This window comes from Miniopterus natalensis, chromosome 13 (assembly GCF_054644295.1).
Source record: "Miniopterus natalensis isolate mMinNat1 chromosome 13, mMinNat1.hap1, whole genome shotgun sequence".
In the NCBI taxonomy this organism is placed as follows: Eukaryota; Metazoa; Chordata; class Mammalia; order Chiroptera; family Miniopteridae; genus Miniopterus; species Miniopterus natalensis.
Window position 1 is genome coordinate 37,037,016 of NC_142093.1, and position 72,089 is coordinate 37,109,104.

At 40.0% G+C, this 72,089-nt stretch overlaps 1 pseudogene; it reads left to right on the top strand.

Moving 5' to 3' along the window:
- Nucleotides 1-28,467: 28,467 nt before the first annotated feature.
- LOC107545942 (UDP-N-acetylglucosamine--dolichyl-phosphate N-acetylglucosaminephosphotransferase pseudogene) lies at nt 28,468-42,743 on the top strand (annotated as a pseudogene).
- The last annotated feature ends 29,346 nt before the right edge of the window (nt 42,744-72,089 follow it).

Here is a 72,089-nt window from a genome sequence, read left to right on the forward strand (position 1 = left end):
ATTCTTCTATTGTTACCGCGCTTTGTCAAATGTGACCACCCACAGGCACTTAGCAAAACATAAAGATTTATCACCCGATTCCCCTATTCACGGTCACTTGGGTATTTTGATTTTCGGTGTGATGCCAAGACGTCTTCCTTCATTATGTGCCACGGATAAGGCATCCGCGCTATGCCTCCTACACATGAGTTTGTTAGGTTTTAGGCCTTCCCTCCACCATAAAATATGAACTGTCACGGCCAGTGTTCGGTCTATTTATCTCTGAATTACTGCCCCTCACATTAGAGTTTCTATCCGACGAGTAGAGGGGGAGAGATGGCTGCTTGTTTGCCCCCAGGAAACAAACACTGGAAGCTGAAATGCTCTTAACAGGAAGGGCTGTCGCCGAGCGAGGAAACGGGCCCGCGGTGGCAACCAAGTGGACTGTAGTGTGGAGCTGTGGCGGCGACAGGCTCAGGCAACACCCCTCCCTCTTCGTTCACCCGTGGCCCTGTGCCACAGACGTTTCCAAATAAACACAGGGTCAGGAGACACTGAGCAGGGGAGCTGCTTTACTCATTCCAGCCAGCCCAAGGCCCATTTAGACAAAGATTCCCATTTCATAGTTTCACCGAAAAAGAGAGGATGTTGAGTGGAGGGTAATCAAGGATTCATGGACGGACGCTGAGTGCATTCTGCCCCACTGGGGATTTTCATCGACGTGCTTCCCCAACGATTGTTTTAAGCAAAATTTTGAACGGTTGGATTAACTGGTCCAGTGCTGTTTATACACAGTCCAGGGAAATATTTTGTCCCTGTTGTGAATACCTCACCCTAAATTAAAGTAAACCTGGCTATAGAGAGGGTGCGATTTCTGCTGCCTGCCACAGTCTCTGGTTGGGTAAGCTTCTCGGTTAAAGTCACCCCTCCCTCACTTCCGTTTTGCCCCGGGGAAAGGAGATAGATACATAGGCATTCAGCCCTGACAGGTAAGTGCTTGCCACTTATAAAATCCAATAAATAAATTCTAAATAAATATATCTGCAAATCGAAACCATTTTGAGCTACTTAACTGAGTGCATATCTAGTCCTTTGTACACATATTTGTACAAAGTGTTGCCTGTAATTTTAAAGATGCTTGCCTCCGGGAGGTTTCGTTTTTCCATTGAAGTCCCCTTGATTTACTGTACGCAATATGTTACAGCTTCCTTATTTGCTCCTTTGGGACAGTTACTGACAGTAAATCTCTATTAAAATATTATTCCATATGGTTGCATGAAAATTTTATTGCAGTGAGCCTGGGGCTGAAGGTCACAGCTGAGTAGCTGCAGTTAAGTATTGCTGTCTATGGACTCGGAGGTACATCTGTTCTGGGAGCTGGAGTAAAATTAGAATTTTACTGTCAATAGCATTTCTCCAAAACTAGTTACATTTGTTTACTGTGGCTGGCTGGGCCTTTTTCTACACAGTATTGAAACGCACGTGCCTGGCCCAGCACCCATATCTTGCAGGGTGGGAGTTTTCATACAGAATTTGTTGAACCTGAAGGTCATTGGAGAAGTCCCTAATTGATATTTCATGTATGATACATGAAAATTTAATTTGATCTCTTCTAATTTGAGTCTATTGCTCATTCACACTGGTTTTAGCCATAACTCATTGTTTGTTCTAAACACTTCTTGGAAATCAGGTCATACAAACTTAATAAATGCTACCAAAGGATGATTTTTAACCAGCATCTCTGGAGCAAATGAGAGAGTATCCACCCAACAATCTTTCATTGGTTTGTATCTCTGATTGAAAATGGTGGGGTGGATTGGACACCATTTACCTGGGAATGGAATGCCTTTAGTTCAAATGTTGGTATATAGTACTCACCCCTGAACAGAGTGGGAAAACCAAGGGACTCTTGAAAGCACAATTCCACTGCATAGCTGTAGCTATATTAGTGTTTTATGGCCCTTATACACCACATTTAACACTTGGGAGCCAGGTCAACCAGTGTCAATGTTGAGCTTGTATTTGCCTTTTTTTTTTTTTCTTTTTTTAAAAAAAGAAACATTCAGCCATCCTTCTAAGCCCATCTTTCTCAGCGGTCTATGTCTAGCCTAATCCAATTCTACCCCAGACTCTCCCAGGCCAAAGCACTGTTAAGTTGTAAGGAGAAAGCCAGCCTAAGAAGTTCCAGGTCTATGATCATGTCTCCACATAGCTCACCAGCATCTTGACTGGAGCTTCACCCAATAATGATTTGAACAGTAGATTCAGAAATTTGAGTGACTCTGCATCAGGTTTCTTTTTTGGTACTAATTAATGTCCAACCTTATTTCTGAGACTCCATTGGTTATCTTCTATTATATCCAGAAGTTTAGGGAAATGTTCAAACATAAGTCACCATACTGAACTTTTAGGAAGCAGTAGATGGGGATGCAAGAGAAAGAAGTGAGAAGGAGGTTGGTAGTATTAGAGAATAGGAGTTACATAAGCTGAGTGCCGACAATGGACAAGCCCTGGTGCTTCTCAAGGCACTAATTTTCATACTCACAAGGCCCCTGTGAGTTAGGCATAGCTTCCCATTTTACAGATGGCAAAACCAAGGTACATTGAGATTTAGTAATATGTTCAGTTACAATGATATTAAACAGAGCTAGATTCAAAGCAATATGGCCCAATGACTGTTATTAACCATGGTACTCTACTGTGCCTTGTATGAGTAGCATTGTGGGGAAGGCACAGAGGGTCCCAATTGATTTTCCAATAGCAAATCAAGTTTGACTTAAAGACACAGACCATGCTGTTTGGCCTCAGGATGTAGTCGGAGTAAGTCCAGTCTCTCTGTCATTTATGAAAACAAGGATCATGCTCTTGACCCCCAACCATGAGAACAGATATGGACCAAGCTTAACTTTGAAGACTAGTTGTACTTTCATGAAATATATAGTGAAGCATAGCGTTCAATTTGATGGATCTGATGAACTAGGTAGAGTCTCTCCTCAAGAAAAAAAAAAAATGATCCTTATAAAAAGAAATATATTTCAGAGATGTAGGTTACCACAGACTAAATCTCAACCTCAACCTTCAACTTTCATTATTTCCACTCTGCATACCTCCCTCCCCAACACATACACATAATAGCTGAGCAAAAGGGAAACAGTGTTGTTGAGACCAAGAAAAGAGGTAAATTTGGGAGGTAAGCCTGAGCCAAAATTCCTCATGGAGAGCTAAGAGCAAACTTTGGGGAAGATCAAATACAAGGAATAATCCAGAAGACCAGAGGCAGAGCCAGAATCTGGGCAGAGGGCTCTAAGTGGGGAAGAGGTGTATTAAGAGCAAGACAAAGGGTGCCTGAGATTGTCAGGAGCAGCCCCGAGGCATCAGTGCCTCAAATGGCTTAAATGTTTAGCAGGCTTAAAGGATTGGAGATTCATTCTCTTTTCAGCAAGTATTTTTAAAAATTTTATTTTGAAAACATTTTAGACTTACCTAGAAGTTGCAAAAAAGGAAACAGAATTCCCACATATCTCTCTTCCACTTTTGCCGAGCAGTAACATTTCGCATAGTACCATGATCAAAATCAAGAGATTGACATTGGACGATACTTTTAATAAGCAATACAGACTTTATTTGCATTTCACCAGAACAAGTATTTTTTGGAGTGCTTTTTTTGTGCCTGACACAAATTGTGCTAAGGGTTGGGGTGTATCCCTGGCCTTAGAGTGTTTTTAATTTTTTGACAAAAGCTCGCAGGCCAGCCACATGCTACTTGGCTGTACAGTTCTGTGGCTAGTATTTGGAAATACTGTCATCTCATTGAGTTAGCATGACACAGGGGAAGCACTAATTATATCTCTCTGAGCATCTTTCATTTCACATAAACACACAAAGACGGAAACTTAGTTCTTTATGTCTCCAAATTACAGAGAATGTACAAGAGTGAAGAATTCCCAGGGGAAGGTTTTCAGTGGAAGAGCAGTTGGAAAATAAGCCAAGAGCTAGGGAGTTTCCTTCTTGGCCTCAAAGAATGCAACTGGAATCTTTGAAAGCTGTGAACTTTGGAAATACTATTAAGTGTTCGCCAGGTGTGTGTGTGCATTGACAACTCAAATAGAACCTCTCAAAAACTTTGAGGTTTCAGATATTCTTTTATTGGTAATTATAGATACTTTTTATTTTCTATATTAAGTAGCAATCAGCCATTAGAAACAAGACTAATTTCTATATGATTAGGTTTTGCCTATTCTGAGAAAGCTGGAATGTATATTGCTACATATATAAGGTCAGGATTTTGACAATAACATAAATGAATTCATGGTAAAGGAAATATTTTTTTTAGAATTGGTTTTACTGTGTCATTATATAATATCCCCCCCATTTTTTTGTGAGTTTTTTTTTTTTTTTTTTGGTAAACTAGAAGTCGTTTCAAATTGCTTTATGTATCACATAAATACTTTAAAAGAAATGTGTATGTCCTGTTTGGAGAAGAGTCTATTCAGGTCTTCTGCCCAATTTTTAGTTGGATTGTTTGTCTTCCTTTTGTTGAGTTGTATGAATTCCTTATATATTTGGGAAATTAACCCCTTATCAGATGTATCAAATAAGCCAGTCTGAGAAAGACAAGTATCACATGATCTCATTTAAATGCAGAATCTAATGAACAAAATAAACTGACAAACAAAATAGACCCAGAGACATTGAAGCATGCAACAGACTGACATATTTCAGAGGGAATGGGGGGGCAGGAGAGATTAACCAAAGAATTTATTTGCATATATGCATAACCCATGGACACAGACAATTGTGTGGTGAAGGCTTGGGGAGGGGCAGGAGTGAGGTGGAAGGAGTTAATGGGGGGCAAAAGGGAGCACTGGTAATATTTTCAACAATAAAAATAAAAATAAATTAAAAATAAATGTGTAAAATGATTACAGCTATGTCCTGGAGAGTGAAAGTTAGTCTCTCTATGAGAGTCCACTTTAAATCCTATCATTTAGAAGTAAATGCAGTAATGCTACATAAATACATATTTACCCACCATAAATGCCTGTATCCACACATGGGCACCTGTGATAGAGACACAAAAAGCAACAGCAGGCAGACTCCCTTTCCTCTCAGCTTGGGCTACAGAGCTCCTTGGATTTGCTTATGTGATAAGGGGGAAAAGATCATTTTAAAGTTAAATCGCCTAGTGAACCCATCTATCATTTGCAAAAAAGTAATGAGCTGGAGCCAGAAGCCGAAGTCTCTGCTTTCTCCCCTTTCTCATGGCCAAGATGTCAGCCATAAAAAGCCATTTTTCTTGATGTGTAATCAAACAATAGATTAAGACTTGGAAGGCGTCGGTGATCAATTGTCTGATAATATGTGACAGATCTTGTCAGATTGACGAAATGTACCCCAATCCAAAGGGAGCGAAGGCTCTGAGCTGTGAAGGTGCTTCCTGGGGCCGCCGCCTGAGCAGCAGAGGCCTCTGAGATGCCAGCTACCTTCTGCCTCAGCACCAAGCAGGATTTCTGCTGTGAAAGCAGCCACCGTGGATTGACATAAGTTAATAACTAATTAGATGCATTTCAGTGATCGCTTAACTTTAATTGGTTTTGTATCTTATTTTTCAAAGGAGGGAGGTATAGACGTGTCCTAATATTTTACCATAATAATGTTCCGCAACACATGAAATGAATTCCCCTCCCCTCTCCCCCGCATCCTGACGGGCCGATAAAAATAGTGCTCAGTGGTTAAATAAAGAAAAGATTTTAAAGAAAGCAGACGTAGTGATAAACGGCAACGAAGTCAAGCAGCCGGCAGGCTCCTTGGTGGATCTGCCACCTGATGGTTTGTCCTGGGACCCTAGCAAAGCCTCCAGGTTTCACTTAGTTTGCAAAACCCACACTTAGCAGAGGGGGCGAAGAAGAGTCGGGTTGTTGACACCTTTCCCAGCAGTTCCAAACCCGCCCGGAATACCCGCTCATCTCTGGCCGGCCCCAACTGAAGGCAATGAGGGAAAAACACATCTCAGAATCACCTGAACTTATTTTGGGAGCTCAAGGAAAGCACAAGTTAGGGGTTTGATTTTTTTTTTTTTTTTTACTTAGCCCCAAGCTTGGGAAGAAAAGTTTTATTTTTACAGGAGGCCAAAAAAAGGACTGAAATAGGTTTTAAATTCTTTCCTAATGCAAAGGCAAGGAATCTGACAACTCAGCATTTTCTTCCAGCGTTGCCGTAAAAGAGGACATGGTGCTGAAGCAATTATTTCTGTATAAACAAGCTGTCTCCCATTTGGGAGACGTTTACATTTGGTGTTTTAGATACAATCCCCGGGAAGCCGATGCGGAGCTTTTATATGTGTGCAGAGAAAAGCTGGGGAAGGTATAGGGTAGACGGTCAGAAGGGGAGGTTAACACTGAAAACTCAACTCCTCTGGTCCCATGGAGCTATAATCTGAAATAGATACATCTCATACACCTAAAAAATCTTGTATTTATTCATTTATCATGTGGGGTGGGTGTGTGTTCGCGTGCGCCAGAACCATTCTAGGCCCTGAGGATGATCCAGACAGCGCCTCCCCTTCGTTGGGTTTGAAACGGAGGTACATTAGAAATTATCTAGCCCCAGTCTTTGTGTTTTCCAAACTGAATTCCAGGGAACTAATTGGAGGTCTTTATGGGGGTGGAATAATGAAGGAAAGCTAAGCAGATCCGTTCTATCACCCACTCTCAGTTTCATCCAAAAGACTTTCACTTTGGTCTTTTTTATATATATTAGAATTTCCTATAAGATTTTTTTAAAAAAAGAATTATGAGAGAGAAAGAATGAGAGAACCAGAATCCAACTCTATTTTATGTGAAGAAAAGTTCTTGAGCCTGAGAAGCCTTCTATGACACATTTGGTGACAGTCTGGAGAGTCCCGCTGGTCTGCTGAGAGGCTGTCATATCCGGTCACCCAGGAGGCCAGCAGCTCTCACCCCTGTGCCCTGTGCTGCTCGGGATGGCAGGAGCTTTTCCACCTGAGGAGAAACAAAGGCTCGAGGCGGGCGCTACCCAGCACAGAGCTCTCGCAGACAGAACCGGGAGCTGCGCTCTCCCTTGCTTCCTGGATGCAGTGTAGGGATGAGCTGTTTTCTGTTTTCCACTTTAGGTTTTCAGTGTGTAGGAGGCCACCTTTCCCCTGATCATAAGAAATGTTGGGGAGTTCTTATGTGCACTCCCATAGCATTTGCTGGCATTCTGAAGGAGTAAACTCACTACCATAAGAGTCTGTTAATTTCCCACCTTGGATCCAAATTCTTCCTGAAACTCCTGAGATCCCAATGATGATCATGGCTAATATGAGAGTAGTGAAAATTATGGCGAAATGCTAATTCAGTAGACTAGGGGTGAGAGGCTAAGATCTAAGATGAAGAGAACAGGTAAATCAGTGGGTATAAAATTTCAATTATGCAAAATTAATATGTTCTAGAGCTCTTCCATACAACATTGTGCCTATAGATAATAATACTGCATTGTATACTTAAAATTAAAAATATGCTAAGGGGGTAGATCTCATGTTAAGTGTTCTGACCAAAATTAAAACCTCCAGGGGAATTTAAGGGCACTTTCCTTTCCCTCTGCTCTGGAGGGAGGGCATGAAGTTGTTTATAATTGAGAACTTCAAGCCAGACAGTGGCAAGTCTTGGTTTATCTGGTTTGAGAACAGAAATCATCATGACTCTTGAGCATTCTCTGTAGACAAGTGTGAGTTTCTACATCAGCCAAGGCAGCTGGGCCTTTTCAGCCCTGTCCACCCCCTTTCTGTCTGGCCTAGTGCCAAGGCCCAGCCCCTTTTGTCCATTCCTAACATAAACTATTCTTATCTTAATAAACTTGGAAATGTGACACCCATTTTAATGTCTACCCTAGAGTCAAAAAGAACAATTTTGAGGACAAAATCCCCGAGGTAAGATACTACTTTAGAGAGAACTTTGGGGAAAGAAGAGGAGCTTGAGATGCTGTGAAGCAAGTACAAGACATTAAACAGAGGGAAAAAACCATCTGACACAGGGCCTAAGACATTATACTCATTCCATAAACATTGATTGAATGAATGAATGAGTGTTGAGCATGAGATGTCAGTCCTTCTCAAGCTATGATTCAGGATAACTGATTTTCAAGCCTTGTATCTGAGCATCTCAGGTTTTCCTGATGAAGGTAATGAATCCAGCGTCAGAGGTATGGGCAAGGAGATAGATAGGGATCCAATCTATCCTGTGTCTGTTTTCACTCCTGATTGCATCCCATCAGGAGTACCAGCATCTGGTGGAAATGAACATGTAAACAGCTTTTTAAGTTTAAAAAATCATAGAAAAGAACGAACACCTGAGAAGCTGCACAGACTGAGAGAAATGGGCTCTTGCTAAAACTTTAATACAAATGGTCATGGAAAAGATAGAGAATTTGATACTGAGCATTTTCCATCTTCCCAAGACAGAGTTCAAATAGATTTGATATGTATAAGACGGCAGTCTAATTGTAACCTTGCAATAGGCAAGATCAAGTAAGATACTAAGTTTAATGAAAAAGAGTGTCTGATTTGTACTCGATCACTCTCTTGAGAGCTAATACGATAATTCACACAGGGTCAAAGGCTTGCTCTTTCCCCACCTTCTGCAAGGCTAGAGCTAGAGTGGAAAAGAGCGGGAATTGGGAATTGTCTTTCATCTGGCAAGAAAAGTCAGATTTCAGTGTTTGGTAAATAAAGATGAAGAACTGTTACATCCAGATGCTGATATTCTCTGCAAGAAGTACAGGGCTAGGAGGTTCACAGACATTTTTGGGGCACCACCTATTTCTAATTCTTCAGTAAGAAGTGACCTACTTAATAATTGCCAGAGAAAGCTAATAGGGCTTTATGTAAGTTCAGTATAAGACATATTTTCAAGGGTCCTCTAACCAGTTGACCCAACCTTGCTTTACAAACAAGAAAGCATAGGCTTTGAGTGACACATTAACACATTCAAAATCAGTGGCATAACAGTGACAAGAACCTGTAACTCATGATGCCACCTCCTTGGGTCCTTTTTTTTGGTGAGATACAGGAAGTATTTTACTCAGTATATTACCCATGTTAACCCTGGTTGGGCTCTGTGGGATATCAAGAGACACATGATATCATACCTGCTCACAGGATGACGTGAACCTTATTAGGAAGAAAAGACACATGATGCTGCTAGAACCAGACAGCCTTACACTGTGATTCATGTGCCAAGATTGCAGTAGGCATGAATCCCACTCACTACACAGTAAATAAAATTTGATGTTCATAGTAGCCATATAAGCCAAAGAGCCCCATTTGGCAGAAACTGAGGCTTAGGTTGAATGACTTGCTCATGGTCAAATAGGAATATGTTACAGAAATGGAATTTGAAGTTGGGACTTGTCATTGAAGTCTTTCCCACTATACTTTGCAAGATTTTAACGTTGTAACTCTTGTTTTTTTAAGAGGCATGAGAGACACAACACCTAGTCATCTCTAGGATACAGCTGTTGTTATAAAATTAATAAGGTAAAATAATTATTTTTTAGCATTTAGCTTCAACAAAATCATCATTTTATGAGTGAAATATTGCTTTGAAAATAATTGCTGCTTTCAATGACTTGTGCAACCTCTGACAGGTGTCAAAATATCATGGAGATGGAGCCTCGATCACTGTTGAATTCCTGCAGAATCAGAATATTCTGAGAGCTATTACCAGTCTGTATGAAACCACATTATTGCAAAATTCATGGAAAACAAGTCATGAATAGTGAATGTCCATTTTTTAGGTTTCCAGATGTGGTTTCTAAAACAGGGATCAGTGTAAAAAAGGGGGAGGGTACTAAAAAAATGAGCACAACCCACAAACATAAACAATAATAAAGGAAATAGTACATTAAATCACAGAAGTTCTACAACTCTAAAACTACAATATTAAAAGCCAGCCATGAACAGTTATCTACAACGAATACCTTGGGCTGAAATCTAACCCCATGCATGTAAAAATACTGCAGTCATAAAAATAAATTTATAGGAATACATTCTTATTGTAAGTAATACTATGAGATTTTTTTTAAAGTTTCGTTATCTTTATTATTGAAAATATTACAGATGTCCCCTTTTTACCCCCATTTTACATGAGAAAATTAGGGCTAAAATGCCTAAATATACTGGAAAGATCATGGTAAGAAGAATAGTTGCATGTATAATGCAATCCTTAATCACTTAGAAATTCATTACTTTTTAATTTGTTTTCCAGAATTACCCAAGAGATTTTCTCAGTGAGAACAAAACGCATGGTTAAATGATAGCATCTACCCACCAATTTATTATTGTTTTTGTTTGTGGGTTGTTGAATTATTTCTTGGCCTCATGAAAAGCCAAAACTAGTTGAACAGCTCTCCAAAAATACTGTGCTGGAGCTGAAACCAAGCATGGAAAATGTTGGCTTGTAGAATGTGATTATGAATCACTAAAAATGATACTGGAAATCCACATAAAATATTCACTCCAGAAACAAATGGGAAATATGAAATGCATGAGCTGGAAGAGATAAATAGTGCCACAATCATTTGAGAGTCGGCAACACCAGAGAGAAAGGAAGCAAGGATAAAAATTACAGTAGCTTCTGGCTCATGGCACAAAATAAAATGAAGTCCTGGTAGTTAGGGGATCCAAGAATCATATTTATATGTTCTGGGGTTTACTAACTGGAATACTTGAGCTACATTGGATTTTGCCCTCAGACTAGATTCTAGGTGCTTATTTATGTTTTTATAGCAATAGTAACGGAAGCAAGACATCCCAATGCAGTTCTTTTGACATGGGCCATGTAGCTATCATTTTAAAGTGGTTAAGTTAAAATAGTTATGTCTTCAATAGATATCCCTGACCATCGTTTCATTCCTCAGCCCAACTATAAGACAACTCTCTAAACTTTTTTGATACTTCTTGGTAAACATGTTGTGAAGGCACCTGCTAAAAACTCCCTTGGATAATCTAAAACTCTAAAGTTTAATAACTTGGCTTTTAAGCAATGTCAAAATGTTCCTAAATCAAAATGGTGACATCAAACTGTCTGGGTCAAAAAGTTATAAACTTTTTAGAAATATAAAACCCAAATGCCACCTGACAAGATAAATATAAGGTCTATTATGAGGAAAATTACAACTTTGATGAGAGATATCAAAGAGCTAAATTAATGGAGAGATATTCTATATTCATGGATAAGAAGACTCAATATCATCAAGATGTCAGTTCTCAACTTGATCTATAAATTCAATGCAATATGCAATTCTAATCAAAAGCCTAGCAAGTTATTTTGGAGATATTGAGAAACTAGTTTTAAAATTTACGTGGAGACACAAAAGACCCAGAATAGCCAATTAATTCTTGAAGGGCAAGGACAAAGTTGAAAGACTGACACTACTCGCCTTCAGGACAATATACAACTACAGTGATTAAGACGGTGTGGTATTGGCAGAAGAACAGACAAACAGAATGGAGAGACCAGAAATAGAACATATAAACTATAGTCAACTAATCTGTGACAATGGAGCAAAAGCACTATAAAGGAGCAAAGATAGTCTCTTCAACAAATGGTGCTGGAACAACTAGATATCCACATGCAAAAAAAAAAAAAAAAAAAAACACCCCAAAAACAAAGACTTTACACACAGACTTTACACCCTTCCCAGAAAGTAACTAAAATGGATCATAGACATAAGTGTAACATACAAAACTGTAAGATTTCTAGAAGATGATATAGGAGAAGACATAATTGGCTTTAGATATGGTGATGACTTTTTAGGCACAACATCAAAGGTACAGTCTGTGAAAGGAATAACTGATAAGCTGGACTTCATTAAAATTTAATTCTGCTCCATGAAAGACAATGCCAACAAAATGGGAAGACAAGCCATAGACTAGCAGAAAATATTTGCAAAAGACACATCTGATAAAGGACTGTTATAGAATGTACATAAAAATCTCTTAAAGTCCAATCAGAAAACAAACAGCTCTTTTAAAAAGGGGGGGGGACCCTGAACATTCACTTTACCAAAGAAGATATACTGATGGCAAGTAAGCATATGAAAAGTTGTTCAACATCATATGTCATAAGGGAATTTCAAGCTAAACAATGAGTTACTACTCCATACCTATTAGAATGGCCACAATCCAAAACACTGACACCAAGTGCTGGTAGAAATGCACAATTGTGCAGCCACTTTGGAAGACAGTTTGGAATTTTCTTACAAAATCAAACATGCTCTTACCATATGATTCAGCAGTCACACTCCTTGGTATTTACCCAAATGAACTGGAAACGTATGTCCACAAAAATCCTGCACAATGATGTTTATAGAAGCTTATTCATAATTGCCAAGACTTGAAAGCAACCAAAATATCCTTCAGATGGTGAAAGGATTGATAAATTGGTATATTCAGACAATGGAATTTAAGGCTAAAAAAAAAAAGAAAGCTATCAAGCCCTGAAAAGATACGGAAGGAACTTAAATGCATATTATTAAGTGAAAGAAGCCAATCAGAAAAGGCTGCCTACTATATGATTCCAGCTCTACAACATTCTCCAAAAAACAAAACTACAGGGACAGTTAAAGAATCAGTGATTGCTAAGGGTTGGGGGCTGGGAAGGAGAATAGGCTGGACAGAGAAGATTTTTAGGACATCGAAGCTGCTCCATATGTTTCTACAAAGGTGGATACATGCATCATATTTTTTCCAAAACACACAGAATGTACAATGCCAAGAATGAACCATAAAGTAAACTATGGACTTTGGGTGATATGATGTGTCGGTGTAGGTTCATTGATTATAATACATGTACCTCTGTGGTACAGAGTATCCATAGAGGAGGAGGTTGTTTGTTGGGGAGGGTACAGGAGATATACGGGAACTCTCTATTTTCTGCTCAATTTTGCTGTGAACCTAAAATTTCCCTTAAAATATTTATTAATTTTAGAAAACCAAATGCTTGCATGACTTGGGGAGGGGGAAGGGAGTGGTAGTATTTGGTAGTGTTGCCAGAAGAAGAGAGGAAGGAGCCCCATTTACCAATAAATCTGCTTCTTATATAATTAACCAAAAGGATGAAAGTTTGTAAAATGCCCATTAGCAGCAAAGGAAATGGGCTTGTTTTTTTAATTATTGGGAAATAGACATTAAACGTGTATATAATATAAATACAACTTAAAGTTCTCAAAGCATAGTCTAGAGTTTTCTGAGACCCTTCCAGGGGGTCCCACTATTTTCATAATGACACTGAAACATCTTTTGCCTTTTTCACTGTGCTCATATTTGCACCCACGATGCCAAAACAATGGTGGGTAGAAATGCTGGAGCCTGAACCAGGGCAGTGGCACCAAACTGTACTACTGGTCACTGTGTTCTTCTCCAGTGTGCACTTGCAAATAAAATAATGCTGGCTTCTTTTAGGAATGTCTTTTTTTTTTTTTAATATATTTTTATTGATTTCAGAGAGAGGAAGGGAGAGAGAGAGAGAAACATTAGTGATGAGAGAGTCCTCATTGATCGGCTGCCTCCTGCACACCCCCGACCAGGAATCGAACCCGCAACCCAGGCATGTGCCCTGACAGGGAATCGAACCTCGATCTCCTGGATCTTAGGTCGATGCTCAACCACCGAGCCACGCCCGGCTGGGCAGAAATGTCTTTGATAAAACTGTAAAAGTAGTTTATTTTATTAAATCTTGACTCAAGTACACATAACAAAACAGGACATACGCACAGAGCGGTTCTGTTGCCCACAGAAGTATGACATGGTCTTGAGGTGCAGCACTGTGTTGTGAGCTGAACTAGCTGCTTTGTTCAAGGACCATGATGTGCGTTTGAAAGAACAAATGACAGACACACCGTGATTATTCAGGCTTGGCCATTGACAGACATTTTCTCAAGAATGAATGAAGTGAGCCTGTCACCTCCAGGAAAACAACTGACAATATTTGTTGTCAATTGAAAATTTTGAGCTTTCAAGCAAATAATTAGAATTTTGGAAAACTTGTATGAGCTTGACAGTTCCCAGTATTTAAAGACTCTCCTGATGATATCAGTGGTGATACTGACGAATGTTGTTGTTGTTTTATGTTGTGGAATGAAATGTGTCAACATTTAGAATATCTGTATAACTCAGTAAATCAATATTTTGTAGATGACCAATGGGTGATGGCCTAAAATCATACATGGGTAAAAGATCCATTCAAAGTGCAAGAAGACCAATGGATTTTACTGTAACAAAGTATTAAAAGTTCACTGATACAGTTTTAGATACTATATTGAAACTAACCTTTAAGAAACTACCACTTGTCAAGTTTGGATGAAGTATAAAAGAATATCCAGTTGGGTTGTTTTTAAAAAAAAGCTATTGCAATATGCCCACACTTTCCAACTGCATAGCTATAGAAGGCTAGATTTTCTTCAGATTCTTCAACCAAATCCCATGATTTTATAGACGGAATAGAAGGGAAACCAGATATTAAAATCTAGCTGTCTTATATTAAGCCAGACATTAAAGAGATTTGAAAAAAATGAGAAACAATGCCACTTTGCTCATTCAATTTTGTTTTACTTTTCTTGGAAAACAGTAATTTTCATAAAAATAAATCATTTATGTTATTAGGTAATGAGCTTATATTTATAATTTCCAAATACAGTCTTAATTTTGCTCAGTTTTAATTTTGAATATAGTAAATATCATTAGACAGAACTCACATAACTAGAAGTCCTTTGGAGTCTGCAATAATTTTTAAGAGTGTAAAGGGGTCCTGAGACCAAAATGTTGAGAACCAATAATTTAAAGAAATAATAAAACAGATGCCGTGTATTCAATGCATAACTTAAAGAATAAAACATGAGTAGCATCTTTGAAGCCACTGTATTTCCTGCCTAGAATATAGCTTCTTTCTTTCTCCCAGATGTGAGCATATTACATTACCTTTATATCAACCATGCTCTTGCTTTTCTTCCTAGTTTATCTGACATGCCTATCTCCCTATACAATATTTAATCTTGCCTGTTTATGAACTGCATACAAATGCAACCCTACTATATGTCATAATTTGAGTTTCCTTGAAAGCAGTGCCTGAGAAAATAACTTGGGTGCAGGTAGTATATTTTGGAGGGGATCCCAGGAAGCAGAAGTGGGAAGCTAGGAGTAGAGACTAGAGAAAGGAGAAAGCGAAAGTACATTATAGGGCTGGTTACTGCTGTGGGCAACCGAGGACCATCCTGCTGCGCACCCCCTGTGAAAATAGGTGGAACCCATTTCAGAACTGGCCCACCAGACCGGAGGAGAGGAGACGAGGCCTTATTCACTGACTACCTCCACCTGGTTGTTGCTGTTCTCAGGGGCTTCACTCCCTTGCACATTTAGGTTGAGTGGCTTCCCACGGTTCCAAGAAAGGCTTGAGGCAGAAAGCAGAGGCCCCTCATTGTGACCTTTCGGTGACACTGGTCGCTGCATGGACCTGTCCACCACATCTGCCTGAAATCATGCGAGCTGAAGGGATATGGAGTGAGGGCCACCGCTAGTGCTGGCTACCCTGTATAGATTCTTTTACGACTTTCTGCTTTCTTTCCAGACTATGCGATTAAGATACTTTGGGTTGGTATTAGTCGTTTTAGCTAACTCACTTCCACTGAGGCCCAGTACTCCCTTGTCTGACTGTTATACGGCTTCATTTCCATTCTTTTGTTGGACCTTTGCTTATTTCTTGACCTGGGGGCTTTTGTTAAGGCTACTGCAGGAAACAAGTAAAACAAACATTTTCCTGTCCTTACATTTCATCTAAAAATTCCATAGTCAGCAGAAATGAGGTCTCCACTTCAATTTTGCATTTCAAAGCTTGCACCAATTCGATTGGCCGATGTAAGTCACACTCTGGCTGCAAGGGATTCTGGGAAGCATAAGTTTGAGCTTTCTGACCTCTGCAGTGCAGGAAGGCGCCCTAGAAGGAGCCCCACGTCCAACACAGTGGGCAAGCGGGCAACAGCTATAAAAATTAAAAATACACATACCCCTTTAATCCTGTGCTTTTTACTCTAGTAATCTATTCCATAGAAATAGAAGTACTAATATAAAAGAGCATATATACCATTCCATTTATTGCAGAATTATTTCTGGTGGACTGAAAGTATATGTCCTTTACTAAAGGAGTGGCTGGATCTATTTAAATAGAGTAAAAGAATGAATGAGAGCAACACCAGCTGGCTTGGAGTGATTCCACAACACATTATTGAGTAAGAAGAGCAAGATGCTAGAATGTACATATGTGTTATACAATCCAGTTTTCTTCGGTGAGACAATGGACAATGAAAGGTGACTATATATAGGGGTGGGGGAAAGCACATTTACAGTTGCACTGTGGCATTCTATTGAGTTAATAAAGCTATTGTACTAATCATAACCTGCATGTCTTCTTTCATATGAACAACTGTAAATCTACTTTTTCCAACCCTGTATATACTTATACAAGTATAGACACTATATAGAAGGCCACCCACTGTGCTGTTAACAGGGCTTATAGCATAGTTAAGAAAGTGATATAAAGCTAAGGTGGGCAAAGAAGAGGAGATATAGGTGATATAGGGATAGGGGTAGGGATGGGGTAGGGAGAGGGAGAGGGACAGAGACGGAGACGGAGACAGAGACAGAGACAGAGACAGAGACAGAGACAGAGATAGAGATAGAGATAGAGATAGAGATAGAGATAGAGATAGAGATAGAGATAGAGATAGAGATAGAGATAGAGATAGAGATAGAGATAAGAGATAGATAAAGATATATGTAAAAGAATGGACCCCTCAGTGTGATTCTTTAGGAGGCTGGATTTTTTTTTTTTTTTAAATATATCTTTATTGATTTCAGAGAGAGGAAAGGAGAGGGAGAGAGAGATAGAAACATCAATGATGAGAGAGTCATTGATTGAGCCCGCAACCCGGGCATGTGACCTGACCGGGAATCGAACCCCAATCTCCTGGATCCTAGGTTGACGCTCAACCACTGAGCCACGCCCGGCCAGGCAGGAGGCTGGATTTTTAAGCAACTTATATTTCTTTATATTTTTATCTACTATTAAAATTATAGTGAATATATATTATGTGCATAATCAGTACAAAACAATAAATCCTTATTTAGTATGAAAAAATTTCCTTTTTTTAATGGAATTGGGAGTAGAGGAGTGGTAGACAGGTAAAGAGGATTACTGTTTTATATCATCTACTCTGTGCTATTACACTTGATGCCACACACACACACACACACACACACTTTGATAAATGTATAAGAAAATGTATTTTTTTAAGTTAGCCAATAAAATATTCTTGTTTGGCTAAGGTTGGTTCTTGCCCCTGTGCTCTGAGCTCACCCAGTTCTACCCCCTCACTCCATTAATTATCTTCTTTCCTACAGTATCAGATCCTTTTGTGCCTCTTCTCTGAGGGTTAGAAACATAACCACCTCTTCCCCTCCTCGGGAGACCCTGCTTGAGCGTTACAACCTCCTCGAGCTCCCCCACCATCTTGCAGCTTTGCGTTGCGGCTGTGAGAAAGCAGCTTGAGGGAGTTGCTTACCCTCGATGTCTCCCATCGCATTTATCCCTCATCATCCCACATTATAGCTTTTTCCCTGACAAATGTGCCCGTGGACCTCCCCCCAGGGCCAGCATGGCCTCCTCACTGCCCGCTCTAGTCATCCCGGTGTCTCAAGAGCCCCTGACCCTCTGAACAACCATCTTCATAGCCATCTTTCATTCCCCATTTCATATTTTCAGAGCTCTGTCTTCTCCCCATTCCCTTGCTTTATGTGAATTTTCTCGGGGCCCTCCACTAGCCCTTTATCTGCCTTAAATGTCAGTGTCTCTCAGGCCCCCACTTCCTCTCCTTCTTATTGCATTCACTTTCCCTGGAGATGACATTCATGCTCATGGCTTCAGCAGGGATGACGCAAATCTGTATTTATGGCATAGATAACTCGCCAGAGTTCCTGACCCACGTTTCAAACAGCCTCCTGGAAACCTCCTAGATGTCTTCCTTGTTCACTAAACTGTACTGTGAAAGGCAGAATGTATTGTCTTCCCCAGAACAGATACGCCCGCCCCGATCATCAGTCTGTGTTCTGCATCTTGTTGAATGGTGTCATCATCCGCCAGCCCACAAAAAGGGACTTGAACTATGAAGTCATCATCTAACCCTGATTCGTATCATATATAATCACCAGTTCCTTTGAACTCTAACTCCTAAAAGCCTCTGGAGCCCTTCTGTTCACTCCCTAGCTTCCACCTCTGCCTCAGTTCATATCATCACCGCTCAGTTGAACGCTTACAATCTTTTATCTCTAGGGGCACCGCCTTCGAGCGATCTTTCACGCTGCCGGCAACGTAAACTCTCTTAAATGCAAAGCTGAAGAGATCACACCCCTGCTCAGAATTCTTGACTAACTTCCCATGACCCGCCCCACCTACCTCTCTGAAACCACCTCTTACCACTTATTCACATGTGAGTGACCAACCCTTCGACACACCGAATTGTTTACAGTTCCCAAGTCCCGTTCCAAGATTTAAACTAAGCCTTTGGACCATGCGAGCACTTCTCCAGGATAAGGTAACCTCGCCATTTCATGGTCCCGTGCTTCCATCTGCTTCCCCAGTAGACTGTAAGTGCCTCCATGGGGTGAGGCTCTCTTCTACTCCCACAAATAGCATATGCCCAGTATTTGCTCCATATTGGTGGACTATTGAATAAACTCATATTTGCATGTACAGGCACTGAATATCGATAGGAGGAAATGGCTTTCCCAGTTCACGCAGTAGGAAATAAGGCCACGTGAAGTAAACCCCACTCTTGCCTGGAATCTGTGTTGGGCACTCTTCTCTGTTAGTTATATAAACCTAAGTAGGATACTCTCATCTTGAATCTCAATTTTCTCATCTCTGGGAGAATTATTTCCAAGGAATCATTTAGTTCTAATATTTGCTTTAACATGGTGGTGAGTTCAGATTTCTATTCTATCAACAGGGCGAGTAATTTAGCTTCTCTCTGTCTTAATGTTCTGACCTATAAAATGGGAATATCAATAGGAAGTTAATTTATAGTGTTCTTATGATTATTAACTGGGAGGACAAGCTGAAGGGTTTAAGAGAATACTTAGCCCATGATAAGCATTTAGCATGTTTTAGCTATTTTTACATTCTGCATAGGTATGGAGCCAAAACACCTGAGCCCTTCTATCATAGAAGTGGATGGCCAAAGTCCAGGTAACTGGTGGTTTAGAAACAATAGCTTATGAATTGACTTTCAGATGGCAAATATGGATCATCATTCTTAGCTTGTGGTTAGCTTTCCCAATAACCCATAAGTTAGTATAATATAATTGTTAAAAAATGGCAAATACATTTTATAGCTTGGTAGTTTTTTCCCAAATGTTTTGGACAATTTTAAACTCTAGCTGTATTGCTAATTTTATCTCAGTTAAATCACTAGTAAGGCAGTTTTGAAAGCTGAGAAAATGCCTAAGATGTTTTGCATTACTTTACTGAAAATTTCTACCAACTTTAACAAGTTCCCACCACTAAGTCTACAATGTATGTTTCCATGAAAATATTTAGGTAAATATATATTTTTTTAATTATATAGAAGCCGAGTTTTATAAACTCTAGACTCATGCTCTTGATCTTTTCTCTTTGGTTCCTGTGACAGAAGATAGTTAAATGATCATCTTTGAAAATGTGATGAAAATACATAGAAACTAACATCATTCCAATGTCTAATCAAAACAGCAAGAAAAAAAATACAGTTAAGCACAATGACACCAGCCTATATGCCAGTGCCTCTAGAAATGCCCCTTCTTTAGATGTGCCAATCTGTGTTTCAAGTGCTCTAGACAACACTAAATCAAGACTTTTTTGCCACCGTTGTCCATGGCAGTGTGTACTTGAAAGAAAATCTAATCAGTGTGTGTCTCATTGATTTATAAACCACCAAATGTTGATTTAACATAGCTGTTGGATCACCAGGAAACATCTAAGTTGTTTTATGATTCCTCTAACCAGCCACCACCCCAAAACAGAAAGCTATATTTTTCCTGCCATAAACAAAACAGAACATTAAATTTTGAGTCAGGTTAGAAACTGCCAGCTCAGTGGGGCTCAGGGCGGCATTCGATTTTGAGGTTCCAGGTTTTCCTTGCTCCTGCCAACAACAAAAAAAAGAACAGAAAATCAGGAAAAACAAAATAAAACATCAACAGTGTCCCCCTTGGTTCTCCACTTGCGGGGTTGGACCTGGCTTGTCCTGGGAGTCTGTGGGGCACAGCGTCTGTTTTCTCTGCCCCTGGATGTTGGGTTACACCTGGCAGGGGCAGAGCAGCAGGAGCTATAGGAAGGTGAACGGAGACCCAGGGAACTAGTTAAGGCACGGTGGCATGCTGCTTGTGGGCTCCCGGTAGCTGAGCAGAAGGGGTGTCGGGTGGCAACCAAGGCAGCACAGGCCTCCTGCCTTCTCTATGTGCCTGAGGCAGTGCGGGAGCTAAGAGGTGCTGCCAGAAACAGCGCCCTTTTCCTCGTCGCCGCAGTTGCAAACATGAATTGCAGCTGAGTAACGGGTTGCAAAGGGGGCTCATGCTCTGCTGGAGCCTGTGAGCTGGGACGCAGAACGGCCCGCTGCTCGGCCTGCTCGTCGCCACGGGAGTGCCCTAACTGTCCTTGTCGGATACCAGCTCACCAGCCCCTCTCAGGCGGAGCCAGCTACAGCTCCCTCTGCTTTGAAACACCAAAGGAAAACGCCACAGACTACAGAAAGCACAAAGCAGAAGAGCCCCTGCATGCCCCTAGGCTGCCTGGGATTGTCATTTTGAAGGATTGTTATTACTATATTTTGACGCCAGTGGACATATTGAACTTCTTTCCTTGGTGCCATTGGTGTCAGCGGGATCAAAGGTGCGCGCGCGCGTCTGGGCCTGCGCAGGCATGGCAGGGGGGGAGACGGATGGGCCAGGAAGAGGGCAGGAAAGGCGGGGGCTGAAGGAGGAATGAAAGATGAGGGTGGGTGGGAGCCCTGGTTTGAGGTTATGTGGCTCATGGAAGATGAATCATTCTATGATATAGTTCAAAGAGGGGACCAGCACACATATCTTCTTCAAAGGCATTCTGCCCCTGGTGAGCCACATTCTCCGAGCTTATTGAAGAAACCAAGGAACCCATTTATTATGGGCAAGACTGATCCCAGGTAGAGGAAACGGAGGCATTGGGCATAAGCAGAGGCATTACGTTGGCTGTAAGAGCAGTAATTAGAGCAGATGGATTCTTACTCACTCCCCGGATGCCATTTGTTTGGTATCTGTTATGTGTCAAGCACTGTAAGATGAACAACAAGGTATAGACCAGCCCAAGGTGGATGTGCAGCGATCTCCTCTACAGCACACTAGGATGGCCTCATAAAAGGCCGGGGAACGCGTAGCTAAGGAAAAGAACATAAAGCAGCAGTTTTCAACCTAACCAGGCAGACAGGGTTACTTTCTGGGGGACACAAGAGTATAAGTCTTTCCAAAGGACAGTTGAAGGAGATGGGGGAGCAGAAGTTAAGTAGATTGGCAAAGGCAAAGGAGTTTTAAGAAGAGGAAAGAATCGTAGCCAACACTTATTATATTCAGCCTGTACCAAGAACAGGCCTGAGTGCTTTACGCATATTAAGTCATGTAACTACAACAACTATGTCAGAGAAGCCAGATCATCACCCACATTCCTGCTCTGCAGATAAGGAAAGTGGGGCAGGAAGAGAGTAGTAACTTGATCAAGATCAAACGGCTAATAATGGGAAAAACCAGGATGTTAACCCAGGTGGTCTGTGTTTGGAGTTCATGCTCTTAACTACCATAATATACTGCCTTTTCTTGCTAGAAGAAAAAAAAAGGTATAAAGATGTGGAGTGTTCAAGTACCCTTGTTTCAGTTCAAACAGTTCATCTCTTGTGGATCAAGTGCTGATGTTTGAAATAGGAAGATGGCCCAGTTCTTGCCCCCAAGGTGCTTAAAAGGAAATAAGGAGAGAGAGCCTTAAACATCTGATTCCAATATAATGCGAAATAATGTTTAGATACGTTAGCTGATTTTCTTTTTATTCCCTGTCATTCTTTTTGACTCCATGGTCCTTCTCTCAACCAAAAGCTAGACATTAGGATTATTAAAGCAGAAAGGAAGAAGAGAGTCATTCTGAAGAGCAAACACCAGGGTCTGAAGGACCCAGGGCCTAAGGGGTAGGACATGAACAGTGAGTAGATTTGGAAGAATTCAGCATGTAACAAGTCCATGGGGCCCTCCTCCTACCGCTCGCCCCAACCACCACCTCCTCAGTGAGATGAAAAGCCCCTAGTCTGGGAGGAGAGGGGGAGAGTAAGAGGAGAAGCAGAGTAGGAGGCCAGTGTGAGTCCCTGAGATGGGTCCCTGGGACAGATGCTTTGGAAAGATCCCAGGGCTGAGAAGGCTGCTCCTTCCTTCCTGGGAAACTGGCTATATGAGTCTGGCATTTTGGAAAGAGTTCTGAATGGGGGACATGAATTTGGGGTCATCAGCATCAGTAGCTGGTATGTACAGCACTGGACTGGTGAGATCACAGAGAAAGCTGTAGAAGGCGGTAGGGGTAGGACTCATGTAGCCCTTGGCACCAGGTGAGGACGGGCTCATTAGAGGTGTCTACGCAGGTAGGGCTGGGGTGTCCTCGTAGATTTTCTCTGAGCTAAGATGACGCAGTTCCCATATTTCCCATAAGAAGCTCCATGGCAGGGTAATTAACATTTTGTCCAATATTATATTCCCGGGGCCTAAGATAGTGCCTGGGACATAGTAGATGCCCATAGTTTATGCAAAGAATAAATGAATATGCTTCACGAGGTTTGTTGGAACAATAAGGAGAGGCTTGCAGTTTATTAATTCATTCAACAAATAATTGCAATATGCAGTAACTGTGCTAATTGCTTTGCATATATCCATGAACAAGGGCTTGGAGCTTATATTTTGTTAGGGGCCACAGAAAATAAACACTGAACCACAATTATGAGTTTGCTCTAGAGTATGTTGCCCTGAAGGATCAGGCCGAAATCACCCTCTCTGGGACCTTGCGTAAAATTGTACCGCTGTTTGATGTCTTCTCCTTACTGCTCCTGCCCCTGTCCCATTTCTTGGTTTCTTCTGGGAGCTTTTCCTTAATAAATTGCTTGCAGACAAATCTTGCTCTCAGGGTCTGCTTCTAAGGAGCCTGACCTGAGATAGCGGTGGTGCTAGAAAGTAAGCTTAGTTATAGAAAAATATATAATATTTACTTTTTTGCCTCCCTGAGTTTATAGCTTGAACCTGATACCTGCTGCAAATATAATGCAATAAACGCCACAATCAAAATTTATGCAAAGAAATGGCACTTGGTCCATTGTGGAGGAATCAGAAAGAGCTTCCTAGACAGTGAGGAGAAAGTTGTTGGGCGAAGGGTGGTGGAAATCATGCTAAGAAGGGGTAACAAGTACAAAGGCTCGGGCGTCATAGCATGTGGGGGCCTGCACCTGGTCGAGGTCTGCAGGGGAGAGGTGTGGCACGTGGCCTGGCAGGTGCTCGGACCACGCCCCGTCTGTGGGGGATGGGTGGGGAGAGGTGACGATGCTTAGTGGGCAAAGGGGCAGTCATGAGGTGCTCCTGGGTTAAGAATTTGAACTTTCCCTCAAGGTATTCAGGCAGTGGAGGAGTTTTGTTTTATTCTGTAATTAGGTCCTATAGTCACATGACACAAAATTTTAAAGTACAAAAGGTTTACAATTAAAGAGAGATTCTGTCTCCCCTCCCTCCCCTGGACATGGAAGCCGCCTACACGAGTGTCCAGAGTATCCTTCAGGTTGCGGGTTTGATTCCCGGTCAGGGCACACACCCAGGTTGCAGGTTTGATCCCTGGTCGGGCGCGTGTGGAAGGCAACTGATCGTTGTTTGTCTCTTCAAATAATGTTTCTCTCTCTCTCCCTTCCTCTCTCAAATCAATAAACATATCTTCTGCTGAGGGTTAAAAATAAATTAATTAATTAAATAGTCATTTAACAATTTTCCTTAACAAAATAAATCCACCTGCGGCCTCTCTCCAGCCTGGAGAGTGGGAGATTTGATAGGCATTTCGAGGCTCTCCCAGAATTGCTGCAGAATTCCTCCTGAGAGATGGACAGAGGCCTCGAACCCCGAGCGCAGTGTAGCTGTTGCTAGTTCCTCACCTCCCAAGCCTGTAGTGGCCCTTTGAACATGGCGTGTGGCTTCAAGGTAGACGTAGTAATCTCAGGGCATGTCAACAAAAGGAGTTCAATACAGGAATCCAGTGTCCAGTGCTTACAGTGGTCTTTAAAAAAACGCACTCACCATTTTAAAGGCTCTGTTCTCCTTTCTATGTAACTGAGGACAAATAGATTTGTATTCCAGCTGCTTCATCCATGGTCATATGGGCGGTGCTCTCGCACTTCCATACTTTTGTGAACAAGTTCTCTTGTATTCCTTCTGGGAGGTGAGCTAGTCAGGAGCCTGGTGGCCATGCGATCGATGAGGTCCTTGGGACGTTGCCATAAGAGATTCAGCCAAGCTCGCACACAGCAGGTCTTCAGCCAGGTTAGGCTTAGAATGAAGGGTTCAATAATCCAGCGATCTTTATATCGCGCACTGTGGCAGCCCGAACAGCAGTCGCCAATTGTCACACCCCAAGGAGATGTTAAAATGTGAATACAGAAATAGCACTGATGATGGGCCACATCACTCCTTTAGGTGGGTCTTCGCAAGCGGCAGGAGGGCTTTCTATGTCCAGGTAAGAGACTGGGACAAACAAGGCAACAGAGAGCAGAGGTCGGCTTTCGTGTTTGGTGGAGAGGGATGGTTCCTACAGTACCTTTGTTTTTAATATTGGATCTTTCCCTGCAAGTGCATGGATACAGCGCAGAGACATCTATTACCTGCTCCCGAAACATCATCAAAAGCCCCATGGGCAGCGGAGTATAATACAATGTGCCAAGATGACAAGTGTGAAGTGTGTCAAGTCAGGGAACACCATAAATCCTCTATTCAATTCTCAAAGAGTGTGATGCACAAACGCCCATTCATCTTGCTCCCTTGCGCTTCCACCGTGTTCGGAGACGGCGTCTAATAGGCGGGTGAGGGCTCCCTCTGTGCTGAGCTCCTGAGGGCAGGACTCATTAGCTAGGTGGCCGTCTCTGAAATTATTACATCCGGACACTCCGGGAAAATAGGAACCTGAGGTAGCACACCACGCCTTGCCGCTCTCATTTGTCAAAACCTGGCGCCGGTTAGAAATGACACGGGATAACAAGTCCAGAAGCATCTAGAACAAACAAGAATGATTCATCTCTGAAGACCGGGTGAAAAAACACCCCTGTCCATCCACGTATCAACTATACCAGTCATGAAAATAAGTACTGGTTCACATACCCAACGCCTAAAAAAAATCAGGTGGGCTATCAGGAAATTATATTACAGTTAAAATAGAAACCAGATCTAGGAAAAAATTAAATAGGCTGTACTCTATGTTTGTGCATCATTAGGTTTGATTTTTCAAGGAAAAAAGTAAGTTTATGAAGGGAAACAGTATTTGGCTGGAGAAAAATATATGCATCCATCCCCCTTAGTTCTGAAACATCAGAAGAGGTGAAAAAAGGTGGAAAGGACATTCAAGAGAGTGAAAGGGGCCAGCTGGGCGAGAGGAAGAGCTATCTAAGGCTAGAGAACGGGCAGAATTTGAACAATAAGATCTTAAATGTATGAAGTGCTCACCAGGTGCCAGGCCTTGCTAAACTTTTCTCATGTGTCATCTCAATTTAGTCTCGCAGCTATACATGGATGGTACTATTATCATCTCATTCACTGAGGAGAAAACAGGCACAAGAAGGTTACATGACTTAAAGGTTAAATATTTGAATTCAGGCAGCCCGCCCAAAGTTCATAGCGTTAATAACTAAAGCAGTAGTTTTCAAGCTTTATCTTGCATCAGGATTTCCTGGAGGGCTTGTTAAAGCCCAGATTGCTGACCCCAGCCCCAGCGTTCCTGGTTCAATAGGGGAGACCTGGGAATTTGCCTTTCTAACAAGTTCTCAGACGATCTGATGGTGCTGGTCCAGGGACCACACCTTGAGAACCACCGCATTAAGCTATGGTGCCCGTTTGCCAGGTGAGTGTTCTAGTTCTGGCTTCACCAAATGCATAGATTAAAAAGAGACCAAGTCAGGTAACAACGAAGAAACACACCTAACTACAGCAAACCACTTTTGAAAAATATCACAGCTGAGATTTGGAAATCTTGAAGTGAATATTTGCAATATATAAACAGAGATGCTCTCCTCTTTACATATGAATAAAAATTTGCATACTTACAAATGAGGCGAGAACACAGAAACTTCTACAGGTAAAGCAAGGCATACAGCTGCACCGGTGGTAAAAGCTATTGGCATACATTTGCCCTGAGCATGCTCAAGCCAAAGGAAAAACACAAAAAGAATACTTTGATGCAGGTGTGGCCATAAAAATGCACATTATATATATGTCCTAGCCAGCTTGCAAAAGCATATATATATGTAGAGAGAGAGAGAGATACATATATATGTGTGTGTGCATATGTATATATACTAAGCAACATGGACAATTTTTGCCAACTCCACGTCAAAATGTGAGAATTTCACTTAAGTTTAGGAATCCAGCAGAATTCATTGTCTTTGAAATATATAGCAAAAGTCAACTAACACCCTCAAGAAAACTTTTATTCTTGGATCACAAGACACATATCTAAACAAAGGTATTATATATATATGTTAGTAGAAGATTTTTTTAAAAATGCAAAGTGTTTCCCGTAGTAACCAAAAAGTCTCCCATCTTTTCACATGTGGATAGGCCATCTGTACGTCCTCTTTGGAGAAGTGCCTATTCAGGTCTTTTGCCCATTTATTAAGTGGATTGTTTGGGTTTTTTGGTGTTTAGTTGTATAAGTTCCTTACAAATTTTGGATACTGACCCCTTATCAGTTGTATCATTGGCCAATATGTTCTCCCATTCAGTCGGTTGCCTTTTCATTTTGTTGATGGTTTCCTTTGCTGTTCAAAAACTTTTTAGCTTGATGTAGTCCCATTTGTTTAATTTTTTCTTTTTTTGCCTTTGTCCAAGGAAATATATCAGAGAAAAATATTGCTATGAAAAATGTCTGAGATTTTACTGCCTAAGTTTTCTTCTAGGATTTTTATGATTTTGAGTTTAACATTTAAGTCTTTAATCCATGTTGAGTTTATTTTTGTGTAAGGTGTAAGAAGGTGGTCTAGCTTCATTTTTTGCCTATATCTGTCCAATTTTGGCAACGCCATTTATTGAATAGAATATCTTTAACCCATTGTATGTTCTTGCCTCCTTCATCAAATTTTAATTGACCATAACTGATTTCACTTATATGTGGAATCTAATGAAGAAAATAAAACTAACAAACAAAATAGAAACAGACTCATAGATAGAAAACAGACTGAGAGCTGCCAGAGGGGAGGGAATTAGGGGGGCTGTGTAAAAAAGGTGAAGGGATTAAGCAAAAAAACCCACAAAACTCATTGACAGACAACAGTATGGTGATTACCAGAGGGAAAGAAGGGCCGGGGGAGCAGGAGAGAATAAAGGGGGATAAATGGTGATGAAATGAGACTTGACTGAGGGTGGTGAACACACAGTACAATATACAGACGATGTGCTGTAGAATTGTACACCTGAAACCTATATAATTTTATTAACCAATGTTGCCCCAACAAATTCAATTTTTTAAAAAGTCTCCCAAGCCTGGATACTATTTTCATTTCCCCATGCTGGTAATTTTGACATAGAAGAAGGCATGTGCAAAATAAAATCAGCCATGTAATAATTTTTTGGACGCTATGCCAAAGCTCAGAGAACACAAAGGATTTAGGCATCATGACTGTCATGATGAGGCTTTCAGCCTAATTGGAAAGACTTTATATTTTTACTTATATGTATGACTATGTCTCTATATCCCATAACGTCTTAGTTTTAGCCAATCGTGGTTATGCATTGAATCCAGAGGACGGCACGGAACATTTCTTTACCTTTCCCATGGAACCTCCTGCAGCGCCTACCTCAGTGCGACAGTTTGTGTCTTCTTCCCCTGGGACGTTGAGAGGGAGTAAAAGGTGTCAATGAAAGGAGAAGAAAAGTATATATATACATGGACAAGGTCAAATGTTTACCAAATTTGTCATATATAGTGTGCAAATGATAAATACGTATAAACTCAGAGGACAGAGATATCACTGACATCTTAGCAAACTCGCTAAGAGACTACGGAGCTTCAGGCGTGAAAGAAGGTTGAGAGATGACAGTGGGGGGGGACATGCCAGACATAACAAAGGCTCAGCGGGAAGACTGTTGATCTAATATACGCCGTTATGAAGAAGGCGGTAAGTGATGGGGACAGCAAAGATCCAAGTAGGGAAAACACCTAAGACTAGCATAGAAAAGTATTGCTGAGCAGATCAGAGAGGGACTCGGAGGTCACACCAAGGGCGACTTTTACTCTATAGGCATTGGGAAGTTTGAGAGGAGTGATGTAACAAAGTGATGGTATAAACAGGCAAGATGGTGGCATTTGATGGGATATATTTGAAGGGAGAACATCAGTTAAGAAAGTGATGTTCTCCCTTCTCAAGGCAGGCCAATGCAAATGTAAAGAGGGGTGACCGTGAGCCTGGAAATCAAGGAAAAATCCTGCCTGAGCTGTGACTGTGGCTGAAGAAGAAGGAATAGTCAAGGAATCATGTCAAGCTTTTCTCAATGCCTGGGCAGAAATAGCACCTGAGGCCCAGAGGCACTGAATGACTTGACCAGGCCCACGGTTAGCCAGTGGCAGGGTAGCACTGAGATATTTGGGATCCCAGCGCAGCCTTTCTTCCAGTACATCATGTCGCCTTGTGCATCTTCATACAAAGCTTCTGAGCCTTGACTTTACTGCGCACCACGATGGCTCTAAAACCACGTGGCCCATCTCGTGACAACAGAAAGGAGCTATTGTTTCTAGATCCCAAGTTTTAATTGAAATGAGTGGCTTTAGAAGAAATTTTTTATTTTTCAAATCCAAACAGGATGATTTATTTATAATATCATGATGAAGGGTTGTTGTTGTTTTTTCCTAAACAGAAACTCAGCTGGTGCCTCATTCCCTAGGTAATCTTCCCCAGTCCTCGCTCTTCATTGGTTCTCAAGGTTCCTCAAACTTAGGACTTGACACTGAAGGCCAGATAATTCCCTTTGGTGGTGCCACCCTGTGCATTGCAGAATGTTCAGCAGCGTCTCCGACCTCTACTCACTAGCACGTCCCCCACCCAGTTGTTACAATACAAACAAATAAATTGCCAAATGTCCCCTGGGGGACAAAAATCACTCTTTGTCAAGAACCACTGCTTTAGAGGTATTAAAAAGACATACTAGCCCTAGCCGGTTTGGCTCAGTGGTTAGAGCCTAGGCCTGCAGACTGAAGGGTCCTGGGTTCAATTCCAGCCCAGAGCACGTACCTCAGTTGCAGGCTCAATCTCCAGCCCAGGTCAGGGCACATGCAGGAGGCAACCAATTGATGTCTCTCTCTCTCTCTCTCTCCCTTCCACTCTCTCGGAAAAGCAATGGAAAAAGTATCCCCAAGTGAGGATTAAAAAATAAATCAATGAAAATAAAAAGACATATTAATGAAGATAACATTCCTATTGGTAAAACCAAGTTCAGTCTCTGGATGGTGGTTTTCTTGTGTGTGGGGGGGGGGAGAAAGAATGGGGGAGAGTTGGAGAGACAAGACTCAGTCACCAGTCACCACCCCTGAGTTTCACCTCAAAGTCCACCTTAAGGGGCTATCACTACATCTGGACACAAATGGAAGGTGATTCACTTACAAATAGAACCCAAAGGCCTTTTGTGGGCTTTAAGAAACATACGACAATAAACTGCTTTCCATGAACCCCCCTCTTCATTTAAACTCAGTTAAATTCCCTTTGGCTGTTTAAAAGAGATTTTTGTCTCTCCAAACAGACAGAATTGCAACCACCTTCAGCAAATTTAATGTCAGAATTATAAACCCTCCAAAAAATGGGGACTCACGGTGGAGGACAGAGCCGAGCTCCCTGTCACTAATGGCCCTGGTCTATTGGCAAGACCAAGGAAAGGGCCCTTTCCCCGAGAAGGACGTGGCTATTCCTGCACACTGTTCCTCTACCCCAAAGGGGCAGGCTTGGGGAGCAATAAAGTAACTGAGAGACATAATGTTCCATCAACATCAAACTCTGTAACTTCATCTTTCAGATTCATCAGGAATTGAGTAAAGGAAAAGGGACCTGTTACATTTAATCCAAAACTGACAAGACATTTGTATTCATGTGGCAAGAAGTTACATCTGCCAACCAGGCTCCTCTCTTCCTTAAGTAAAAGCTTCGTGTCAGCTCTTCTGTTTACTCAATCGAAGGCTGCTTTCTGGTCTCACTTGCTTTCCTATATATTTATATTGAAAGAATACATTCTCAGCAGCTTTTAGGCCCTTAAATGCATTTCAAGAGGAGACCAAGCCCAATCACTGTTACTTAATTAACACAATTGTGAAGACTTCAATCTAGCTACACAATAGCTTTCCTGACCTTGCAGAAGGAGGCATGACTTCATTATTGAGTATATTGTTTCCTATAAACATATAAAACCCCTACAATAACAATCCCATCAGCTGAAATGAAGTTATCTGAGAACAGAATTAAACTCTAAATGACCTTTTGCTCTACTCCGTAGCCCCCTATTAATAATTTCTAATCTAATCAGTGTGGATAAATGTACTAAGACTGGTCATGCTAGGCACAGGGCCAGCCCGGCCAATTGCCGTCCATCTGATTCATTCCAGTCCAGAGCTTGTCTGGAAAAGACGCATCCCTCGCTGAGAGGCCACTGCCTGATTTCCTCTTTTGTTATCTTTTAGCGGCAAAGTCATGTCCTTGTAACTGATAGACACGTTTCTTTGTAAATAACCCTGGAGTGACTGATAGAGCTTTTGCCAGACAAAGGCAGCAAATAGCAAGGCATTACTCATGCCAAGCCGGAGAACACTGTGTCACGGCTGACAAATTTATGGGAGATATGAGCTCACCTCTTGCACAAATATATACTTTCCTGGCAAATTCATCACATGCTTTAATGGCCCCATACTGCATTTGTCAGCTGTCTGTCCCTGTGCCTTGTTGCCTTTGGTTTCCTGTCAAGGATTGTTTGTTGAAATCATCTAGCAGCCCCAGTCTTCAGCGGCGAGGCCCAAGAAAGATCAATGATGACACCTGTATTGATAATATTTTACATTCAACTATTTGGCTGATAAATCATTTTAACAATGCTGATATGTTTATTGAGTGTCTGCCGGCATCACAATTATATGGAAAGCGATGCCAACTTAAATCTTTGCTTTGTTGGTCTGGATTTTATTTCTTTCCATTCATTTTCCCATAATTAAATGTGCCTCTGAACAGGTTTGACTTTCCCGTCTCAGTAGAGGCATGTGAAAACAGAAGAGGTGACCTTGTACTTCCACACATTGGTTTGTTTAAAAAATAAGAAGAATAAAATAAAGAAAAAGAAAAGAAACGACAGCCTAGTGGTTATCCTTGGGGGGGGGGGGGGGGGGTCTTAGAATCCTGAGAATGTTCTGGTTCTTGACCTGGGTTTTAGAACAAAGATGTGTGAGTTTGTGAAAATTCTTTGAGCTCCTTTATAATATGCGCACTTTTCTGTATGTACATTGTACTTCAATAAAAAGTTACACGAAAAATTAGCAAACGTCACACAGGCACACACATATTGTAAACATACAGGCTCAGATTCAGTGCTTGTTACCTTGAAGCTTTCTATTACCCATAGTCCCTTTGGTTTGTTCCTATAAATATCATATGTCTAACATGGGAATTATGTTCGACACAGGCATATTAGAAGGAATCATATCACACCACCCCCACCCCAATCTGGAATTTCAAAGAAAACCTTAGGGATTCCAAATTTCTTAGCCTTTACCTTCTCTGTAGGACACTTTTGTCATGAAAGCCAAGGTCTCCACAAGGAAATAGATACTAACGCATCGAGAAGAGACCAAATTCTCCCTTGATTTCTCCTTTAGGTTCCCTTTGATAAGTCACGTGCACAATCTATGTCTATGAATAAATATACCTGTGTCAGATAAATATAAAACATTCAAATTAAAAGTGAAAAATCCAACTACTGAACTGACTAACTCATTAATGGAAACACCGGGATGCCTGGGCTTCCCAGAAGCCCTCAACAGACAGTCTGTGTCATTGGCCAGAATTGTCTCATACAGCTCTTCCATTCTCAAGAAAGTCTGGGATAGAAACTACTCAGCTCCTTCAGCCTCTATATTAGCTGCAGGTAATGAGATAGCATTTGGGAAGGGGCGTTGAATTGGCCAACTCACAGTTCTAACTGGATGAGAGAAAGCCAGAATAGGCCACGGGTGAAATGGATATACAGAGAGTCCCCGACTTATGATGGTTTGACTTATGATTTTTTCACTTTACGGTGGTGAGACAATGATATGCATTCAATAGAAATTGTACTTAGAATTTTAAATTTTGATTTTTTCCTGGGGTAGTGACATGCAGTACAGTAGTCTCTCATGAGGCTGGGTAGTGGTAGTGAGCCACAGCCCCCAGTCAGCCACTCGGCCACCAGGGTAAACAACTGATACTCTATAGTGTGCTGCGTTGTCAGCATTTTTTAAAATATTGTTTAGTTTTCATATCTCATCATTTCTACAAAATGCCCATCTGTGTTTTCTGCTTTTGGTGAAAAAAAGAAGGCAGTTACTTGAGATAAAACTCAAGATAATTGCCCAACTGTAAGCTAATATGTGTGTTCTGAACACATTTAATGTAGGCTAGGCTAAGCTATGATGTTCAGTAGCTTAGGTGTATTAAATGCATTTTTGACTTACCATATTTTTAATTTATAATGGGTTTATCAGGCTACAACCCCATCATAAGTCAAGGAGTATCTGTATAAAGAAAGTCCAGGAAAGAATTATTTAAGTGAGTGGTTTCAACCTTGTACGCTCATGGTAATCATTTGGCTAACACCCACAGAGATTCCGATTTAATTGGTCTTGGGTGCGGCCCCAGCATCAAGTTCTTTAAAAGCTCCCTTAAGTGATTCTAATGCTCAGCTAAGATTAAGAGCTTCTGATTTAAACAGATAAGTAGAAAGACTTTCTGAATGCCCAAAGAAAATAGCAAAAGTATTAGATGTATCACCAGCCATTATTTTTGTGGATATGAATTGCAGATTAAACAAAGGTTTAAATAAGAGCTTATAGTTAGAAGAGTAAGAGTCTTGAAAAATAATCCCATGGTTTTGCAAACACTTGAGTGACACACGGGCATTAGACAGAACATGACCAAGTTTATTTTATTTTATTATTATTTTTTTAATATATCTTTATTGATTTCAGAGAGAGGAAAGGAGAAGTAGAGAGAGAGATAGAAACATCAATCAGAGAGAGCCATTGATCAAGCCTGCAACCTGGGCATGTGCCCTGACCAGGAATCAAACCCTGATCACCTGGATCCCAGGTCGACTCTCAACTACTGAGCCATGCCTGGCTAGGCTACCAAGTTTACTTTTAATATTAGTATGTTGATTAATCAATGCTCAATGTAATACTTGGATCTATTAGCATAAATGTAGGCAATCATCTCTACCATTAATAGGAAAACTTTGGCACTGTTATACATTCACATCCTAGCTCCCCCACTTCCTGGCTGCTGTCTCGTGCAAAGGATGAACTTCTCTGAAAGCCTCAGTTTCCCCATTTATAAACTCAGGAAATGATTGAACCTATCTCAAAGGCTTGTTGTAAGGAGTGATCGAGATGATCTAGGTAAAACACTTAGTTCAATGTCCGGCACAAACCACAGCTCAATACCCTCATTCTTGGTGCCCCATCCAGCATGTTCATTTACAAGCACTAGTGTTACCAAGAAAAAATTAGGAGAAATCGGACCTAAAAAACACTAAGGTGAAAATTAAATGACTGTCATCATGTGAGGCTTGTAATCAACCACTATTCAACTACCTAGGGGCAAAATATGTATTTTAAAATAGATATAAAATGCTGCTAGGGGGACTTAGATTAAATTTGATTTAAAAAATCATTAACTGTGAAGGAAACAAAACATAACAATATGTTATCACAAAGAGCAATGGCCTCTCCTTCTCAGAAGGTCTGCTTTAATTAGGTCTGCTTTTTAGAACAGTGTAAGCCAGGAGTGTGCTGAGTAAATTAACTTTCAACCTCCTTTTTAGTTTTATGACTCAACAGATACTATTCAAAGATGTAAACTCAGATTTCAGTTTAAAAGTGATGCTTTTTCATTTCCACCGAGACTATTGACTTGTTTGTGAAATGCTACAGCAAAAGCTACATTTCTTTCAAAATGTGCAAGGTCTTGTCCTGAGCAAGCCAAGGCAGAAAAGTCACCCCATAAAAGCTGCACCCCCAGGAGTCATGGGCAGAATGGGTGCCGCAATGCCCAGGTTGCTGGGCCTGTCACCGGGACACTGGCCCTTCCTTCCCATCAGGTTGTAGGGCACAGGTGGGTCCACACCTTCCCAGGTGACTCGGGGCTGTGCTTCCTTACCTCACCCTTTAAACAAGAGACCCTGTCGATCTCTATTATGTCTGGCAGAGAGTGGGCGCTCAATAAATATTTGTTGAGTAAGTCTGATCATTCTGATGAAAAGAGACCCCTTTGTTTTTCTGGGCCATTGGATTTGCCATTTACTAAACAGCCTGTGGCTTCCTGGCCTGACAAATTTATAGCACCTGTTTATGTCTTTCTCACCCACAGGTTTCAACTGAATACCTGTGGCTGTACTTACAAGAGGTGGCCAGAAGGACCCATCCATTTTGGCAAGGACCTCTGGTCTGAAAGGTACAAATCAGAGCTTTCACCACATTCCATCTGGCACTCACTGGTGGCGCCAACACCTCGAAAGCCCTGCGTGGCTCATTTGTCACCATGTGGACACGCAGACCACGGGCGGAAAATGGAATTTTTGAACCAGCCTGAAAGACCCGCCTATATGTGTAGACAGCTACAGTCACTTTTTCTCCGTAGTATTGGATGTGCTGATCCCAATGTGGTTCCCATTAGGCTGTTATTTTCCGTTAAAAGTCAAGTTTCTTTCAGAAAGCTGGGAGTTTCTAAAATGATTTCACATCCACTCTTCCTTCTTGAATTCCGAAAGAGCTGCTCACAATCTGAATATTAGTCAGCACATAGCAAAAGAAAAATATTTATTGTTATTAGTAGCTTTTCTTTGAATCCTAAGGAATTCTATATACAATTTCAAGGAAGCCCTGAGAAGGAAGGCATTATTTTCAGTGTGACTCTTCCTGTGGCCGTTTGGGTTGGGACATCCTGCTTCAAGACCAGGGAATTTTCCTCAAACCACATGAAATTATCACTCTGATAATTAGTCAGTAGCAGGAATAAATCTGTTACACATTTGTCACTTTTTGCTGCATTTCCAGGTTCTCACCAGCAAACCTGGGATTATTAACCATTTTCAGCAGGTTTTTTTTTTCTAACATTAATGAAAGTTATGGAGTTTTCTGGTGGTATTCCCAAGTGACAAAGGGGCACCCAACACCCCGCGGTACAGAAGGAAGAATCAGAAAATAATTATTCCATTATAACTCCTGTCTCAAAAACATCTGGCACTTAACTTTACAAACATTATACCATGTTAGTTATCTTCTCATGTATGAATCTTATCTCCTCGTATAGCAAGCTCCCTGAGGGGAAGGAGACCACCATGTACTGAGAACAAACCACAGACCACTATGGGTTTTATTCTATGTATTAGCAACAGCCCGATGAGGCCTTTAAGGTGAGGAAAGCGTGGGAGGCGAGTCACTTTTCCGAATGCACACAGTGCCCGTGTGAAGTCTTCCTCACCGTCAGCCAGAGCTTGCCCAGACCCTCAGTGAAGGTTTGCTAAGCAACACAGACTGGGGTCGATAATCATGGTCACGAGATTAGTACTGAGTCTGGGATTACCAGAATGTCTTTTACTTGAGTACTCCTAAGACATCTGGAGTCACTTTTGACCTTAAGAACAGCCTCAGCTTTAAACATCAACAGTGGCTCAAACTTCCATCCCACATATTTTGCGAAACCCAGTCTCCTTCAACCCACCCCCATATTCATTACTCATTTAAACTCGGTGTTTATTGAGTGCCTCTGGGTCCCAGGCATCACTCTACGTGCTTGGGAGACGGTGCCAAACAAGACAGAGAAGGTCCCCTCCTCCATGACAGAGGCAGAGAAAGTAGTCCCTTCCCCCATGGAGCTTACCTTCCAGTGGAGGTGTTGGTTATCAATTGCTCCAGAACAAATTATCCCCAAACTCAGCCACTTCAAACGACACACATGTATTACCTCATAGTTTCTGAGGGTTAGCTGGGGGACTCTGATTCAGGGTCGCCAGGGTACACAGAGTCAGCTGGGGCTGCAGTCATCTGAAAGGCCGACAGGGAGAGAATCTGACTCCCTCAGACAGCTGTTCATAGGCCTCAGGTCTTGCTGGCTGTGGGTCAGAGACATCAGTTCCTTGCTGGGTGGGCCCCTCCACAGGCTACTCACAACATGGCAATCTGCTACCTCCAGAGCAATGACTCCTAAAGAGAGAGACGGGGCGAGAAGGCAAGGGAGAAATCATAGTTTTTGGTAACCACATCCCATTACTTTTGCTAAGTTCTGTTTATTAGAAAGGAGTTACTAGGTCCAGCTGATGCTTGAAGCTGACTGGAATTTGCATACACACACACACACACACACACACACACACATTGCATCCCTTGACACACACCTAGGTTGTTTTAATACCTTGACTGTTTAAAATAATGCTGCAATTAGCATGGGGGTGCATATATCTTTTCAGATTTGTTTTTCTTTTCTTCACATAAATACCCAGAAGTGAAATTGCTGGATCATATGATAGATCTATTTTTAATTTTTTGAGGAAACTTCATACTGCTTTCCATAGTGTTTGCACCAATTTATAATTCCACCAACAGAGCATGAGGGTTCCCTCATCGCCCCTCGTTACTTGCTGTCTTTTTGATGATAGCCAACCTAACAGGTGTGGGGGCACATCCAGTGGTTTCGATTTGCATTTCCCTCATGATTAGTGATGTTGAGCACCTTTCATATGCCTGTTGGTCATTTGTATGTCTTCTTTTGAAAAATATTTGTGCAGCCCTTTTTCCCGTTTTTTAAATTGGCTTAATTGTTGTTTTTGCTATTGGGCTGTATGAGTTCCTTATATATTTTGGATATGAGCACCTTATTAGATAGACAGTTTTCAGATGCTTTCTCCTATTCTGAAAGTTGCATTTCTATTTTTCTTATTGTTTTCTTTCCTGTGCCAACACTTTTTAGTCTGATGCAGTTCCACTCATTTATTTTTGCTTTTGTCCTTTGTGTTTTTGGTGTCAAATGCAAAAAATTGTCACCAAGACTAATGTCAAGAAGATTTTCCCCTATGTTTTCTTTTAGGGGTTTTACAGTTTCAGGTCTTATGTTTAACTCTTTAGTCTACTTAGAATTGATTTTTGTGGATGGTTTAGAATAAGTCCAATTTCATTCTTTGGCATGTAGGTGTTCAGTTTCCCGACACCATTTTTTGAGGAGACTGTCCTTTCTCCATTGTGTATTCTTAGTGCTTTTGTTGAATATTAGCTGCTTCTGATTTTTCTGGGTCCCTCATTCACTCTCTCTTGCTGCTCACACCAAAAAGTTTTCACTTTTTTTTTTTTTCCCATGGGCAGTTTAGTTTCCCTTTTATTTTGCTTCCTTTCTTTAGATCCTGACTTGAGGCTTAGCGCTTCACAACCAAAATACCCTACCACGGTGTTTTGCCAAGCAACATCAGTAGAAAACATATTTTCCTAAGCAGGACACTTGAATATTTTTACACTCTTCTGATATTTGGTTGGAAGGTTAGCAGAAAAGGGTCTGGAGGAGCTGGAAAGAATTCCGGAAGCAGATTCAGAGCATGCATCACTCTTTGGAGATGGAAAAAGTCATGAAAGAAGCTGAATATAAAACAGTCCCCACAGTGATGTCTCCTTGCTAATATATACTTACAGTGTTTGGTATTTGCTATCACCCGGGGAACACAAAAGCCCCTATGGACCTGAAAGTCATAATAATTCCACTTCTCCCATTCCCTAACCCCTATACCCTTTGTTTTTGGCAGCCTCATACATTCTAGTTAATGTAAACTCAATTCTCCAGAAAATTTCGAGAAAACTAATTTGCTTTCCTCTTCAACCATTTATATTCATTTTGGCTTATTGTATTAACAGTCTAGGTACCTGTGGAGTGTTCAGACTCTGTCAACGATGTCACAGTTGAGAAGTATAAGAATGATTGAGGAAGAATTAATGTCTGATTCGTGTAGCAATAAATCGAGGCATGTTGACTTGAGCATTAGTTTTGCCAGGAACTTTTGCTGCCAATTTTTATTTACAGAATGTCATCATTTTCCAAAACATTATTGTTTTCTCTTTCATACCATTTTTCCTGACTAGAGCAGGTAATTTGGGAAGGATTTACACATAATGACAGCCTGAATCCCTTTATTTATAAAATTGCATAGGCCTTGGCTCATTAATGGCTGTTGAAAATGCTAGTCTAGTAAAATTATAAAAAGAGCTTTTACATGGTGAATTTAATTGCTAAAATCGAGTTGGACCCATTCCCACACATTATCTTGAGACTAAAAAATGAATCCTGGTGCTGGGTGTTCCTCAAGGCAGATTTTGGGAAGGCACTGCCCTGAAGGGAAAAGTAAATTTCCCAGATCAAGGTTCTACCTCGCACACTGGACTTCGAGCAATCACCAACCTGTTTATTGAACCCCTTTAGGCATTTGAGAAATTCTCTTGATGGCATTGACAAGATTCCAAAAGGCAATGAAATGTACATAATATAATCCTGATTTAAAGGATTTAAGCATCTGTCAGTGCCCCAGTGATGATGACACTGGACTTTCATTATTAAGCACATAGTCAATTTGTGAGCTGAATGTGGAAAATTAAAGGAAATCCAGGCAAATGCTTCTCCACAATTAGAGATCTTAATAGCCATCCATTTTGTTTTGTTCTCCCAGTTCAGGTCCTGGTTTGAGAGCTGGTGGAAGAAATACTCTGTATCGTGTAGACAAATGCAGAAATAAATCTGTTCATTTATCTGAAATCTATTCTTATCATTGGAAGAAGGGCAAAGTCAGATTTTAAGGGATCAGGATACAATGTTGTGGCCCAGATTGGACCTCAATTTCCTCTTGATAATTATACATTTGTGTGTGTGCATGTGAAGAGTTCCCAAATTATTATTTTTTAAATATTATTTTTATTTTAAAAAATATTTTTATTGATTTTTTAGAGACAGAGGAAGGGAGAGGGAGAGAGAGAAACATCAATGTGAGAGAGAAACATCAATCAGCTGCCTCCTGCACGCCCCCTACTGGGGACAGAGCCCGAAACTCTGGCATCTGCCCTGACTGGGAATCGAACCGGTGACCTTTCGTGTACAGAGTGATGCCCAACCAACTGAGCAGCATCGGCCAGGGCAAAAATTATTTTCAATAACTAAGCTGATCATCAGAATCACTGGAGGAGCCCAGACTAACCCACCTTGAGGCCCAGGAATCTGTAGTTTTGAAACAGGTACCTATTCAGGTGACTTTTATTATTAACCAGGTTTAGAACCACCATGATAATATTCGTTACTCACCCCACCCTTACCATTTCTCTGCTGGTTCTCTTCCAGTGATTTAGTTTCTCAAAGTATTGTCTTGTTTCCTTTGTATTTTGACCTGCAATTAATCCATATAAACTGTTTTTTTTCTTGGGCTTACAAAGGCATTTATCTTTCCATATGGAACTATTATTTTTTTATTTTTAAAAGTTTGCAACAGCCAGGTAAGTGCATAGCCAGGTAAATGAATGTTCTTTAGCTCCTGGAGAAACACCAATTGCAAACTGGTCAAGCATGGCCTAGTGATCCAATGACATGTTCACAAATCCTCATCAAAACTGATTTTGAGGAAAACATGGAGAGGTTAATAGGTGCAATGCCTTCAGTACTGCCAATGGCTCAGCATTTTAAAATAAACTAATTTTTAATTTTTCAGGTAAAGTTTGAAAAAGAATCATTTCTTTGTTCAAAGAAGAGAAGGGGCTTAAAATGAATCACATACAACTTTAAAGTACATGTCCTTACAAAACAATAGCTTCATGAGCTAACTCTAAATGTTAGTTATAAATGAATCAGAAACATATGGTTGCAACTTTTCTCTAAACACAAAGGAGACTGAAAATTCAGGGGGAAGGAGCTAAAGACAAACATGAAGTAGATTTTCCAAAGGCCTAGACCCTGAGCAATGGTTTAAAACACTTTCCAAACACTCAAAACTTTCAGGTTTAACCAACTCTAATTTTTAATTTAGTTATCAGAATCTACAGATACCTAAAAAGAATCAATGTTAAATAAACATTTCTGATACACTCTATCTGGAAGTAGTTTTCAAACTACACTCTAATTATGGAAACTTGCTAAAGGCAGGATGTAAAATAGATAGAGACAGACTCAAAACACAAACAAACACCCAAAGCTGGGCATCCAATGACTTTCATGTAATTTTTAATAAAAAGAGAGTACTTCAAATTGAGTGATAGTTGAACAAATCAATTGTTGTTGAAGAATTTTTTTCCCTAATTAAGTCCTGATGGCTTTACAATGCAGAAAAAAATGTACTGGGCTTTTGACAACTCTTCCATTCCCAATGAAGAGGGAAGCCAGCCCAGAAAAATCACTTAGGAAGACCCGGACAACAGATGGTACACCAAAACTGAACAATGATCTCAGTGAGTGAGGCCTCAGAGACATGATGATGCATTCCGCAGCTGGATATCATAAAACTTGGGTACCCGTGGTGCATTGGTCTGACCATTAAAATTATGTTCTTCTTGAGCCACAGGCCAGTGTGTATGGCTGGTCAAAGCCCAATCACAAGCTGGACAAAGTTGCAGGATGCATCTGAGGCCTGGGGGGAAGCAAACCACCCTGGGTTTGCTGCAGTATAATTGTTACCATAAGCAAGTCAAAATCTCTTTGTCTCAATTCCCTCTAGAGTGACAGTAACACCATTCTACCTATCTCGCACAGGATTCAAAATGAAAAGAGAAATTGCTTTTAAACGTAAACATGCTGTATTCAAATAAACTGGTACTTTGTTAAATGAAGAATGGACACATTTTAGAGCTTGAATTTTCAACCCACCATGCTAGATTAAAGATGGCTTTAAATTCACCCTCTTCCCATTAAAAAAAGGGGATCTATAGTCTCTCCTTTTGAAACTGGGCAGGCTCTGTGACTGCTTGACCAATAGAATATGGTGGAAGTGATGATGCTAGTTTCTAGGTCCAGGTTGTTAAGGGTAGATTCCACTTTCTATCACTTGAAGTAGTCTTAGAACCCAGCCTCCATGCAGTGAGGAAACTCAAGCATTCTCATCAGAAGGCCCAAATGAAGACAAACGTGGCCTCTAGCTAACAGCCTTGGTTCATCTTGCAGCTAATTGCTAGCACCAACTTGCTAGATATGTAAGTGAACAATCTTAGGAGAGGATCCTCTGATTTCTAATTGAGAGGTCCCAACTGATGTCACTGAGCTCTGTCCAAATTGCAGACTCATGAGCAATATAAATGGTTGTTGTTGTTTTAAGCCACTAAATTTTGGGATGATTGATTTACAATAGATAACCACACTATTCACTATTTTGTATAATAATAATTTTATAATTCTTGGCTTGCATCTGGACTTAGGATCTTGTACTATGTCTAATGACGCTGTTGGCAGTGTTCTGTACCCTTTCCATCAATATTCTAGCAGGAATTAATGCCCTAAAGGCTGACCAGTTACTAGTCATTTTTGCTTTCATCATCACCTTCAACTTTGTGGAGCTGGAAGGTGGTTGTCAGGCTGATCTTGTCTTTTCCCTCTATTTCATGAGACCCTATTTTTTTCCACCACGTTGGGATTGCTTTACCATAAGTGTGCCCTTCATAGGTGTTTGTGGGAGATACCTTCTGTTACTTTGCTGGTGTGAACTGGGCCGTGGTGGGCATCTTGGGATACTTCAGCAAGACCATGTGACTCTTCTTCATGCCCCAGCTTCCTTCAATTACTGCCTCAGCTCCTACATATCATCCTCTGCCTTTGCCACCAGGTGCCCTGGCTCAATATCGAGATAGACAAAGTGGCGGTGAGCTATTCCAAATTTAAGACCAAGAGTCTCTCTTTCTTGGGCACCTTTATTCTAAAGGGAACAGGGGAACAAGGAGGGAGTAGAGAGCCTCCAGCTAGTGAGAGTGTACCAGATTGAGAATGAGGACAGTGCCTTTACCTAGTGTAACAACATGACCCTTCATTAACTTGCTATTTAAAGACTTTGAGTCCATGGACCAGAAGAACCTCACACTGCTCCTGCTGCTGTTATAGATCTTGGGCAGTGCTGTTACCTTCTCCATCCAGATCAGCCTGTCCGACTCTTCTATGATGTCTGAGGCCCTTTATCATTGCCCTTCACTTCACAAGTCTCCCGGGTACCTGACTCAGACCGACCTCATTCTAGACCAAGACTGCCTCTTGGCTCAAGCCTCTCTCACCCTCCTTTCTCCTCTAGACTTGTCCTTATCATTTCCTTTCCCCAGAGGTCACTGATGCCTACGCTAGCTCAACTGCTAAGAGTAGAGCTGACGTGAAAAACAAACATTTTAAGCCATGTAAGATGAATAATAAATTGGGGGTAAACAACAGAACAAACAAAAACTAACCTTCTAATGGTGGACATTCAGGCTGTACTGACAGTGGTCACATTGCACGTGTCCTTAGGCTTTAGGAAGTCAGGAGCTAGTTGTACAGAAGAAAGGAGCACAGAGGCTGATTCTGGAGGAAGGCATATTACAGCTTTAAGGCATCATCCTCTGCTCAAGTCACTGACTGATGTGGTCAAGGCTCATGTGGCCACAGGTCCATCTGGCAGATGTAATGTGCCACAGTGTGCAGCACCAGTGACATGCAGGGATCCCACCCAAGCCACACCCGTCCAAAGAGGCCTGGAGGGCAACACTTGGAGCCCTGCTGCTCTAGATATTTTGCCAAAAGAAACACTCAGATGTTAACACTGTTGGGAAACATGAATGAGCAAAACAAAACACGCAAAGGCAGCTTGCAGTAGAGGAAAGCCATAAGACTCAAGAAAAATCACCATTCCGTCCAGGCAAGACAAGGTAATAAATGCTCCACTGAGGACTGGGTTACAACAGAAAGACCAGCAACTAGTTTATGTTGGAGGCATATTTCCCTGGGTGACCTCCTGATAAATGTTAAAAGAGGCAGCTAAAGAGAGGCTGTGTGTACAATGTATGTCAATTTCCATTATTTTGATAAACCCACATTGTGCAGCTGGCAGATCATAAATCTCTGGCTTACATTGGGCTATTATTTAATTAGGCCGGCCCTTAATGACTCATGGTATTTTGTCATTTTAACGATTCTTCATTTTTCTCACATCTAATTGGTAAATCACTGCTTATCAGAGTTTATGGTCTCTTTCTTTATTGTACCATCTTCTAGCCGCTGTCCAAGGTGACATGAACTCCAGGCTATTGACTTTCCTCAATCCTCAATGGAGGTTGTCCTGGAAAATTAAGTTTTTGACAAATCAACAGCCTGTGTGCAATGCTTCTTCCTGGGTATAACTGTAAGGAATTTGGGAACTGTCTTTAATTTTGGCCTGGAGTCACACTGCAGCTTGAGACCCTATCATTTACATCAAGCTTGAAAATATACATTTTAATATACTGCAGCATTTCTTGGACTTTGATGGTATCTGTGAGCATGATGAAAAGGGTTTTCACCATCAGATTTGAAACGTTTGGCTTTTTCTTTTTTTTTTAAATCACAGACTTCTTTTGTCTAAAACAAGTTCAGGCAGTAAGAAGGAGTGAAGAGAGTTCAGATTTATTCTCATGGTATTTTCTCAGAAGTCCCTCTTTTTAAGAAGCAATTATTAAGCCATCCCCATTAGGCCTGTGCAAATGAAAAGATCAGAGTTAATTAATCTTGTCCTGAGTAAGAGAAGTGACGAAGAGCAATTAAATATGTTGTGTTCCTCAAGGAATCTGCTTGCTTACCTACTTCTGATTTATTAAGGGAGGGAGTTACTCTCATAATATGGAAAATGCTTGGTGGGAAGGGCTAGGGCTTGTGACTCATATATCCTGATCCTCTTTCCTGAGCATGGCACAGGAAAAATAAAGGGAGTTTTTTGAGTCACATCAACCTAATTTCTAATTTCAGTTCTACATTTTGCTAACAATGGGAACTTGGCTAATTTATATAAACTCATCTATAAAACAGAGCTTAAAGGACCAATTTCTCCACAGTGATCTCAAGGCAGCCACCTGTTTCTCCATGGGCTAGAGCTAGTGTGAAAAAATGCTCCTCTGAGAGTGCAATTTGAACCCAAAGAAAGAGGTTTATTAAAAAACAATAGCAAACATATATTTCTAATATCACACTACCTTTCACTTTATTTATAGAGTATTCTGAGGATCTGTCTATACCCCAGAATATTTGAATTTATTCATATAAACAAAATTAGATCAAATAATTATAATAAATTGATAACAATAACAATAATTGATGTTATTTTGATGGAAGAGAGTAGCAAAAAAGTACTTTTTTGGTTAAATGACCTCAAGTCATTGGCTGGTTGCCTTCCTCACTATTCAGTTGATCTTTGAGGCACCATTAGACTTAATAACCAATGTCGTTATCAAGGAAAACATCAACAAGTATATTAATTAGGCTTTGCTTACACTTTTACTGCAAGTCTAATGATTTGTTGATTTTGAGTTAGATGTCTGTCTTTATTAAAGCCATTAATGCTCTAAGTGAATTTGTGCTTAAAATTCCTTAAGTATTTAGGAATTACACACATTTTGCTTTTTATTGCGGGACCCTTAGGCTATGAACATTCTCCTATTGCAGACATCTAAAACTACAAACACAGCTCTTTAGGCGTTTGTTAATAAATGCCTTGCCTTCACAATTGAAAATGGAAATGGCACAAACACAGAAGTGTAAGGGACAGAACCATCAATGAAACTCTATGTGTATTAGCTTCTCTTTGCTATTGATATATGTAAATTTCTTCTGCAGCTGGCCACAAATCAGCACAGCCAGTACCCAAGGCATGATTGGCATTGACATTCACTATTCAGTCTTCACTAGAACACCAGAAGACATGGGGCCTATCCCTTCCCAGCCCTCACTATTGAGTGAGTACAACTATGTCTTTATAACAATTGCATATATCTTGAGCCTCTGATCCTCATGTGGGGTCTCCTTTGATTTATTTATGGGTCCTGGTGGTGATACAGTGGTGATGATCACAGCTTTGTTCTGATGTTCATTGCTCGTGTGATCTTTGGCCATGTGGATCACTACTGGACCCAAGGTTACTATCTATAAAGCCACTGATCCTCCCTTGGATCTCTAAGCTCTAGTCAGCTTCTTCTGCTATACTCAACAAGAAAGCTCCTTTAGCTCCGTGTGATTAGCTTTTTCACAGAACATTCTCATAGCAGAATTCTCCAGATGTTATGGAGAGGAGAAAAGAGGAGAGGAAGTAGCAGAAACTGATGATGTACAGCTTCCCCCTATGGCTAGGACCCATGTTCTTTCCTCTTCAACCTAGTTTATGTTCATATCCTTGGCCCTTTCAGCACCTGGTGCCTTCCTTTGGTGGAGAGAGTGTGCCACTGTTTTATCTCCTAGTCAAACCTCCTCCAGCAACTACTAGAACATTGAACAAGTCTGTGGATGTAATTCAAATTCTTTCTAACAGGTATCACATGCAAGTCAAGGATCTACTAGGCATACATCTCAGTGCTTTGTACTATTTCCTGAAAGTTCAGAAACTCCCAGAACATCTAGAGGAAAGTCCTAATTCTAAAAGTTAGAGTTCAGCCCAACAGTTATATTGACCCATCTTGACATGTTTAGTCCCCGTGGGCTTCTGTCACCAATTTTATATTCCAGAAGATGGGACCAACACAAATGTTATATGCACCTCTCAAGGTCTGTCACAGTCAAGCCACACCTCACCTACTCACTCTGATCACCAACTCCTTCCTTCAACAACTCAGCACTCCTGTAATACTGCTTGAGATGTTTTCTGTCCTTAGAATCTTCTCTTTCATCAGTTTTTATGTAATTCCCTCCTTCTGTTAGGACTGATTTAAAGTTCACTTCCTCCAAGAAACCTTCTTCAGTTTCTCCATCCCACGCTCATCTCTCTATTTTCTGTTCATGTACCTGGCATCAAAATCACAGCAGCTCAATGTTCTGTAACTTCAATGCATTAGTGTTGGCTTTAATTTTCCAGATAAACTGTAAACCCACCAAATAAAGGCTTCATGTTCTTTATGCATTCTTGTATCCATACAGCTTTTAATATGATATATTCTGTTGGCCACAAGGGCACACCAACCAAATTAAATGAAAAAATACTAATATTGCCTGTCCATTTGAGTATTCATTTGTTATATCTAAGGCTATAGTAGACACTACAGCCTACACAAAAAACCTACTACTTTCAGCCTCATTGAGAAGGCAAGCAATACAATGTGAAATATTTTGACTATAGGCAAGTGATAAAATGCTTGGTTCAGGCAGGTGTTGCTTTGGAATCCAGGAAGGAGATAGTATAAGTTAAGTGAAGTTAACTAGAAAGATTTCTGTGGATATAATAGAGTTTGTAATTGGCAAACAAAATTATAAAAGTTGAAAAGGCTGGTAAAAAAAATCTGTATAATAAAATTTACACAAAAGCTTACTTGTACACGAATGTCCATAAAAGCTTTATAAATAATAGGCCAAACTGGAAACATCTCAGATGTCCTTCAGTACGTGAATGGTTAAATGAACTGTGGTACACGGTGGTGCCTCGGTTTTCGAAGGTCTCCATTGACGAACGTTTCAGTTTATGAACGCAGTAAACCCGGGAGGAAATGCTTCGGTTTTCAAACACGCCTCAGGAGTCCAGCATGCCTCATGGCTTCCGCCAAGGGCAAGGTCCTGAGGCCCAGCTGTCGGCTGTGGATCCCTCAGTTTTCAAATGTCTCAGAACTCGAACGGTCTTTCCTGAGTAGATTACATTAGAAAACCGAGGTACCACTGAATTTATACCATGGAATACTACTGAGCAATAAAAATGAAAGAACTATTGATACATACAACTTGGATGAATCTGCAGGGAATTATGCTGAGTGAAAAGAAGCTAATCCCAAAAGATGACATAGTGTATGCTTCCATTTATATAACACTTATGGAATGACACTTAGAAGTAAAGAACAGATTAGTGGCTGTCAAGGGTTCAGAGAGGGGGCAGGAGAGGGATGAGCATGGCTATAAAAGGGAAACCCAAAGATCCTTGTGATGAGGGAAGTGTTCAGTATCTTGACTGTGTGGTAATCAAACCTACACATGTGATAAAAAAGTATATATAGTACATAGAAGCATGGAACAGACAGATGAATCTTGGAGGGATGGCTGGATGGGTGGGGAGAGATTAAGAATTTATATGCACATGTGCATAACCCACAGACACAAGACAGTAGTGTGGTAGGGGCCTGGGGCGGGGGTTGAGGGTGGGGTAGAATGGGTCAATGAGGGGAAAAAGGGGGACATCTGTAATATTTTTCAACAATAGAGACAAATTCATAAAAAAAAAATTATATAATACACACGCACACACAAATGAGTACAGGTAAAACTGGAAATCTGGATAAAATCTGTGATTATATCAATATCAATATTCTGGTTATAATATAGTACTACAGGTTTGCAGAATGTTCCCCATTGGGGGAAGCTAGATAAAGGATACAAAGGATCTCTCTGTATTATTTTTTACAAATGCATGTGGATCTGTGATTACCTCAATAAAAATCTGATTTTAAAAAAAGCAGAATATCATTTCAGATGAGGGAATACAGCATCATCATCTAAGCAATGCAAACTTAGATTAGGTCCAAGATCAAATTTCAGAAGTCTTGGTTCTGTAAATATTTCTTAATCTACTAAATTACTTTGCCTCAATTTACAAGCCAAAATTTTATGAATAGAAAAATATAATGTGGTCAGGAAAAATTATGTAAGACATTCAAACAGTCAAAGAAAATTATTTCCTTTAATCAGCTTAAATGATTCCGACTTGAGGAGACCACTGCCATTTCATTGAAAGGGTGAGAAGCTGAGACTCTTTCTGCAACCAGTTCTGAGACTACTATAACCTAGCCCTCAAATTAAAAGCCCCACCCTCAGTGTCCAGCTAGTCTAAGGGTTCTTAACCAATGATATACATAAGATTCACCTCAAGATGTGAAAAATACAGATTCCTGGACCCACACACCTAGAGATTCACACTCAATCTGCTTGCATAGGGCGCTGGAATTTCCATGTCTAATAAGAAACTCAGATGTTTCTAATCTACCTGGAATCAGAAGTCAGAGTCAACTGGAGTGTTGATTAAAAATGCAATTTTTTTTGAAACCCACTTCTTTAGCTTTGGTCACACCACTATATTTTAATTTTATTCTGATGACTCAATGGAATTTCTAGAAAGAAATCGGGGTACTTAAAAGTCTGAGTCATATTCTTATATGGTTGGGAGTGGAGAGAAAGGGGAAGTTGTCAAAGTATAAAATCTTCCCAGCCCTCCTCTTCCAATCACAACTCATCAGAGAGCATTTTGCACAGGGAGATCAAAGGCCCTTGCCGAGGAGAAGTTGAAAGACTCTGCTGTTGTAATTCTGGGGCAGAGGTGCTTGGATATAAATGATTCCTAACTGTGGGTTTGGGGGACCCTCTACTTAGAAATGTAAACACAGATGTCAGGCCTTTCATCCCCGCTATGTAAACATACCAGCTGCCAGGGGAAAAAGGAGAAACCCTTTGGAATTAGCTGCATTTTTTTGCCATCTAGAGCATAAAAATTGGCTTCACACTTGAATTTCCATCGGCAGCGCGAAGCACTGTTCACCGAAGTCGGGCTGAGCAAAGAGCGAGGTGTTTGCTAGCTGATGGCCTCTTCTCTCCAGGAGGCATTTAGTTCTTGCCATTCCCCAACACTCGATGGGAAGAGTTGATAGCACCCTGTCACAGAATCGCTGGACTCATGGGAGAGGGCCCTTAAAAAATATGTAGTGCCCGGCAGGCCATGCCTCAGTGGTTGAGCATCGACCTATGATCCAGATCAAGGTTTCATTCCAGCCAAGGGACATGCCCTGGCTGCGGGCTCGATCCCCAGCAGGGGCTGTGCAGGAGGCAGCTGATCAATGACTCTCATCATTGATGTTCCTCTCTCTCTCTCTCCCCCCCTTCCTCTCTCTGAAATCAATAAAGATATATTTTTTTTAAAAAATGTGGCCATCTTGTTCCCAGAGTTGTGTAAACCAATAGGCCAGCTTGGACGAACACTCCTGATTGACCCAGATTTAGGGGAAAATGGAAGAAGCAAGCGTTTGCGAGTTCTTGCGAGAAAAACAGAATGGTTTCCAGTAAAATAGTCTATGATTATTCCAATACATGAATATCTGAGGGGCCACAACTAGTGTAGCTGCACCCAAACCACAACAGAGCTCCTCTCACACTATTCAATACTTTTTTAAAAAAAGGAAACCATGAAAGGAAATGTTTCTGAAAAAAATGTGCAAAAAGTATAATGGGAAATGTATTTCTAAACAAAACACTTCAATCCATGGAGAAATGTGTCTTTAATTACATCCCGAGCTGGTGCGCCAACTCGCATGTGCGTGTAAGTCCCGGGCTTTCCACAGAGCCTCAGTTCTGAAGGCTTGAAGAGCTGTAGCGAAAGCATATAAAGTGTCTTTTCACTGGAAGGGTTTTGTGTCTTTTTTCTCTGAAAATGTCAGGACAGTCACACAGACCTTTTGACCATGGATAAGTTAGTTGTTACATTATTACAATACGCACACAGTTTAAGGAGATAAAAATAGAACTGAAAGTATCAAGCAGCCCACATGTGTGAACTTATTGGACAGAGGCCACTGAGGTTTAGGATACATTGGTTCCAACAAAACTTATCCCTTTACAAATGGTCCATCAAAGTATTGTGAAAGGATTATCACAGTGAGCTTTTTAAATAGTCCTCTTGCTTAGAATGGGCTGGCCAAAACGGCTGTATGTGATAGAAGAACGAAACAATTCACCATAGACGCCTCATAGGTAGCTGAAAATTCTGTCCTGCTGAGGCTTAGCTTATAAGATACTATTTTCCACAGTCAGGTTATAAACTACAACTAAATAAAAATCTGTGTAGACAGTATCTTCTACTTACAAATAGGTTAGTTCAGGAAGGCTGTTCATAAATCCATTTGTTTCTGAGTTCAAAAGATCACCAACAATCCATTTGTTCACCTTCCTGCTGTTAAGAGAGGTCTAGATGCTGATTGCATTGCATCTGTCTCTTCTTGCTTATTTCAAATACTCGTGTATATATGTATGTAGTGAATAGATTTGCGTGTATGTATATATGTGTGTGTGCGTGTGTGGTATCTATTTATATTTATGTGTGTATGTATTCAAGATAGTACTTTAAACACAACACCCGCACCAAAATATCTTGAAAATTCTGATTTAAAACGGCTGTGCATGACAGCCAGCGTCCCCTGTGGATGCAGACAGAGCTGACTTTCCCTTATTAGGGGCACGGACATTTATTAAATTGAGAAATGTAGCTTATGTAATTCTTACTTCATGTTAATAAGGCAAAAAATATGCATTATGATTCGGTCCCAGCGTAACTCTCCAAGCTGGTCTCTTATCCATTTTGTGTTACATTCAAACCAAAATTTTTTAATTCCCTCAAAGCACCTTTTTTTCTTTTTCTGTTCAGTCATTAAATTAGTATTGATCATGTATTATGTGATAGGCATGCAACTCAGTTCAAGGGGATACAGCAGCGAATCAAGCAGACAAAACTCCCTGCCTTCTTGGAGCTATGTTCTAGTCGGGGAAGAAAACAGACATATTCAGGGTGTGCCAAAGTAGGTTTACACTTGTGAGTATGTGAAACACAGAGTTTATTCTTATATTATTATTATTTATTAATTATTGTATTCTTTTCCATCCCAACAACTGTAAACTTACTTTTGCCCCACCCTGTATGTAAATTATGTAGTACATCAAATAATGGCAACTACAGGGCAACACCAGCAGGGAAAGTGGGGAGTTGAGAGGTGGACAGGAAAACCCAGACTTAGTGGAGGGGCCATTGGAGCAAAAAACTAAAGGGGCAGAGGAAGTGAGCCAAGCGGGGTGTCAGTGGAAAGAACATTCCAGGCAGAGGGAACAGCTAGTGCAGAAGCCCTGGGAAAGCAGCAGGCCTGACCTGTTCAGCAGTAAGGAGGTCAAGGTGTGGAGGAAGAGGGTGGTGGGGATGTGGTCAGGGGGCAAAGTGTTGTACAGATCATGGGACGCCCTGGACAAATTCAGCTTTTTCTCTGAGTGACGTGGAAAGCCATATAAAGGAGAGGTGGGGAGGGGAAAGCGGTGGTGATACAGGGAAAGATGGCATTGGCGGTAGTGGTAGAAGTCGGGAGAGTGGTCAGATTCTGCATATATTTTGAGAGGAGAGCCAAAAGGGTTTGCTGGTAGAGCTAACGTGGGGAGTGAGAAAAAGAAGTCAAGGAAGAATGCAAGGTGTGTGCTTGCTTTTGCCTGAGCAACGGGAAAGATGGCCTTGCTATTCAAGAAGGGGGGAGCTGTCGAGAAAGCAGGGCTTGGAGGTGAGGGGTGCAGGCATCAGGAGTTTGATATGGGCAAGCTAAGACTGAGATGCCTATTAGATGTCCAAATGAACATGGCAAAAAGGCAGCTGGGCATATGAGTATGTAGTACAGGGGAGAGGTGTAAATTAGAGACCAAAAATTTGGAAGTTATCAACACACAGTGATATTTAAATCTATAAAACTGAAGTACCGAGAGAGTGAGAAGATAAAGAGAAGACATTCAAGAGTGAGCCTTGGTCCACGAAACAACGACTCTGAACCTTAGTGTGTGCTGTTCCCTGGGCTTGGTGTGCTCTTTCCTTTTTTCTTTTTTTTTTTATGTTTTATTTTTTTGCATGTTAATACATATTCCTACCAATATTAAAATATTCATACATAAGACTACAACATAAATAACATAGATAAAGCAATAATAATATGAATACCTGTGCATTTATCACTCACTTTAAAAATGTAAACATTACTAGTACATCAGAGTTCCCCCTACACATTTCTCTGTTTGAATGCTGCTCCCTCACCCTCTTCGGCAGCCACTGTCCTAGATTTCCTCACTTTTCTTCTATAGAGTTTTGCCATCTAGGAGTATTCCTAAACCATTTATTATTTAGATTCCACTCTTCTTGAAATACATATATATAAAATCATGCTGTAACCACTCTTCCAAGACTTCCTCCTTTCCCTCTGCCATATGTTTTCAAGATCCATTCACATTGAGGTGCATAGCTATGGTTCATCTATTTTCACTGCTATATAGTATTTTATTGTGGGTCAAAACTGTTGAATATTGGCAATTCTGTGGTTAAATTTAATGTAGTCTAATGTCATTATGATTTGTTCATTTACCCACAATTCATGTTGAAGCGTGTTTCTTAATATCTAAATATATGAGGATTTTTCCAGTCGCTTTTGTCATTGATCTCTGAGAATTTCCTTGTGGTCAGATTAGGTGGTCAGCAGGACTATTCATTTGAAACTTTTATTAATTAGTTTTATGATCCATTATATGTGTTCTGTTTTCGTAAAGGTTCTCTTTATGCTTGAAAAAAAATTTATTCTGCATTTGTTGCTTGCATTGTTCAATATAAGCCCAGCAATAAAGCTGTTATGTTGTTCATCTTTTCTCTTTCCATTGGTTATTATCTGCTTGCTCTATTAAATATCCCTCACTATGTTGATTATTAAATTTCTCCCTTGTAATGTTGTTATTTGTTTTCACTATATATATTCTGAGGCTGTATTTTTATTTGTTATAAGAGTGGAATTATTATATATGCCTAGTTAACTAAACCTTTTATTATTATATAATGATCTTAATCTCTATTAAAACATATTGCTTTAAATTCTGTTATTTAATATTTAATAATCTTGTATTACATATGAAATAATATATGTTGTCATTACTACATATTAATATACATAATCTTTTAGTTAGAATTTACCTTGGCATATCTTTTTTCATTTTATTATTTTCAAACATTCTGTTACCTTACCGATTTGCTGCATTTCTTGTAAACAGCATATAGTGCTATTTTGGATATTTATCTGGGCTAACAATCTTTTTTTATAAACTGGAACCCTTAGTTTATTTACATTTATTGTAGCTACCAATATATTTGAATTATTTGAAGCGTTTATGGGCTATCTATTTGTTCTGTATTTTAAAAATATTTCTTTTTCTTCCTTCTTGCTGCCTTTTGCATAATTTGACTATTTTTATCATTACTTTTTCCCCTTCTAATTTAGAGTAATAGATTTTGACTCTAGACATTTATTGTGCCTGCTTATCTCATCAAAGTTTATGTTTTTCAATATCTTTTCATTCCTTCCCTCCAACACAAGGGACTCAAGATTTCAACTGCAACCTCCAGCTCTTGACCTAATTCTGTTGTTTCAATGTATTGTAGTATTGTGGCTTTATCATTTTTACCAGCTAAGACATTATAATTGTCCTTTCACATAGCCAGTGCTGAATGTTACCCATTTCTACCTCTGTTCTCATCATTTATTTTCAAACCTCCCATCTGGGATCAGTTATTTTTCTGCTTGAAGTATGTCTGTTAGTCTTTCTTGTGTGAGGGTGCTTCGGCGATAAACTCTTAGTGTCCGTCTAAAACGTTTTTACGTTGGCCTCATTCTTGAAAGATATTTTTGTAGGCATGCAACTATAAAATAATGTTGTCTCTCTGAATCTCTCTTCAAGATATTAACTTACTGTCTTGTGATTTAATTGTCACTCTTGAGAAGTCAGTTTTCAGTGGAAATATGGCGTTTTCTCCTACTTATTCCACTGCTACACACCATCTCCCTCTAGGCCTGCTCCTGCCGTCACACTTACTGCCATTTATCTCTTCTGCAACCTATTCCTGTTCTCCTTCCCCTCTTGGGCTCCTGATTCCTTTCTAGTCCTCTGAGTACAAGAGGCTTTTAGCAAAGTTCCACCCAGCCATTTCATTCATCCCCTGTGAATGCTGCTTTCAGAGGATTAAAGACCAGAATGTCCTGATTAAACACTTAATTAGACATAATAAAAAATATTGCCAGTTTTAAATAATTGATTCACTCATTAGTTTAATATGCTAATGACAGAGCCTTGAGAAAAGGAAATGGAATAAAATTTACCCTCTGAGAAAATGGGTTGAAATTAGATTTTTACACTAAGATTATTCAGAGTAAATTACCAGCTCCCGATAAATGGGAGCTGTCTGACTAGTATTTCATTCGCTACGTGGATTTCTAATGGCTAAACCTTTTTCAAATGAAAGCACTCAGGACTGGCTTTCAGTTAATTACTGTTAAATACTGCCATAGACCATGAGATACAATGAAAGGAGCCCTGCACTCAGATCAAATAGTCTGTGTTCAGATCTCATCTGTCACTTCCCTAGTGTGTCTTGGGAAAGTCTCCCAATCTCTTGAGTTTTTGCTTGCCCTTCTGTTAAAATGAACACTGAGATTATGTCCTAGACAACCTTTTGTCTCTAACATTTTTTGTGGTACCTACTGAGTACTAGACACTCAGTATATATTTACCAAATTAATAAAATAAGAATATTAATTTAGATGGTATCTTAAGTACCTTTTCATTCTAAAATTCTATGGTCTCTTTCATATATACCTTTTTGTGACTTTTGTCCCAAATTTCTAGGTAGAATTACTCGGGTCTGTGAATACCAATGATAGATTGATGATAGAAGATAGATGATAGATAGATAGATGATGATAGATGATAGATAGGTAGGTAGATAGATGATAGATAGATAGATAGATAGATAGATAGATAGATAGATAGATAGATAGATAGATAGATGATGATAGATAGATGATAGATGATAGATAGATAGATAGATAGATAGATAGATAGATAGATAGATAGATAGATAGATAGATAGATAGATAGATAGATGATAGATAGATAGATATAGATAGATGATAGATAGATAGATGATAGATGATAGATAGATAGATAGATAGATAGATAGATAGATGATAGATAGATAGATAGATAGATAGATAGATAGATAGATAGATAGATAGATAGATGTAGATAGATAAATGACAGAAAATTCTGATCCAGCAACAAAAGTGGGTTATACTTTACAAAATAGTTTCTCAATTATTTACAATGATTTCCATCATCTGGAATATTGTATAAAAAAGTTTTAGGAGGGCCTACTTATATCATAGGTCTTATTTGTTCCCATCATCCAGCATGAGAGATGTAAGAAAATGAGGAACAATAAAATAGCAAGGCAGAGAGGATGGTGTTAGATGTCTATTGACATGGTACATGAAATATTTTTACATAAAGCAATTTTCAGAGAATGGTTTGTCTGATTTATTTGATAAACAATTATAATTTGCAATGAATTCCATTTTCAAACTAAAATTTGGTACCCAAATTTAACTTGTTCTGATAGCATCCCAAATGACTGATAATTCAGAGAAAGTCCCTAGATGAACTTCCAAGGTCCTTCATATTCAAACTTCTCACCACCTCTGAGTCCTCCTTAAAACTCCTCAAACATGCTAAGCTAGCTCCCACCACTGGTCCTTTACACTGTCTATTTCCTCTTCCTGGAATACTCTTCCTCCAGAGACCTGCATGTCTTTCAGGCTTCTATTCCAATGTTGTCTTCTCGACCACTATATGTTACATTCTTCTTCCCTGGCACTCTTTAGTCTGCTTTATTCTACTTTATTTTTCTCCTTAGCAATTATTGCTCTCTGAGAGACTGTATATTTGCTTGTATAGCTGCTTATTGTCTGATCTCCTAGCACTAGAATGTTTCCCAGTGCCTAGAACAATGTCTAGGATACATATGGCATTCAATCAACATAATTAATGGATACAAAGGTGAATGAGGCAAGCATGGTCCATCCCCACTGAGCAATTTAGTGCCACTAGGGTATGCATGCTGACTTATAAAGCTGATACGGGTTTTTCCAAAGAGGAAACAGAACAATAAAAGCTTAAACTCTGCTTTTCTTATGCTCCTAGGCCCCAACATCTAGTAACATCACGCAAATTACTCTACCTATATTGAAGTATTACCACTAGCCTTTCACCTGGTACTGTTCAGATATTTCTAGGTTCATCAGGTTGAACTCAGCAAAACCTTACCTATAGTTTTGTCTAATTGCCTAACATGTTTATTTATTTGTTGTCTCTAACTAGGTCTTCTCAATCTTGTTTTAATATATCTGATATGTGATATAGACCAATTCCAGAGTCAAAGTGAGCAATCTGTTTCACCTCTGGATTCTTCATCAAAATATTATATCTCTATCATTTCCATATCAATAGGTAAGAATATGCCATTTGTGATAAGATGCTCTTAGTTACAAGTGAGATAAAACACAATTCATTTGGCTTAAATAATCGAGCTTTATTGGCCCTCAGAACTCATACAGTCTTAAAGAAAGGCAGCTTCTTGGTTGATTGACCCAGATCTCAGTCATGTCTCCGAAGATCCAATTTCTTTCCATTTTTCTGCTCAGCAATCTTCAATAGAAACACAGTCCTAATACCCATTCTCCTTGTGGTAGCAGGATAACTGCCTGACAAAGTCAGGGATGCAATTATCCTGGTTCAAGTCCAATAGGAGAGATACCTTCTGCCCCAGGGTTACAACAATCCTGAAGTATACATTGATTGGACGGACATGGGGTATATGTTGTTCCCAGAACCAATGGCCATACCCAGAGTAATAGATCCAAGCCAACCCCTAGAGCAGGGAGTGAGGTAAGCTTACTCTAAAGTCCATTAGTAGAATGGAGATGTGAAGAGAATCTACCTGTGAAAGTCAGGATACTCATAGGACAACAAATGCCACTACAGGTATCACTGGGAAGGAGGTGAAGGCAAATAGGCATGTTCACCCCAACTTTCTATGGGCTCCAGAAAGTGAAAGGTAGAAAAACCATAGCTACGCTGTTTGATTTGAATTCCCAATGTCCTCAGTCTCTCTAAAGCATATTTATTGTTTGGATATCATATGAAATCTAGGAATTGAGCATGAGTCTAAATGCTGGACCTGGTCAGTGCAGGGGTCCTTCTCAGTCAGGAGCTTGGTTCTACAAAAGGCCAAAAAGGACCGCCTGATAGAAACAACAATGTCAGAAATAGTGAGGGTTTCCCCCCTCCTGATCCCAATTTGGAAGCTGGGGGAGAAATCCATTATTACAACAAAAATTACACTTCCTTTCTGTTAGCAATTCTTCCCCTCTTCAATATTAATAACACCTTCTATTCAAATGACAACAGTATCTATATCCCATTCTTTTAGGGACAAGCTAACATGTCATTTGAGAAAGTGCTAAAAAAAGTTCCAAGAATTAAAAAAAAATGCTCAAAATAAATTTATGGCATTAAAAATTGTTTTCTTATTGTGGAGAATTTTAAACCTAGAACAGTACAATGAATTACTCTATACCCATCACTCAGCTTCAAAAATGATCAACTCATGGCCAGTCTTGGTTTCAGCCACTCCCCCCCTCCATATTATTTTGAAGCAAATTATGTATCATATCCTTTCATCTGTGAATATTTCAGTACATAAGTCATGTATCTCTAAAAGATAAAGAATCTCTAAAAAGCCACAATACCATTATCACAGCTTTTAAAACTGGCAATTTTTTTTATTGTTGACACTATTACAGATGTCTCTCCCCCCCTCTTTGCTCACCTCCACCCAGCCCCCGCTTCCCCCCTCCCCTGGTTTTCACCACACTGTCTGTTTCCATGGGCTATGCATATATGTTCTTTGGCTAGTCTCTTCACTTTCTTTTATCCAGCTCCAAAAAATTGGAAATGTTTTTAAAATAATTATCAAATTGTCTAGCCAGTGTTCCCATTTACAATTGTCTCATGAATGTCTTAATTTAAAATTTTATGTTTGGATTAGGATGCAATTCTTTTATAAGTATTTGAAGTATATTTTGATCTTTGGGTTTCATCTCATTTCTCTTCTGTCTTTCTTAAAATTTGTTTGTCAGGAAATCAGGTAATATGTTCTGAAGATTTTTTTCATAGTCTAGATATAGGTGATTGCATCTCTCCGTACAGTTTAACACTTTCCTTTCTTGTCTTCTATAAATTGGTAGCTGGGGGGAGAAGCTTCATCAGATTCAAGTACAGTCAATGAAATGTATTCATGTATCAACTGATGTCTTAGATATATATATTCAAAAGTGCCTGGGAAATTCTAAGCTTCAGTGAGGTGCCATTTCATTTACAAGTAACCCAAACAAAAGGAGTTCATATGGTAGGGTGTTATTTAGAAACTCACACAGCTAACATTTCTAAGTTGAAAGAAGATAAACAGCATCAGCATGGGTCTGCAGGCACAGACACTGTACTCCCATTTGTAAGGATGTAAACATGTTTCTGATGTTTCATTGATCAACCTACTTCATCCTCCACTCCTGAAAGTCCCAGATAAACAAAGGCTAAAATTGTGGTTCTCCTTCCAAGGTCTCTGTTTTCTTCCCTGCCTGTCTTCTAGTAACCTGAGCATCTTTCTCATCGTTGTCGCATTTGACATAGCTCCCCTGCAGTAAAGTCAAAATTTGATGCAAATTCATACATATTACAAAATGCAGGTATTGGATAAGATGACCTCTAATTCTAGAAGTTCTGTGCAGCTATCTGGGCTGTATCCACAAAAGCTGTACTTTCCACCAGCCCATGCTCTCAAATCTTGAGCAACGGTGTGCTGAAATTCAGTATAGAACACAGAATATGAAAGCTTGCTTAGAAGCTGCTTGGTCTGTTCCTCTTGTTTTTTTAAAGCTCGAAGAAGTCAGTGACTTGCAATAAAAAGACATGACGACTCGAGAACCCAGTGCTCCTGGTTTCTAATCAGCAGCTTTCTGCACCATCTCTCTGTTAAAAGGCTAAAGATATCTCAACTCCCCAGTCCCAAATCTATGTAACCTTAAGCCTTGCCATCAGCTGGAGGCCCATGGAAAGATCTCTCTGGAACCAGAGTGTGGATGACCTCCCACCATCCTACTCTCATTATGTACTATGATTATACAATTTCACTGCTCCCCCTTCCTACTTGGGATGCAACAAAGGCAAATCCTTTCTCTTCCCCTGAGGCTCCAGCATTACTGACAGTGTCACCCCCCACCCCACCCCACCAACACACTCATTTGGCTCTTTTATAGAGCAGGTTGCATGTCACTGGTTTCTTCCCCTTCTCTCAAGCCCCTGCTTAGATCCAGGATATTCCTTCCATGAGTTATGGCCATCGCTGCTCCTTCTCACTCCTTATTGCCACTGAAACAGTCCTTTACATGTACTGTATGGATAACATACTTCAGTTACTTAGAATCTTCTAAGGACAGTGGTCATCTGTCTAGTCTAAACTCTTGACCCCACTTTTCCACACTGTTCACTGGTCACCTCTCGCACACTAGGCTCACTCATGCTTCGCGCTGCTGGGTGAACCCTCTTATTTCACTTTTGCGCCCTCCTCACAGTATTTTCTTCCACTCGCTCAACAGACTTTGCTGAGCTTACATGTCATATGCAGAGAATATTTTAAAAACCAGGCCAAGTCCTCTTTCTTCTGCACTATCTTCTCTACTTAATTCAAATTCCAAACTTCTCGACCTCTCAGGCTCTCATGATATCTCTGGCCATAAATACATATGATTTAGTCTCTATGTACAAACTCATCTGGCTGGATTAACATTGCTTATAGGAACATTTTGGCTTTTAACAAACTTTACAGCTTCTCGATAAAATTGCAATCTATTGACAAATACTTGTTGAATATTTATTAAATGCTACATAATACTGTATATAAGACACCAATCTAAATAATATGGTATTAACATCAATGTACCATACACATGTCTTCCTTCAAGGCCCTTATATACTAGTTGAACCAACAAAGTATGCATATTTGAAAAGATAGCTAAAGATCAAAAAAGATAATTGCAAATGAACAATTATTAGTTACCAGACAGTGGCTAGCTACTGTGAGGAATTCAGAAAGGAGGTCCTGGAAGGAGGATGAGAGTTTAGACCTTGGGCTTGGAGTTGCAGGTAGAGTTTTTAATGGGCAGAGAGTGGGTCAGAATTAGGTGGGGCATAAACACAGAGTATCCGCAGATATGGACCATATTTACCTGTGTCTTTACAAAAGCCACTACTGCTGACTATAAACATGACAAATATGATGTTAACAATAGTGCTAATGAGGTGATGTGAGGAAGGTGAAGCTATTGGCAACGCTGTCAAATGACAGTGATAATTCTAGGAAGAGTGAAATATGCTTCACACAAAAGAAGCCCTTCTGTTTTTGCCAGCCTGGTCATAATTTGTATTAGTTAGTATGAAATAGTTTCTTGTTTCAATTTACCATTCCAATGCTAATTTTGATAGCAGTGCTGTGATTGAGGGTTTTTTTTCCTTGCTTTATATTAGTGGCTTAATGAATTCATTTTTCCCCCCAGTGGAACAGTAGCAAATTTTTCTGGGTAGAATCTTGTTAATATACTTCGTGTTTGGTTTGGTAAAGCATGATCCAAAGAGTGCTCAGGGAAAACACAAATAATAGAGTGCTTTCTCCTGAGTTTCTTTCCCTTTAGTTGATATTGCCCCAATCGTACTCCTATAAACTTGGCTTCTGGACTGATGATAATACAAGCCTAACCTTCCTACTTGGGATGGAGCAAAGGCAAACTCTTTCTTTTTTTTCTTTTTTTTAAACATTTACCTTTGCCCCTGAGGCTCCAGTATCACTGACAAAGTCATCGCTCCAGTTCCTTTCCCTCTTATACAGATCAGGTTGCAGGTCCGGGCAGTTCCCTCTACATATCACTCATTTCTTCCCCCTCCAATTGAAAAAGCAGAGTGCACATATAGAAATCCAATGGCGAGATCTTGACAATGCACTTGTACTACAATAGTGCACATGCATGCACCTCCCCCCTCCACACACACACACACTTCACTCTGTATGAAAGATTCTGCCATTTTCCTCTCAAGCCTGGGAAAATTGAAGGCACACAGGCAAGCATGTTCTCAGTTCCACTCAGTAGAGACTTGAGCTAAAATGATGCCTGGAAAGCAAATGCAGTGACCTTTAAAGAAATCAAGAAGAAGCTATTTCCAGCACATTACTAAATGCTATATTTTAAAGGTTCTAACCTTATTTGCTACAAGTGTATAATATCAGGAAACCCTTGTGAGAGAAGGGTCTGCATTCATCACATGGCACAAGTCACTTACAGAAGAGATGGGGAAAGTTATTACTTTCCAACTTGCAGACACCAAAGTTCAACCCAGCTCCTTTTGTGGTTTGCTGCATTAAATAAGGTTCAGGGATCACTTGGAGAATTACAGGCTTCTTGATCTAACAAAAATATAAAGTTTTCTGCAAATAACAATGGCTATATCATCATGCAGAGCAATTTATGACACAAACACACACACACACACTTTTACAGTTCTTGCCAGTTTGCAAAACTGACCCTTGATGTGCCTATGGTATTAACTTTATTTACTCTTCCTGTTGGTTAATAGTAATTGATTGAATAAGACCCAGTATTAAAATACAGAAAGGGTAAGTGAAAGAAATTACTCATTTAAAAAATTATTTACTTTTTCAGTTGGTTAATAGTAGTAATTGATCTATAAGACCCAGTCTGTGGAATCTAATGAACAAAATAAACTGATGAAAAGAACAAGTCCAGAAGCATGGATGCCTGGAACAGACCAACAGATCTCAGAGGAGGGGGTTTGAGGGGGACAGGAAGACATTAACCAAAGAACTTATATGCATATGTGCATAACCCATGGACACAGACAATAATGTGGTGAAGGCCTGGGGTTGGACAGGAGCTGGGTGGAGGGAGGTAAAGGAGGGAGGGAAGAAATGGGGAACATTTGTAATACTGTCAACAATTTTTTTAAAAAGAAACAGAAAAAAAAAGAATGTGTAAGCGAAAGAAATTACTGTTTGAAAAAAATCCTAAAATACCATCCTTGAAATTGAAGTTTGACTCTATTATGAAGATCTGCAGGGTTATTTGCAACAACAATTAAAAAATACGGGGTTGTAACACTACTTACCTTAACTTATACCAGAATCCTCAGGTTTAGATGTCTTAGCATAGGTGATGATAGATGACTGATAGATGATAGATAGATGATAGATAGATGATAAATAGATAGGTAGATGATAGATAGATAGATAGATAGATAGATAGATAGATAGATAGATAGATAGATAGATAGATGATAGATAGATGATAATACTGACAATATCACCTTACATTTGTATACTACTTACAAAAACACTAGTATCTGGACACACTTTCTTACCCTTAACCTCATTATATTTTATAGATTGAAAGTAAAGATTTCCAGCAGATCAGCGTCAGTGAATCATTTCCCCACCCTGATTACATAACCCACATCTGTGAAGGAGTGAGTTGGCAATTATCTCATGGCTGTAGGATTTATAAATCAGCCAAGCCAATAAAACATGTGAGGGCTACGTGGTCAGAGCCGTTTCCAGTTCACTTTTATGCTAAGTGGAGGTGTCAAAACATTAGGAAATAACCCAAGTTATGTAACGATTTGCTGGCCTCTCTGTGATCATCTGACTAATTTTTTATTTTTAATGGTGAACTGGAGAATCCCTTTCAACCTAGTTAGCATAAAATTATTTGTTGCTGTTTATTGTTTGCCATACTTAGAATTGAAAGACTGAGCCCACAAGCACCAGACAACTATATTGGGCTTATGACATGGGTTTTCAGGCGGGAGGCAGTTCTCTTGTCTGATTCTATCCTGGTCAGAAAATAATTGTGTGAGGGTTTTGTGATCTGTTACTTAACCATAGCCCCAAACAAAAGAAGCCAATGAGGGTGCTGCCCCCTGAAGCAGCAATAAGCAAAGTACAGGCATATCTTGGAGATTTTGCGGGTTTGGTTCCAGGCCACTGCAATAAAGTGAGTATTACAACAAAGTAAGTCACAATTTCTTTTGGTTTTGTAATGCATATAAAAGTTATTTTTACACTACACTGTAGTCTAACAAAACAATGTACGCACTTAACTAAAAATACTTTATTGCTAACCATCCTCTAAGCCTTTAGCAAGTCATAATTTCTTTGGTGCTCACAGACGTTCTCAACGCTGGGTTGCCACAAACCTTCAATTTGTAAAAAACGCAATATCTGAGAAACACCATAAAGCAAAGTGCAGTAAAACAAGGTATGCGTGTTGTTAAGGGTGGTGTGCAAACTACACTCAGAAATTAGTTTAGTTTCATAAATAATGGTAGCAAATGCCAGGAAACTCAGCAATGAGAAGTTAAATCAAGAAGTCACTTGTACCTAAAGATCTTACCAATGGTTCCCTTATGACTTTGGCCATCACTGCTCCAAAATGCACTTGACTGAATTACAGGAAATCTAAGGTCTGACAGCAACAGCTGACTTTTAATGGCCCAATGAGTATACTAAAGTGTGTTTCGGGCTACCGTTGCTGAGACTCTAGAATAAAACAAAACACACATTGACTTTCAGTACAGAGGTCTCAGTATTACTGTTAGTCAAGAGGGGTTTCTGCAAGGTAATTCCTGTAGCCCAGGACATGATAAAACAAACCCAGGGAAATTCAGGCCTTTGAAGTCCCTTATTTAGGCTGCTCAGCTGCTTTTTTTCTTTTTCTGCCATTGTCTCTAGGGGAAACTTTGTGCATAAGATGGTTTTATTTAATTCAAACTCAATAAAGGTAATCAAAAGCAGCAGTATTGAAGAACATCCATGACAAATATGGCTTTCCCTCATATTACCCTTTGGCAAAATTGGTCATGGGTTTGCCAAGGGTGACTGGAATGGGATGTTTTCAGTTGATCTTCAGGTTCCTAAGACTTCAGTGGAAGCGGATGTTCACTTACCGACTTATAAACATGCCAGATGGTAACATGCAGGGATACTCCGCAAATGTACCAGGTCTAGGTTTCAGATGGATATGGCTGCACCCCTACCATCTTGATTTACCATCTCTGTTCTATCATTGTATGTAATTATAATAGCTAACTTTTACTAAGCGCTTTTGATATTCCAGGCACTATTCTAAATACTTGGCGTGGGATCATTCATTTAATCTTCCAAATAATCTTTGGCAGTGAATGTTACTATTATTCCCATTTGTCCTATTAAAGAAACTGAAGTACAGAGAGACTAAAGGACTTGCCAAGCTCACACAGTCAGTGAGTGGCAGAGCTGGGGTTTGAAAGCAGTCCCTCAATTCCAGGGCATTTGCTACCTCACAGAGTTTCATGAAGATCCTAACATGCCTGACACATAGTTAGTACCAAATAAATATCAGATACTATTATTTTTTTATTTAGACTCTTATGTCCTGTTGCTGGCATACTATTTTTTAAACTAGGCTTTTATATACTATCCTAATGATTCTGACTTACCTGGTCACTCTTTCCTTATCTTCTCAAGATACTGTGGAATTTGACTTGATGCAAATGTATAATATTTAGTCTTACTTGCTGATAAGTAACCTGTGTTGGTTCTGTTTCTATGAAGAACCCTGACTAATACATCCATGCACTAAAAGGTCAAAAACTAGGCTGGCCCGCAGGCATTTCTACCAGCCTACACAAATTTCATCATTTTTCCCAATCCTTCCTGGAACCAGGAGACATAACATCCCAGAATTTCTCTCAGAGGGGTGGACCTTCCAAATCTCACTTGTCTGCTCTTACTCCTACATGGGTTCAGTTTGCCTGCAAAGGAGAATTTCAAGCTTCTTGATAAACAAACACAGGAACGCCAGCAGCTTGACCAGATTGCTGGAGGATGCGGCTTGTTCTGGGACACTCCGGGTCATCCTGAGAACAAGCCCACACAGCTGGCGCAGGGGGCAGCTTGGCCGGCCCTTGGCTGCGCCTTCCTTTCCACAGCTGACCGCAGCTTTTGCATGGGCTGAAAACCAAGATGTGATTGATTAAATATCGTGCCAGAGATTTTATGCCTAATTATTTAAATTCCCTGAGGCTAATCTTTAAGAAAACAGTGGGAAAACAATATCAATAGCTTGTAAAAGATAACTCTCACACCATCAAAAGCCAAGTGTAGCATTTCACCCAGTTCTGCTTGTTAATCCCCAGCAAGGCCCTCCTTTTCATACACAAAGACTTCTTAGAGCATAGAATGAAGTGTTAATGTCTGAACAGCTGGTGGGTGCTTTAATATAGTCACAGGTGAGTGGATTTTTCCTGTTCCATTTTCTCACTATTGTCACTTCGAAAATAAAAAAACTACACCCTCCAGGAAGCACAAGATATAAAACCAATATGTTTGCCTTTCAATTAAAGACCTCGGGCTGTCTGCCTAAGAGCAACACCCCAACATCAATGAGATTTTTCTGAGAAATGCAGGACTGTGGCTGTGAGTGTCTCTGTACAGGAATCCCACTAATGAGCTTTAATGTCCCTGACAGCTCAGATTGCTCTGAGCCAAAGCTTGTTCTACACTTTGTCATTTTTCCTGAAATCTTATTGTACTAAGACATATTTGAGGTTTGTAAAATTTTTTATTGATTTTTTTTTTTTTTTTTTTTTTTTGAGACAGAGAGAGAGGAAGGAACAGAGAGAGAAAGAGAGAAACATTGATTTGTTGTTCCACTTATTTATGCAATCATTGGTTGATTCTTGTATGTGCCCTGACCGGTAATCAAACCCAAAACCTTGGTGTATCGAGACAATGCTCCACCCGGCCAGGGCAAGACATATTTGAGGTTTAACCATCAAAAAGTTGGTGGTTGTATTTATAAATTATGGCCAATGGAACTATGAAAATGACATCACAGTTACAGTCCGAACTGCTCTTTCTCTCTTTTTTTTTAAGGGCAGTTTTAGGTTCACAGCAAAATTGAGCAGAAGGTACAGAGAGTTCCCATATACTCCATTCCCCCCACATATGTACACCCTCCCCCGTCATCAATATCCCCCACCAGAGTAGTAGATTTGTTACAATTGATGAACCTACATTGATACCTAATTATCACTCAAAGTCCATAGTTTACGTTAGGGTTCACTCTTGGTATTGACACTATGTGGATTTGGACAAATGTCTAATGACCTGTATCCACCTTTACACTACCAAAGAGAGTAGTTCCGTGGCACAAAAAGTCCTCTGTGCTCTGCCTACCATCCCTCCCTCCCTCTTTCATCCTTTCACTGTGTCCGTTGTTCTACCTTTTCCCAAATGTCATATAGTTGGAATCCTACAGTATGTAGCCTTTTCAGGTTGTCTTCTTTCACTAGTAATATGCATTTAAGTTTCCTCTAAGCCTTTTCATGGCTTGATAGCTCATTTCTTTATAGCACTGAGTAATATCTTATTGTCCGAATGGACCACAGTTTGCTTATCTATTTACCTACTGAAGCATATCTTGGTTGCCAAAACTTGTAAAATGTTCTTTTCAAATACCTCTTTGAAACATAAAGGGGTTAGTAATTCACTTCAGGAAAAAATAAAATATTAATTGTTTAATACAATACATTTGTGGAGCAAAGGCTACAAATTTCCCGGGTGTGGTGAGCAGATTGGAATCTTGGGAAGCCTTGAGTGAGGAACACCAATGAGTTTAAAAATACTACAGTCATCAATATGATTTCATCTGGCTTAGTCACTCAATGTTAAATATTGCATAAAATTAAGAATTTTGAGCATGTGTATAAACATTGCTGTAATCTATGGCATTTTTTGGCAATTTCAGATTTTACTTAGTAACTTCCTTCACTTAAGGTCTCAAATTATTCTGTTGACTGCCCCATTCCATTAAGAGAGAATAATATTGTCCTTTATCTTCAAAAAAAATAAAGCAAATAACTATAAAAAACAATAGATTCCTGTCATGCTGCATTCTCAGATATAAGTTCTACTTCCATGGTGCCCTTCCTGACCATGCACACACATTTTAAAAACTAGCTTGAAGCCCAACTAGTTATTGGCATCACATGATTCAAATTGTTTTTATCAAACCAACCTATTATTCCTGAACTGTTTATGTGTCTCCATGATAATGTAAGCTTCATGAAGACATCCACAGTTTTCTAGTGTAGTTCCTGGATCATGGTCCTAAGTAATATTTGCTCAATGAATGCCCATTTATTGTTGTTGCAGTGTTTTAATGAATGGGAACTATACCTGATTCACAGGGTGGTTATACCTGTCACCATTTTATAACCAAAAGAATCTGAGAATCATCCTTTGCCAACAATTCTCAACTTTCCCCATCTATTATTAATTGATTGATCAGGTCCAAGGAGGGTCCCATTCTTATAGATGACAAAGATGAGAATTGTGGGCCCTGGAGTTTATATGGCAGCCCTGGTTGGTTTTACATCAACAACCCCTGAGAAATGCTCTGCGGTCAATGTTTACTTCTTAGTTAAAGAGAATCCAGATGAATTGTTCTTTAAATGAGTTTTGGGAATTTTACATGCCATCTAATTAACTCATTGGAGGTGCCTAAGAGTACTACCAATCTGAGAACCTCAGTTATTGGCTTCTGTCAAATGGGGATAAAAATTCTGCCCAGGCTGTCTCACTGAGGCAGTGTGAATCTCTGACCTCTGTTTGCTCATCTGTAAGCCCAGCAGAGCTAAACCCAGGGAGCTCTATTGACTCCTATAGGTCTGACATTCTATAAATTTATAATCCTCAAAACTCAGGCTCATTCTCTAATTATTGCCTTTGGTATGAAAGGGAAAATCACATTGTAAACAAAATATTCATGTCTTTTATTCAACAAATATTAGACAACACCTGTTGTGCTAGTAGTCATTGCAAGAGAATAGATATGCCCGATCACCTCTACCAATAATAACTGGCAACTATGATATAACAGTAATGTCAGTGTGCACTAAACATTTTCTATGCACTAGCCTTTCTTCTAAGATTTTATATAGTTTATTAATCCTTGCAACAATTTTATATAATAGGTACGGTTAAGGTAATAAAGAGGGTATGCTCACTGCCAGTATGTGAAGAAGCTAGGATTTAAATACAAGCAGTGTGACATCAATGTCCTTGCTTCTAATCACTGTACTATAATAAAAGAATTACAATAAATTCCAAAAGGAAAAAAAAAAGAATGTGAAGAGTTACTTACAGAGTCTGCATTTCTTATATGGATTTAACTTTTAAACTGAAGGAAAGAAACTGTCCACATAACCTAAAGTAGATTTGGTGACAGGATTCAGGATTAGAAACAACAGGGGTGAAAACCAATCTCCATCCCTTTATATATTTATTTGTGCTAATAGTACTATGTTGGTTTAGAAAGAACACACTGGGAACAGATTGAGGAATTTAACCTTGGACCAGTGTGAGGTACTCCTGGTGTGGGGTGACTCCAAATGATCTGAATGAAGGCCCAAATTCTACACCCAAGTATAAGTGGGGAAAGTCCACTGACCCTCACAGCTCTTGTCCTCTTCACATCAGCAATGTTGACTGTACACCCTATAGAGGTTAGCACTAGAGAGATGTCTCAGCATTGCGCTTAAGGGGTTAAGATGTTGAGCTCTGGAGCCCCACCTAGCTGTGAACTCAGAAAGAATTTAGTGTGAATCTTGGCTCTCCTGGAAGAGTGGTCTTCCCAAGTTTCTCAGTCATACCAATTTCAGGTTCCTTATCTGAATAATGGGAAGAAAAATAGCACCTACCCAACAGGATTGTTATGACAGTTAAATGAGATGATACATTTAAAGATAACACTAAGTTTTGGCACACAGTAAGCACTCACAAAACTATTTGCTGTTAATGCTATATAATGGCACTTCATAGTCAATAGTCTCTCAACTAGACCATACACCTGAAGAGTAGATTTCTAAGACTTTTGCTTTTCTGTCTCTACCTTGGTGCTTAGTCCTTACAATGTTCAGTAATGCATATTGACAGATTGATTGGCAAGGAAAGCAAAAGCTGAGAGCTGAGTTCTCGACATATAAAGTCTCAGAACAACAACAACAAAAAAAGACAGCAAATGAGTGGATTGCCATTTGGTCTTTTGATCATTCAATTCAGATTTGTGTGATCAGATTTCCTCTCTTTTATAAATCACAGGAATAACTTCAGGAAGCCTCAGACATCTCATATAAGGTTAAATATTTCAAACGGAGCTGTGCATAAGCCTTGAAAATATCCAGACAAACATATGTTAGAAACCTTTTTGCAAAGCCCACCACAGCACAATGAGCTAAGGTGGCCAGACCGTCCCTGCAGCTGCACGCTCAGGGCACACGCACCCATTTATCAGGGGCCGTCCATCTTGAGCACAGCTTGCAGCCCTCTTCTCCAGAATGAGGTCACCCCAGAGCCCAGATGGGCAGACAGGCTGCAGAATAAGATACGTCCGGGTGCAGATGTGGGAGGAATTGAGACTAACAACCATAATGGAAACAGGAAATGAGAGTTAGGTCAGCCCAACTGTGCAGTTGCTGAAAAAGCAAAACTTAGCCATGTGGCATAATTTTCATGCTCCATAACGTTTACCACCAATCAGCCAACTTTACCAATACATTAGGTTGCCACTATGGGGAAAAACAACCTTCAAGGGTGTCCATCAGACCCTTTCCCACCACAGTCTCCCTCAAGTCCTTCCTGCACTCCGAGTCAATGTAACACTAGATCTCAAGGGTCATCTCATTCAGATGCTTCAATGGCAAAACAGTATTTTTTCCCTACTGGTGAGGGCCATTACAATGCACTTTGCAAGACCTTTGAAGACTGGAGGGCTTCACTGATATTTAAAACAAAAAAGAACAAAATATGGATTTAGTGATAATGTAAAAGTAAGCCCCTTCCCTTACAGTACACACAGACATGTATGTTCATAGCATGCACACATTCACAAGCTCACATATACATGAACAAGCACAAACACCCACACTTAGTGCTTCTGTTCTTTGTATGGAAAGTTATTTTAAGAAAATTGTTGCTGTGTCTCTGGGCTAGGAGAACAGTGAATGATTAATCTCTCAAGATGGTTAGCTTATGCTTGCTGCTGTGATGTTTGTGACCTCACCCTCCAAGAGTACGTCCAAGGCTGTCTGCCAACCTGAACACTCTGTTTGAATATTCTGCCACTCTGCCCTTGACCCCGCTTGGCCCTTGATGTCTTTTTGGCTGACGATAAAAGCCATGCACAGCTAAGACATGCGGTCTGACAGAATTACCGGCACCAGGGCCTGCTAATTTTTTAAAAACTACAACACTCTGTTTCTAAAAATCCATGATTTTACTCTTTAACATATGCCAGCATTTTCAAAACTTGGGAAGAATCCTACACAAAACCTTTCTAACTGCAAACTCTCTGTGATCATTCCATTTTCTGCAAACCTTAGACTCTTACGTGCCATATCACCTAATCATATAACATCTTATACAATTCTCTCATTGTTTCACTTATATTAGGCCTTCCTTTCCAAATGAAGTGAACCCAGAAAAAGGCAAAACTTAGGAAAATTGCTTAGGAGAAAAGTAATTTTGTTTTATTTGCTATTTTAAAACAAGATTAGGAAGGTAGACAGAGCCTGCTGAGTTGATTAGCTGGTAATACATTAACATATATCAGAATGAAGTAGATGTCCCAACTTCATTTTATCTGTCAAACAGAAAGATGTTCAGATTAAAAGGGCAAGTATGGACAAAATTAGGTGACAGAAAGTAGAGCCTAAGTCCAGAGCCAGACATAGACCAGCAAGCTGGAGAGAATGAATTTTAATCATGTAGCTCAGAGAAAATTATGCAAGCAAGATAAAATTAATGAACTCTTTGGAAAACCATAATGCATAGAGGAGATCTTAGGAAAAGAGAACTACAGAGTTTATCTGACTAAAAACCCAATACAGTCCATTTATTCAATAATTCATTCATTAACAAGTTTGTGCCAGGAAACTACTAGTCTTACAGCTGTGTCTGGAATTATTCTAGGCAACTTTGGGCAAAAAATAAGACAGATAAAGTTTCGTGCTTTCGTGTAGAGCTGACATTCTAGTGGTAGAGGCAGAAATTAAACAAATGAGCAAATAAACATATAATGGCAGCTGGTGATAAGTGCCAGGAAGAAAAATAAAGCAGAGCAAAGAAATAGAATGTAACTGTGGATGTAGGAGTTTTATTTTAGATGGAGCAGTCAAGTATGGACTTTCTGAGTAGGTGGCATTTGAGCAGAAATGAATTAAGGAAATGAGCCAAGAAAAGACCTATGGAGAGCAACATTCCAGTTATAGGAGACAGCACATATAAGGGTCTTGAGTAAGGAAAAAGCTTGGTGAGTTCAAGAAACAGAAAGAAGGCCTAGGTGGCTGGAGCAGAGGAAGAAGTGGGATAGATAGACAGATCATGGAGCATCTTGGAGGCCACAGTAAAGAAGGCTGGATTTTGTCTGAGTGTGAATTGAAGGATCCTGAAGAATTTTGAGTAGGAAGAATTATAATGTGATTTATAATTTAAGAAGATTGCTTTGTTTTTT